This window comes from Ammodytes marinus, assembly GCF_949987685.1.
Source record: "Ammodytes marinus genome assembly, chromosome: 16".
In the NCBI taxonomy this organism is placed as follows: Eukaryota; Metazoa; Chordata; class Actinopteri; order Uranoscopiformes; family Ammodytidae; genus Ammodytes; species Ammodytes marinus.
The window spans coordinates 15,935,524-15,997,992 of record NC_137220.1 but is presented as its reverse complement, the minus strand read 5'-3'; the positions used below and the strand labels follow the sequence as shown (position 1 = coordinate 15,997,992).

Genomic DNA, 62,469 nt, shown 5'->3' with positions numbered 1-62,469 from the left:
TTTTTCTGAAAAATGGGATGATGCCTGATGGGACTTTTCAGAATTTGCAAGTGTTTATGTTAAAAAAGTCCAGTAAATATTAGATCCCAGATGGCCCAATGAACCCTTTGGGCTGTGGCCACTCTACAGCAACTTCAAATGGGCCGCCAGTCGTGAGCTTGTCTCCAAATCAAGCATTTGGCAGAATGTTAAAACAATAAAGTATGGCTATAGCAAGAATTTAGGGAGTAAGAAGAGGGCGGAAAGGAGGAAGAGGGATTTAGGAATCATTCAGGTAACAAGAGGAAAGGGAAAAAGCAAGAAGAAGTGGTTATTTTAAACGGTTACTTTAACATTCACTTCATAGGCTATAGTGGCATATTGGTACTTATTAGTAAGCATTTATTTAATTAAGTGTCTGATACTTTAGGGAAGGAGACTGTCTGTCTGCCGAATGTAGGCTGTGGGCCTGTTTACTAATGAAAAGTTAATGCATCCCTTAATGTATTACGGAAGGAGAAATGGGAAGGGAGAAACAGGGCAAACAGGACATGAGCGTCTTTGAGGCGAGGGCAAATGAACAGAGCATCAAAAGGATGGATGGATGAAAGAGAGCCGTATGACAGCAGTACACAGAGCAAGCTATTAGACGGATGGACAAAGAGAAAGTAAGTTGTAGGTTAGTCAGACAGACTTGAAAGTAGTTGTTGTTCTTCAGGACTCAAAGAAAAACAGCAAATTATCTGAACAAAAGCAACAAACGGATACATGGCCTAGAGCAGGGGTGCCCATTACGTCGACCTGCATTGTGGGTAGATCACCATGGCATTCTAAAAAAAAAAAAAAAAACAATTGACTGGCTCATTACAGGCCCCTAACCTTAGTAGGTAGTGGATGGGGGGGGGGGGGGCATACAGAGATCCGGCACCAGCAAATTTTTGATATTCTTTAAATTACATTGTTCGTGGCTACGAAGATCAGGGGCCCATATTGAGCTATACTGTATTAAAAAAAACTTCACAGAGATTGCCCCCGGACCCCCCTAAAAGGCCCTGAGTGTTACCTAAAAAATAATAATAAATGTAATTTCAAAATGTTGTTGCATTTAAGACTACCAAGATATATAGGTCTATAAATAAATAAATAATGATTAGGCCTATTTATGAATAGTTGATTTCATCCTTTCCGAAACCATGTCTTGCTTATCTTCAATGCTACACAGCAATGGACACAGTTCCATACTGGGGAAGTGATTGTCTTTGTGTTAAAAAAAAGTAGGCTATAAAAAGTATTTCACTCTAATGTTTAACTCTGGTCATTTAGGAAATAATTGAGGTTTGCATAGGCTATTTGAGTGCATCAGTTAGTTGAGGTGCAGTTTAAAAAAATACAAAAAATAAGAGAAGATGCCCCAAAACTTTAGATGACAACATGAAGCATTGTGTGGAAAAGTTTTGTAGGCATAGCCGTGCCTATATGTTGATATATAGGCTAGTGGCAATGAAACAAAACAACTCACATAATAGTGCATTTTCTCTTCTCTAAATTACCAGCATATATTTTGCTTTACTAAAATAAATCTCAACACTCACTTCGTGTTTCCAGTCGCATCTCGTGGCCTTCCTCGTGGAATACATTGTGCCTGTTGGGTTCATTACTTTCATGAAAAAGAAAGTAGTAGACCATTTGCAACTGGGACCACGTAAATTATGACTTAAAAGTAGCACTGTGACAGTGGTAGCCTAAATCAACTATGGGTCAACAAGGTATGCTGTAGAACCAAACTTCCGTCGCAGGTGGATGCTGCCTGTTGCCTTTTGCTTCAGGTAGGCTTGTTTTTGAGCAAGCGTTGATTTGTTTATTTGGTACCCTGCCGCCATCTTGTGGACGTATCCATATTAGTCTATGGACCTCGGCACGTCCGCTCTGTTTGGACCTCGCGGGTAGCCATAGGGAGGAGCAAACGTCGCCCGTAGCAACCTATTATATTAGGTCCATGGTAGCAACAGGAAAGGTTTAGGTGGATGAGGAGCAGCAGGATTTTTCCAAAGTGGGTTGAATTACTCATAACGAAGACCGCTCACATTTTCACTTTGGTAACTACTGACGGGATGGCCGCAAGCAACCCGTCAGTGTTTCTTCTCACGGTGAACGGACAGATTGAGGGAGCGAACGTGAGTTAAATAGCCTCGCCTAGCTTAGCAGCTAATTTCAGCCCAGCCACACTCAAACACCAGTTAGGTTACACCTTGCCTTGGCGTGAATGTGTCTGTTTGTGGTTCGTTATACGTATAAAGGTGATATGTTTTTTTTTTTGTATTTCAGTTTCCTGAGTACGACAACCTGTACTGCAAATATTGTTTTGTCTATGGCCACGACTGGGCTCCCACCTCGGTGAGTGACTCGTTATTTGTGTTGTGTTTCAGATTTATATGATCATGTTTTTGTCCAACTATGTTAGCTATATTATAATGTTAACTATACAGCTAGTTAGTCTAAACTCATGCATTTTTTACCCTTTTACTATCGTCATTGTCCTCTTTTCAACTCAAACCAAAAGTAATTAATGTCATTTTTAATTGGTCTTTCATTTAATTCCATGTTGCATAAAACAAATCTAACTGGGCTTAAGCTGTAGGAACCCTGATGCAACCCTTTACAAATTAAAGAAATGAAGGGTGAAAATAAGCTCTGGTTTCTGTTATAAAGTGTTTGTGTGTTTCTCTGTAGGGCTTGGAGGAAGGCATCACTCAAATAACCTGTAAAGGCAGTCAGTCCTCACACAAATTGATCTGGAACTTTCCACTGGAGACAACGTTTAAGAGCACAAACCCCTCTGGATGTGAGCCTTCATTCGTACATTAATATTAACATGATAACTGAGCTTCCAGTGAAGCATGATGGGTCCTTCGGAAAGCACCATTTGATCACTGAACCACAATTTTCATTTTCACAGGGCCTCAGCTCGTGGTGAGCGTGTACGGCCCGGATGTGTTTGGCAACGATGTGGTCCGGGGCTACGGAGCAACACACATCCCCTTCACACCTGGACAGTCAGTATTACCTTTTACTACCCCGTCTACTTCCTCGTCTTTTTAAGGGAACTCCCGTCCAATTTTTTTTTGGACTAGTGCTTGCATTTAAGTGACTAGTTAGTATACATTCACATCACTGCCTCAACCCCTTTAATGCCCTCACCAAGGAAAAAATAATCTACTGTACGGGTTTTGTATTTCATATAGGCCTCCCACCAAACAGTTGACATTAAAGGGTTACCAAGGGGATGATGCTCATTTCCTTCACAAAACCTAGGCTTGAAAATAGTAAAGTATAATCTGATTGTTTGTTTTCGCTTTTACATTATTATTCTTGTTTAATATCTATTAGAGAAGAGTCCTTCATTCCTTTTTTTTTTCTTCATTTTATCTCAGACATACACGAACGATACCTATGTTTGTTCCCGAGCCCACATGGAAACTTCAGAAATTTACAAGGTAAGATATAGTGTGTGTGTGTGTTGCTTTTTTTGTGTTGTGCCTGCAGTGCTGGGTAAAGCATTCGATTATTTTAGCACTATCAAATTCAAATATCTCTGTAGTTAACACATTTTCCTCTTGTTCAGCTGGCTGTTGGGACGGCGGCCCGAGTACACAGACCCTAAAGTAGTGGCCCAGGGTGAAGGCAGGGAAGGTTTGTTAAGGTTTTTTTAACGTTGGTAATAGTAATATGTTAATTGTATAGTGATTCTTACCTCTTCAATGTTCAATACATTCTGTTGAACCAAACAAACTACCTAAAAACAGCAAATAGTTATTTATACATATTACACACACAGCACTGTTTCTTCAAAATATATTTACACTGAAATATGTTTCCCATAATTTTGTGTTTTGCAGTGACGCGGGTTCGTTCCCAAGGCTTCGTCACCGTTTCCTTTCACATCCTGACTAAAGACATGAAGAAACTGGGTTACGACACAGGACCATCCAGCCCTTTAAACACACAGTCAGCCACATCTGGCTGGTCGACTGAGGAGCAGCCATACACAGTGTAAAGACTGGAACTCTGATTTAGAGACAACAAATTTGTTATTTTGGGGGGGGACCTCAAGGATGGTTGGACCCCGCATCAACAAAAGCAAAACACTCATGTTAAATACATACTTGTGGTAATTCACATCCACAATACTGTAATACCGCTGTCACAAAGTGGCAGGAAGTACAAGGCAAACCCCAATCAATCATCAAACACTCCCGTTTCTAGTATTTCTAGTAATAATGTTTGGAAAACAGATTATTTTAATAAGATATTATTAGATGTTATTAAATATAAGCAGTTTCCATATATATTAGTATGGACTTGAATTGTTCTGTTTTACTATATTTTTTACTTTTTTAAATAAACTTGGACTCTTGACTCTTAACTGTTCATATGTGAATGTATTGGTAAATTATTGCAGTAATTTGGATTTAAATCAAATAAACTCCCCAAAAAGTCTCGCATGAAAATGTTAAATATTTCCAAGTCATGTAATGATATTTGGTTAACAAAAAATAAATAAAATACAAGGACACTAGAGTTACAGAGCTGAAGTGATACACATTTTATTTTAAACCAATGCAGCTACAGTTGTCCTCATCCAACAGGGTGCGACCTGCTGCGTTTGTTTGTTTAGATGCCGTTAAAATACCACGGTGACTTTTCCTACAAAAAAAAAACCCATTACACAGAATAATAAAGGTATACAGAGAGAAACAGTATGTTACAATAGTACAAATGATAAATTATATTATACAGTTATAATGCCAACAGGTTGAGCACGTATCTGATACAAATAAAAAAATAAAGCAGCCTGCTCCCAGTATTATGAGAAGGGTAAATAGACAAGACATGGAAAGAATTAAAGGAAGCTTGTTTATGCATATAAAGACAGACAGTCCATAAGTTCAGTTAGTCCTCTTGATAAAAAGCATAGTGAATACATAGTAACACGCAGAGGTTGCTCGCTACACACAGGTCACATTTTCACTGCACCATAGCCACAACTGTGAAACTTGCCAGGGATCAAGAAAAAGTGTTCAACTGCTGTGTTACATGACCATTTGGGAGTGCTGAATTTGTTCAAGACAGCCACGTTTTAGTTTAGTTTTTTTTCTCTCAATGCGTTGATGAAACAACTTCATCCACAATCGCCGGAGTAAAGTTAAAACCTCTGGCTGCAGTGAAATCAAGGCAGGTGGAAAAAAAAAGACGTATCTCCTAGAATATAATAGCATTTCATTAAAGAAGACCTTTATTAGCAAATCTAACTTTGCAAAACACATAAAGCAATAAGTCTTCTATAGCTTGTTTTACTTTTACTTTTCCAACTCCAATTTTTGCATATATTTAGTTGAGATTAAAAGTGTTTGCTGGTCTGCAAGTCAGTGTCACATCAATCCATTCATTCATTCAGGAACTTCCCACCACCCGCTTAAAAATCATTATTACGACCAACACCCCTCAGCATCATCATCAAAATCATACACACAGTTGGAGCTACCCCTCCTTTAAGCCTGAGAGAAACAAAGGTCTGCTTTTAAGTGGAAATACTAAGGGTCCTGCGGTGTAGCCGTCATACCACAGCAGACCAGGAGAGGGCGCCAACACACAACTGAATAAAATAAAGCGTCCCCTCCACAGTAATAACATTGGCAGTGACATCAACAGAAGTGAAGAGAAGGGGATTACAGTGACCTAAAGAGAACAAGGGTTCGTACACCAGGCCCAACCTGTCTGCTGTACTTTATCTGCCCATTTGTCTCAACCAATAGATGCTCAGCTTGCCGTCATTAAATGTGCCAATATTCAGCCAACAATAACACTTTCTTACTTTTACTTTCACTAACTCTTGCACAATTAAATCTGAAATATATATATAAAAAAGTATAATGATGTGAAAAAAGGTGTCTGATATCATGAGCATCCATAAACAGAAGAAAAAAAAGTCAGTGAAGTGTGACCCTACTCATCAATGTGCGACATCCTCAGAAATCACAGTCGCTATGACTTTGGTAACAGTTGTGCTTCTAAGAAGAGAATTACATAGCCTACCCATAGGGTGAAAAGAAAAAGAAAAAAATAACTATGACAAAGAGAACAAAGATGATGCATCGCTTTGCTAGAACACAGCTCCGACACTCCATAGCCAAAGGCTTGGCTATGGATTTACATCTAACGAGTATATAACAAAAAGTAACAACAAAAAAATGAACAACTGTTACATGACATGTCTAGCTGTTTGTTTGTTGCAGAATTCCCTGTGCTATTATTAATAGACTGATAATGGAACAGCCCCCGTGTTAGAGTGTGTTTGAGTGTGTGTCCGCCAGGTAATGTTCTCGTTGATGGGATTAGCCCGCTGTAAATCCAACTCTCCTCACAATGCTCTGAGTGGCTTACATAGCTTTCTTGGCAAACCTGTCACCATGGTAACACTCCTTGATATATGGTAACGTACACAAACAAGCACCCACGTAAGGCTGCAGAAGCCTACAGTATTCCCGTTTTAACTTGTACTTCAGAAATTAACTTAAGCCATTTTTTAAGTCACTTTCGCTTTTACTAAGTAAAAAATGTGGGGAGGAGAGGGATCTTGCTCGTTAAAGTACACTTGGAAGCTAAACATATCTCTCATGCAGACTGTGCGCGGACACACATATACAACCCACCCCCTTCCCTTTGACCCTAGAAACCAAACTTAAAAAAAAAAAAAAAACTATCCCATGATGCCTCACTGCATCCCATGTGTTCAGATAGCAAAATACTGATGCCATCGCAGTTCATGTCTTCTTCTCTGGAACACACCCTGGGGCAGACACTCCGTGACAAATACATCAACATGTGGCTGTTACCATCTGTGCATTGACAGTACACCTGCGCGTGAGCACGTGTTTTTGCACATCTTTTCAAACCCTCCATAGGACAAGGAGTGTGTCTCCTTTGACAAGTGTTCATTGTTTATACCTCAAAGTTCATGTGGAGGGTGAAGGGGGAAAATGTCCAAGTTTGACAGGAAGTGACCGGAAGAGAGTTGTGACTTGAGTGGTACCGAGAGCAGAGGCAGTATGTGTGTGGGTGTCCTCTTTTAAGATGTCATGTGTGGCTCGCCTCCCTCCCTTTAGCTAAGGTGTAACGGTGAGCCCAACAGTCGTGGAAAAAAGAAGAAGAAGAAGAGAAACAAACACCAGAAAAAAAAATTGTGCAAAATCCCTGCTTAGTAACACACGCACGTACACACACAAGAGTATAAACACATCTGACCATCTCTCATCCGTACTCCAGTGTGTGTGTAAGTAAAACCCACCGGAATATACACAGTGTAAAAAGTACTGAGATGTGCGCTCAAACACAGACACACCAGCTGACAGGGTTTAGAAAAGATTAGCTCGAAGGGGAAGAGATAAAGATTCCTGGCGCTGGTACAGTCAAGACTCTGCTGTGTCACTCACCGCACAAGAATAATAGTTGTAATCCTAAAAGGAGGAAGTTAAGGGAGGAGGCGAGTAACCGTGGAATTCTTGTGGGAAAAACTGTAAACACCACTGCTACTGTGGAAGTGTGTAGACAGATGTGAACTCTTTGTGGTCATCAACATCCTTGTCAGATCAGTATGGAACAACACAGGACTAGGCAGCGTGTAGCATTGAGAGAGAGAGAGAGAGAGAGAGAAAGAGAAAGAGAGAGGGCCACAGTATAAGGAGTGTGTGAGGGTAGGAGGAAGGCCAGGGCTGGGACTACCACCTTACTGGGAGTTGGTTAGAAAAAGGGATCAATGGTGATAAGACATCTCCCTTGTTCATTGTGAAGCTTTGTTCAAAAGGTGGGGTCAGTGATTCTGGAGAACGCTTGATGAAAAGAAAACTCACTTTTGGCAAAAACAGTGAATATCTCATCAAAATCCACCAATAATTCAGTGTTAATACACAGCACAGGCTCTTGTTAAACGGGCATTTTGCTAGCTACGGTGGGCCCCTTTGTTTACATACACTTTGTTTACATATCGGTATACAGAGCCTAGATTGTGTAGTAACACCAGATTTTTTTCCTCACTCCACACAGTATGTTCAGGTAAGCAGGGTCGTGAGGAGATATTCACTCATTTTGACCAAAAAATATATTGTTGACAACAAGCATTCTCCAAGCTGACTCCACCTTTAAGGAGACAAGGTGGAAGAAGAGTGGAGAAAGAAAGAGTGAAGGGGCCGGTTACCATAAGGGCAAGTCGTCCCCACAAGACAAGACACCTCCCCTCACAAAAGGAAGGGGTTGGTGGTTCCAGTGGGCTGGTTCCCCGGCTGTGCTGGCATGCTCATCAGGGGCTGGGGCATGGACATAGACATGGAGGCTGGGAGCCCCGCGGTCGCCCCCAGGCTTCCCATACCCATCCCGGGCATGACGCGGCCCATGGGGGCCATGCCCGCCAGGGGGACCATGGTGATGGGCTGAGCGGGCACCGAGGCATGGACCAGAGGCTCGGGCAATCCAAAACCGGCGGGCATGGGGCTGACACGCAGCTGGTTGAGGGTGGGAGGCGCTGGCTGGCTCACCTGGAAGGGGTTGGCTGCTGGAGCGGCCGGAGCAGCAGAGACACCTTAAATAAAAGATGAAACAAACGAAGAAAGCAAAAATGTTAATGAGCTCACAGTAGTCAATGTTTGTGGTTGTGTTACTTAAAAATATTGTTTTATAAAAAAAGTTCAGTGTGTGATATCACAATATTTAGAGGCATCTAGTGGTGAATGTACTAGATTGCAACGCTGCCTTGGTGAGTAAAATACAAAAGGTGCATTTTAAGGCAATAAAAAAACGACTTTCTTTTATTTTCCAGTGATTTTACATCAATTAAACCATACTTCTATATTATATTTCATTTCTAAAAAGTCTGTTATAAAAAAAATGCCAATAAATTATACACACTGCACCTTTAATACTACTTCAGTGAAATTGTATGGAATAAATAATGTATGATGCATCTGTCTGTGACCTCACAGTTTACAGCTAGCATAGCCAGAGAATGGTCAGTGACTCAACATTAAATTGTGCATAGGGGCGTGTCTGCCCATGTGTGTTGAAGCTTGCACATCTCTTTACTTAAAGCCTCTGGAAACATGGTCATAGTAAAAATTAAAATATGATATGATTAAAATATGTTGTGTGCTAAGCTTTAAGGACTGCACCTCCTGGCAAGCATACTTCATTCTCTAAATTGGTACACATTAGCCAGTGTGTCCCATTTGCTTGCCCAAATATATCTAATAAAGTAAACATAGTCATAGGGTAAGAACATTCCTACCCTACATACCTGAAGAGGCTAAGAAGGGGTTGATGACTGGTGGTGGCTGTGGCGGTTTGGTCACTAGAGAGTCCAGATTGACCAGGGCAGCATTAGGACCCAGGAATGACTCTGGGGTCTTTCTGGTGGGGTTGTTGAAGCCAGACATGGAGGAGGGTAGGGGGTCAAAGAGGTCCAAGCTCCCACTGCTGGCCAGGCTGGCCCCGGTGAGAATGGAGGACGCCAAGCCTCCGTCACCTGGAGGGAAAACACACAGCAGTTGTATTTCACTGATGAAAAAGCAGTTTTGAAAGCCGCTTCTTTGAGGGAACAAAAACATTATAAAAACAAACTCAGACGTCATTGATACGAAGATGATGTTGCTCATCTAGTCCTGTGCTGCCCAATAACACCCTGTTATTATAGGGCTACGGTATGAGATGAGAGATACAGCTAAGACTTTTTTTTTTATAGCATACAAATATATAGTTTGCGTTCCACAAACTCACCAGGTTCTGAAACATAACAAATCTGTACTCTCTCTTTCACCAAACCCTTAACATACCTGTACGTAAGGACACGCATTCACATTAAGAGGGGAATAAAAAATGTATCCGATGCAATAAAATTATCAGAAGATGCTTTTTATGGGGGCGACATGTGAGGCAGACAGCCTGGTACCTTCTTTTTTTTTTGGGGGGGGGGAGAGCTGTCAGACAGCAGTGAAGAGGAGAGTTTCCGTGCAAGCTGCCACACACACACACACACACAAGGAAATGTCAAACACAGAAACGGTCTTGTGAAATGCAGCAGAGCCACACAAAAAAAAACTGGGAAAAAAATGGCTCATGATAAGATCACACAGGCCTGGTGTGCAATGTATTAACGTCGCTGTAAATCCTGTGTATTTAAGCCAGCTCTGGCTCTATAATAGTGACATTTTGACAACTCCTCCTGCAGAGGGCTGAAGTAAAGTGTGTTGTACTCAACATGATGTGTGTTTGTGTGTGTGTGTGTGTGTGTGTGTGTGTGTGTGTGTGTGTGTGTGTGTGTGTGTGTGTGTGTGTGTGCACACGCCTGGCTGTGTTTGTGTTCCCTCTCACCTTGTCCTTGACTGTATCAGAAATGTGTTTGTGTTAAGCTGGAGCAAAAGTTAAGACACCAATGTCAAACCTCCCACACCAAGAGATTGCCACACCAACATGAGGGGGAATAAACAGTACACTTAGACCTGGGCCAAACTATTCAATGGAACACCCTATCACGTAACAACCAGAATGGAGGGTCAGTCAAATTCTTGGGATATTTGCTGTTGGTTCAGATGCACCAGTGGAGTCAGAAATTCTGGGGAATGCTTGTCAAAATAGCTTTTTGTCAAACTCAGCCAGCCAGTTTACAGAACATATTAACACTAGATTCTTTAGCGCACAAACAGTACGAACAGGTAACGGATCGTTCACTGATTTGAAAAAAAGTGACTACAAACATTCTCCAGAATGGCTGAACCACCTTTAAAAGCATCACTGCAGTTCAAAAGAAAAGGGGTAATGCATGAATTGGATGACCCAGGTCTAATCGTGTATTTAGCAATAAACACTTAAAGCTGCATGGGTTCACACCACAGTGATATGGGACCAGACCGGAGCAAAAGGGCTACTTTTTTTGGCAGTAGAAAATCATATTTGCTCGGGTCTGGGGAACATTTACATACAAAGACAGGACAATGTCTCATGTGTCATGGTTTCAGACACTGAGGGGAAGAAAACCACACAGACTCCGTGTCAATAGAGAGACGAGGACATGGGTGAGTACCAGTGGGGACAGAGGAGGAGGAGCGCAGGCTGTCAAACTCAGAGAAGTCCTCTTTGGACGTACCGTTGGATGCACTGAACAGGTCAAAGCTACCTGAAAAGGGGATAACGTGTACAAACAAACACACACACACACACACACACACACACACAAATCACAAAGACCGAGCACACACACACACACAGACAAATGGAAAAAGACAACACAAGCATGAATGAATAAGGATATTTTGATCAACTAAAAAAAATAAGACAAATGAACACTATGAGCAAGTGACAGCATGCAGATGTGCACAAGCAGCGGTTGAGTAATGTCTTTGGTAGAAATGGAAAAGGGATTTGACTTTTAACCTGCCTAACCAATAATTGAACAGTATTTTCATGCACATGACTTTTGTTTACAATTTATGGACACGTTTGAGTTTTGCCTTTGTTAATCGTCCAACTGAACAATCTGAAAATCGAAGCAACATATCCGACTCCCATCTTGTGCGCACCAAAATGAGCAGACTATTAGGTGTGAATACGACCTTAGAATCAAAACGCATCGCTCCTAGAGAAAAAAAACTAACTAAACTTTGCTGAGCTAGAGTTGTGGTGGTGCCTATTGGTGGATTTGTTTTCTGGAAGCCCTATCAACTGATGGACTGAGGACTAAAAAATATATATATTTTTCCCCCCTGGTCACCTGCGTTGGAAGTCTTGGGTCGGACAGAGGCGGAGCTCCAGGGGTCAGAGGCGGGAATGGCGTTTGATGCCCAGGGATCGTGGCTCTTCATGGGTGGGACAGAAGGAGGAGCGCCCCATGGGTCCACTGGGGCTGCTGGCTTAGGGGCAGAGCCTGGGGAGAGGGGATGGGGACAGGGTTAAAGGTGGGGTTGGGTTTAAGCATGCAAAGCGTAAAAAGGCAAATATAGGTGGAGATGGAGGAGGAAGAGAGGAAGGGAGTTTCAATCCGACTCGTTCCAACAAGTCCTGCTCATCTATCCTCTTTCACTTCCTCTTCAAGCATTTACATATCTATGTGCACCAGCAACAGCCTTCCTTCCATCCACACTCCTTCCCTTCAAGATATCTATCCCTCTAACATCCTCCCCCCCTTTCTTCTCTGTGCAGTCATGCCGCCGGGCCAGCAGAGCAGCATTCCTATTTAACAAAGAGTCACAGTCCTACCAGCTGCAGGTGGAGAGCAGAAACACACACACGCACGCGCACACGCACGCGCACGCACACACACACACACACACACACACACACACACACACACACACACACACACACACACACACACACACACACACACACACACACACACACACACACACACACACACACACACACACACACACACACACACACACACACACACACACACACACACACAAAAAAAAGGCCACTACTTATGGAAGCCATTGAGTGTATTCTGTATTTCAAATAGTGCTGTCAAACGATTGAAATATTTAATAGCGATTAATCACATTAATGTCATAGTTAACTCGCGATTAATCGCACATTTTTATCTATTCTAGCCTAAATGTCCCTTGATTTATTTTTTGTCCCATTATTTTTTCTCATTGTAATGCTCTTTTCACACCCATTCTATACACCCTTGTAATTCAGTGTATTTCTTCTAAAATATCATAATTTCCAATTCAGTGCAAATAGACAACAATGTAGATCCCCCCCCCCCACCCCTAGAACAGCATACACAAACATAATTGGAACTTCCTTTTTTATTTAAAAACCAAACCATAAAACAACATAGGCTAGCCTATATAAAACAAATTAGTATTAAGGTGGTTGCTGCCTAAATGTTTTGGGAGTCAGACTGTTTGTGGAGTGGACACACCATACACTTGTGTGCTGGTGGTTGGTTGGTATGCCGCTGCTGCAGCCGAGGCTTAAGTCACCCTTGATAGCGAAAATTGAAGTGAAAATGAATGACTGGCGGCTGCCACTAACGTTCATGGAGGTTTTGGTGGGGGTGCAGGGTTATAAGTAGGACTTTTGCAAATGACAAGCTTTCTTTTCTGTTCTTTTTCCGCGTAGTCCCCGAGTCACAACACGGAAGACTAGTGAAGGTCGCGCAGCTGAGCTAGGAAGTGCTAGGTTCCGGTTTCTGCTTCAAAATAAAAGTCAAAATTTACTTGACGTTTAGCCGTTTTGCCAGTTAAATGATTTTAATGTGAAGTTACGCTGTAGGACATGTTCCGGTTGACTTAACAGTAACTTAATGGCGAGCCACATGTATAGTTTGTGGTGTTTCAGTTGTTCTAACATTACTAGTTGATGCAACAGCATGTGAAAAAACCACAACGATTGCTAGGCCATGACGAGCGTTAATCGCGCGATAAAAAAATTGACGCCGTTAAAATGGGTTTGCGTTAACGCCGTTAATAACGCGTTTAACTGACAGCACTAATTTCATAATGTTACTTTTGTATGTATGAATCTTGTACACCAAACCTGTGTTTTCATGGGCTTAATTCAAGACTTAACACAGCTTTATCCATTCGAAACAGTGGACAATGGACACACACATACACAGAAAAACTGTCCAGCACAACACAGTCAACGTCATCTGATGTATGACCCTTTTCCAGTGAAGTGTGTTATGCTGTGTTGCTGATGTACCATAAGACTGCCAGGGGTCTTCGGCTGGAGCGGCCGCCGCGGCCCCGGCTCCCCAGGGGTCGGCAGTGGCACCAGGCTCTGGGACATTCATCAGATCCATCAGAGATGACTGTGGCTATAAAGGAGGGGGGGGGGAGAGAGAGAGAGAGAGTTAGATTGACTCAGAAGACAGGGGGGAATAGGACAACAAAGAATGCAGACAACAGAGGAAAAAAGATAGACAGGAAACAGATGAAAAGAAAGTCCCATCTGTCGGGTTTGGCTTTTATCTTGTTGTGTCATTATGAGCCACAGCCATACACAGCCGTACGTCTCGGTTCCTTTGGGTCTGCTGAGTGCCCCTCAAACTCCGCTCAGCCGGCTATTCAGGCAGAATAATGATGAGTAAACTGGGCAGTGTGCCGCCTGTTAAGAGATTTGATTACCGCAAAACACGGTCATGCAGAAAGAAAGAGGACAGGGGGAGAGACGAGGACAATTACAGGAGCATGGCCGTTGATAATGGGAATATATGAGTCAGTCCTGTGTGTGTGTGTGTATTTTACCTCTTTCTTCTTCTTGGGAAGTTTTGCAGAGTCCGGGCCTCCTTTCTTGCTCTCCTCCAAGGCCATCTGTAGTCTGAGGTCATCCCCTCTGCGGATGCGCTCCTCCTAAACACACACAAACGCAAAGCACGGTTAGCATCAAACGGGAAGCTTCTTTTTTCTTTCTTATGCAACTCAAAAGGTTGGTCTTGCTCTTGTGGAAAATTGCAGAATGACTCCAACTATAGAAATAAGAACTTTTTCGCAGTGTATTATCCATATTTCTCCAGATAAAAAAAAATGTAATTAATCAGAGTAGCAGTTTGTTTGTGTACCGGGAACCTGAATAATAAAAGAGAAATCTATATATGTAGTAAAATTCCACCTTGCAGGTCACATAACAATAGCTGCTAAGGATACGGGAGGTGTTCAAAAACCGATGGAAATCTTGGCTGCAGAGGCTGACCATAATATTTCTCAGTTCTGCTTTTGTTTACAAGGACCAGCCCATTGAGCCCAATACAGTTATCTGTGCAAAGATCTTCGGCTAATGGATGTACGATATTTGGCGGTCGTCTGATTTATGAAAGAATCATGTTAGAAATATTTTTGGAGTTTCAACCTTGTGGATAAAACAATAATATCGCTTGGCAACATAAATAATTAACAGGGTTTTACCAAGGTTATTTACATAAGTGTACAATCAGGAAGATGACCCAGGGCAGACAGGAGTATTGTTGTGTAGCTCAATGACATGAAAGCTTCCTGTAAACTTGTCCTTTGAAATGAAATAATACGAAGCATGGTTTCATAGTGTGTGGGTGTCTGTGTGTGTGTGTACCTGCTCAGCAGCCTCTCTGCTCATGGCCAGAGCCAGTTGCAGCTGCAGCTCCTCCTCTCCACTGGTCTGAGGTCTGGCCTGCTCCAGTTCTGAACCCGCATTGGGAGACGTGGCTAGCCAAGACACATTCAAGACACATGTTAACATGGCTGCCGAATGGGACTCCATTGCATATTGTGTATATAATTATTATACAGAGAGAAAAAAAATCACTGGCAATTGACATTAATCTCCCACAAAAAATGATTACTATCATACATATACATTGTAAAGTAGGTCCACTTGAATTACATTTGTTCTGTAAAGAAAAGAGAAAAGTGTCTGTGTGTGATAAGAAGCCTGTAAGGGATGACAGCCATTCCTCTTATTGGATTAGATCAGGCCATGTGGCCACAACGAAAAACAAACCGATACTGCAACATGGCCCGCACACACACACACACACACACACACACACACACACACACACACACATGGTGGAACTACGTCAAAGTGTCACTGAATGTTTTTTGAATTTGGAAACAGTAACTTTGCTGTTTCCGTGGGAACTATGCCGGAGGAGGTGTTGACTAGACACAGTGACATCACCCATCGCAGTTCTCGCCATTTGGAGAGTCTGGCTCACTGCGGTTTAGTACATGTGTGAATTATTGTGTTGATGTACAAAAGGTGTTTGAACACGTTTTCTTGGGCTTAATTCAAGACTTCCACACAGTTTTATCCATAATTGAAACTCAGTAAAAACCTGTTCAAACTTGAATGTTTCTTATGTGTGTCTCCAATTCTAATAAACATTGTCTCTCTCCGTCTACGTGCCTATTTTTTTTTCTCAACAACAAAGACCAGTCCTGACATGCTGTGCTCATGTAGACACTCCCAAACACACACTTGCTGACTCACTCAATACGCATTACGCCACGATGATCTTGTGCATGTTACAGGGACAATGTTACATTGATAAGATTGTTGTTCTGAAATGCAAATGGTCAGATGCAGATGTGTTAAGAGGTATTGGATGTGCAGAGGCAGAACCACACTGACATAAATAGAACTTGAGGGGGAAACGCTGACTAAGTTTGTTTCACTATTTGACTCAATTCACTTAGAAACCTCACACCATTGACAAGTTCTCGATGAACATTACAGAGAACAATTGCAGCCCAGCAAATGTTTCCATGATGTGGAAAATATAACAGTAAATATAATTCAAGGAATACTTTGATATTTCCGTTAACAGTCAAAGCAGCTTGGCCTTCCTTGAAACTGTAAAAGACTGTTAAAAGTCCACTGGTATTTAATCATTTGGGGATAAGCCTAAACGACAACACCGAAGTAAGCTTATTAGGTGTTGATTAAGTAGCAGCATAACAGCCTGATGTCTGCAAAAAAAAAAAGCAGTTTTAGCTCAATCCGTAGGAAGGCACAACATTTTTTCACCGTGCTATTTAGCATCACTGAGACTGACCCCAATGACACACAATTTGATACACACTTACTCACACTTGATGGGAATGCGTCAGGAAGACAAATAAACACAACTGAAAGCCAACTAAAACACACCGCTTTCTTGCCCACCACTGTGGGAATGGACCATATATGCAGTGTTTCCCCTACCATTATACAGGCCTGGCGGGCCCGCCAGGCCAACGGGACCCCCCGCCAGGCCAACAGCAGCCTGACTTTAAAAAAATAAAAATAAAAAAATTAATTGATTCCGTAATAATCATTTGCGAGCGTCTGCGCGGCACTGTCGGTCTACCCCTCGTGTGCGCCTGTCTTTACAACCTCTCGTTTGATCATCCCATCAGCTGATCTGTGTGTCTGCGTGTGTGTATGTGTTCTGCGCGCGGCGCGATGCGCGTGTGCATTCGGTGCACACTTGTTAGACACGGAAGCCAATGAGCAGGAGCATGACTAGCAAGCAAACGTTGAACTAATGGCGAAAATAAAACCAGCGCCTGCTCTGTGGAGATATTAAGGACTCAGTAACAGGGACGTTGAACAAGAAAAAGTGCTGAGCAAAATTTAGAAAGTTAAAATCGCTACGTCGCCGTGGCAACACAACCAATCTTTATCAACAGCAGAGACAGCGCTGAAAAAACGGCATGCACTCGTTTCAGTAAGTTTACAGAAGTGCCTCACTGCTACTGCCTTTGGCATTTTTCTCAGAAAAGCATTAATTTGTTTTCAGGAGACATATTAATTTATTTATTGTTTTAACTGTTAAGTTATCTTGAAAACAGCAGGCCATAGCCTACAAGCTTTATTTATTTGTATTTTCAATGCTAGGCCTACTTTATTTTTATGTTTTAAATTGAGAAATAGGCTAGATGAAATATAATGGTCGGAATAGGGAAGTTGCCTTAAGAAGCACACATGTTGATAGGCTAATCATGATGTGTAGCCTATGTTAATTAATTAATTTTCAACAAGGCTATTTGCATGAAAAATAAATTAAAACAATGTTTCAGTAGGCTAGCTTCAAGGTGAGGTGATTCAGATTATTCCAGAAATGAGTACTAGACAGGACTTGTCTATATTAGATCTTAGTGTTTATTGTTTTTTTTCATTGAAATCCACGTGTTTTTCTTCAATAGATTACGTGGCTTGTATCTCCAAATTATTACAGAAAATAGTTATAGGCAGGACATATGACAGTTGTTTACAGAGCACAGAATTGAACAGATTTCGCCTCTCAAAGTGCACCAGATTGATGTATTTAACTTTAAAAGGATAAGGTTTCTTCTGCAGGGGGATGCCCCCAGACCCCCCTAGAAGGTCCATTCTCACCCAGCAGGATCTATCCTGATCTAAATCCTGTGAGAAACACCACATGTACAAACGTACTGATGAATGTGAAAGTATAACCCTATGCCCTCATTTTTAACGGGCTGTCAAAAGAGGCTCATCCCAAATGGGGTTCGTTTTGGTCAATGTCTTCTAGAAATTTGGTACGCACGTGGCGCGCATACTCTTTATCAGCTCTTACCACCGGGCCTAAAAAATATTCTAGGGGAAACACTGCATATATGGAATAATCCCAATTTTCTTGGCATTCCTCAGAGACACAGCCCTGCCTGCTAGCACTTTTGCCACCAATCGTTTCCCAGTTAGCCGTTTAGTCCAGTTGTGTCTCATCTATATTTTCGGTGGTGCTACTAAGTTGTAATGACTTTAAAAAATGTCAGGCTGCAGAATCCTTCAAGCACAGTTTAAGCCTGAGTTTGAAGAGCAAGTATAATGGGGGGGGGGGGGGGGGGGTGATGACCACTGTTGTCATATGTAGTAGATTAAAGTGGCGGATAATAGCACACAAGATTTATTTATTTTTATCCCAGAGTGTCAGCCACTAACTATCACCACATTTGCAGACACTCCGTCTCTTGTCTTTTTCTAGATGAAGAATGAAGTGGCTGGGGAGCGAGACAGTTCCTTAAATGTGCATCCTTGATTCTCAAACAACTTGCAAGATAATTCCTTCATATATTTTCCAGAAATGTTGTGTGGCTGGACTGAGCAGGTGGATGAGAGACAACCACAGTAAGTGATGGAACGATAATAGAAACTAAATGTGTCTGCTGCATTCACACTTTGGTGTTCAATGGAGAAAAAAGACATTGACTAGTATTGACTCAGACTCACTATTTTTTTTATAGGTTCACCTATATAGGAATATCACATTGAAGAAACATATGTTAAAGTTGCTAAGAGGAACTTTGAAATATATTTCTGAAACAGTTTTTTCCGCTGATGATCATAAATTGCATGTATCAGCAAACGAGACCATTAGTGCAAAGACTGCTATTTGTATATCGTTGTTCTTAAGGCCCATGTCATGGGTAAGCTCACCCAGGAACTACAGCTGGCCCAAACAAAAGCTTTTGTCCAAAGAGGTTAAAACTTGCAAGAATGAACAAAAACTGAGAGTTCCTCCGGGCACCTTTAAGTAAAGAAAGCTTCTCTTTAAAAAAAAGAAGTAGAAAAAAAATACACAAAAAAATGGGCCGGTATATTATTTGAAAGACATTTTAACCACACTGGAGGGATATGCTAGGTTAACATCAACAGTCAAGCTTGCATGGCCCATTCAGTCGCACCCCCTCTCGACAACAATATACTCTGGGGGGAAAAAAGTCTGACTGGAATCCCAAAAATCTCGCCTGGCAAAACGCCCAACCGGGCCCAGCCCTCGCTCCCATTGGCTTTCCCATCCCATTTCCTCAACTGATGACTCAGCAGCTGGAGCTTCCGCCCTCTGAGCTCAACACGCTAGAACATAAACGTAACATGCAGGAATGTAGGCAAGAAACCAAACGCACACTCCAAAAACAAAATGCAAGATCCACGCAGGGCTGACACCACATTGCAGGGCCACCCATACCCCCCCTAGTCGCGCACACACACACACACACACACACCTTGCCGTGCCGTGCACAAAGGGACTAGGGGGGGGGATCAGGGGATGAAAGGGTAAAAGAAGAGGCCAAAGTGAATTTCAACTTCTCCGGTCCTTTTCTGCGTCAAACCCATTTCCTGACTGGGGTTTCCCATCAAGTATCCCTACAGTCCCCATGAATACACATTATACTGTGTGCATACTTCATTAACAAAAAAGATCATTTCTTTTCTAGTCCTTTTAATCAAATGGTATCCAAGTCTGGTTTTCAATTCACGTCTATCTCTCCAACATGTAAATCTCAGTGCGCTCTTTATCTATCCCTGTGTCTCTTAGTGCACTTCTATCTCTCTCCCTCAGTGTGTGAGTGTGTCACTGAAAAGAGACAGATTCCTCTGTCATGTGGATGATGGAGGCTTGGGGGGGGGTGAACTCTGCTTCCTTTTAGTGTACGTGTGTGTGTGTGTGCGCGTGTGTGTGTGTTCAGGAATGCAGCCCTACTGTGACTGTGAGAGACAGAACAGAGGGGAGGAGGGGCAGGTTTCAGGATGTAGGCCAAAGTTAGTCAAACTGGGACACAATACAGACACCGAAAAAAAATGAAATATGTGGATGTGTTACTTTGCAGACGGAATATGCCTACGTGAGTGTGTGTGTGTTTTGTTTACATGGTAACTATAAAGCTAATACTCACAGCCGTGGTAGGAGGCAGGCGAGCCCTCTGACCTGCCGTACTCTTCACTGTAGGAAGTGGAGAGGTTGGGCTGTGACGAGCCTCGGCCAAAACCCATCTGAGTGCTGGGTGGGGCCACCTGGGCCATGCGCTCTTTGGTCTTCAAAGCCTGAGACCTAGTAGAACAAAAATAATAATAATAATAAACATTTGATCAATCGTCTTGTCTCAAGACTAGAGTCTTATAATCCTTTAGTGTGACGTACAAGGGGCCGCATGTTTGCTCAAAGGTGGAGTCAGCAATTCAGGAGAATGCGTGTTATCAAAATTACTTTTGGGCAAGAATCAGTATCGCCTCACGTTCGGCTACCTGTGTATTGTGTGTTGTGTTGAAAAATCTGGTGTTAATACACAGCCTAGGTCTCTAAACTGGTATGTACACATAGGGGGCCCGGCCCACTCAAGCACACATCTTGCCCGTTTACAAAGCCTAGGCTGTGTGTATTAACATCAGGTATCGGATTGTGAAGAGATACTGATTTTGACTAGGGGTGTGCACGTGTACACGTGTACACGTGTAACCGTTTAGTAAATCATAACCGTTTAGGAAAAATCAATAAACGAAAACCGTTTTTTTTTTTTTTTTTTTTCAAATTTCAAAGTTTTTAAATATGTTCTGGAGACACGCGTTTATTGATTTTACATCACTAATAAACTAATTGGGGAGGATAAAAGCTAGTCTGCCGAGAATCTGTCTCTCTCTCGGCGAGTGTGTGTGAGTGAGTGAGTGTGTGTATCGGCGCACACACACACGGGGAGTCGCCGTGCTGGGGCTCGACTCACAGCCACGGAAGAGAGATGAAAGATAACCTAAATATTAAAGTTACTCGGTTGACGTGAACTACGCTCGTAAGTAGCCCGAACTTTATAACACCTGTTCAACATGCATTTAACGTGGACATGTAGAAAGCGATAGGCTATATTAATCAGGAAATGAATGAAGCGCGATTATGACGGCGAACGTGTGTGTGTGTGTGTGTGTGTGTGTACCATGGACCTATTATAAGAGGTGTGTAAACGAGCGTAGTTCCTGTCAATTGTGTGTTTACAGGCGAACGAACGCGTATGTGTGTGTGTGTGTGTGTGCGCGCGCGCCTACAAGACGGCGGGGGCACGAGGACAATGACGTCACGGTTAACCGTGTACACGAAAAAAAATTCGTCGTGTACACGGTTAGGCATTTTTGTAAACGTTCACACCCCTAATTTTGACAATAATCGTTATCCGGAGTCACTGACTCCACCTTTAAGACGGCTGAGCTATGGAAGACATTGACTCTATTCTGTAGATATTTTTCAAGTGCCTCAACCTAGTGTGCAGGGGGTAGACTGTGTATGACAAAAACAGCAGAAGACAATGTTGGGTGGCAAACTTCCTAGGGAGCCATTTTTGTTTTGAAACCAACAGGTGTGCACTGGAAACACAATGAGTCCTAAAGTACAGGGGTATAACTGCAGTGATATTCTAAAAGGGAAAAACCCCACGGTAAACAACCCTGTCTCTGATGCTGGGATTGGTCTTTGAATGCGTTAACAGTGAATGTTGATGACCATCTGGCTCAGTCCTTCTCAAGACTACCGTTTTGGAATTGTTCGTAAAAAGCCGCTTGAGGAAAATAGTGTTTTTAGCTGCACTTATGTAAAATGAGTCTGGGTTGAACTTGCTACTTGGCAGGACACAGCGTCAGTTAAATTCTGATAAGTGACCATACAATTTAGACAGTTTATAAACACAAACTGGTCAGATTAGTAAAAAATAAAAAATAATGATAATTATATAAAAAATTAAGCTTTATTTTGACGTTTTGTTTAAAATGTACTTATTTTTGTTCATTCAGAGTTTCTTGTTAAAAATGTATAGAGACAGTGAAACCCTCATCATTGTTTTTAATGAGGTGGTTTGGTCAACCGTGTTAGCTTTCAGCAGGCAAATAAAGTCTGATGCTAGTATTTACTACTAACAGTGTTATGACAACTATTGGATTCGTATCACTGACTTTATTCGGGCTCTTGTAGAGGACAAGGACAAGAGAAAGTCACAGTTGGGGAAGATATTCTATCAATGTAACAGCCTTCCTGCTAAAGAGCCCGGGTATGTAAAAGTACAAGCCTGTTTACGGAACCTAGGCTGTTTATTAAGAATATTCACAGTTTTTTTCTTCAAGTATTCTCTGAAATCAATAACTCCACCGTTAACCAGGTATGATTCGGTAATAGAACCAGCCTTATAAAGTATACTAGTATATTGCCTCTGTCCTCAAATGTGATTGGCTAACGCTCTTTTCTTACCGCTCTCCCTTCAGGCGCTCCTCGTCCTTGAGCAGCACCACCAGCTGCTTGCTCTTCTCGCGCACGTTGATACCCTGGTCCTTGCCGTCTCTGTCTATGTACTGGAAGTCCTTGAGGGTCTGGATGGCGAAGATGTTCTCCTTGCACTGCAGCGCCACGCGCTCCGAGCCCGTCTTGATCAGGTAGTCGAGCAGCGTCAGCGCCTTGTACACGTGGCGCCAGTTCTTGCCGTGGTCGTTGAGCCTCTTCCAGATCATGCTCATGATCTCGCTGAAGGCCACCACGTTGTAGGTGAGGTCGGCGATCTCGGACATGAGGGAGGAGGACGGGCCCCACGGGTCGTTAGATGTGGCCTCTCTGACCTTCTTCTCCGCGTCAGAATAGTTGTTCACCATGTTCTTCATGGAGCGCATGGTGGAGCTCGGCATAGTGGTGTCGGTACAGACCAGGGAACGGGGGGGGGGGGAGGGGAGAAACAAAATGGACGCTTCTGTCCAAATTTGCTACTGCGCCTGTGTCCTTTTCTCAAGGCAAGGCGGTGGCGTGTGTGTAAATGTGTAAAATCCGCTCAGTTACAGGTGTGTGTGTTTGTGTGTGTGTGTGTGTCTATGAGGCTTCTCCAGGCAAGTGCAGTGTTCCTGAGTCCTCCAGAACAGCGTCCCTTGCTAAAACCATCTCCACACACACAGTGCTGGCTGCACACGCGACCACGCCATCACCTAGGGTTACACAAGGCAGATAAACAAGAAAGTAAGTGGATGGAGGAAACAAACAAGGCAAAGTTGACGCAACAAGAAAAACAGGGATATGAATATGCCGAGATTAGTATTCGGTTTAGCACTCACACAACTTTATGTTTTAGAAAAATACAGTGTTCAAGTCAACCTACCTTTCAGTGGAGACACATAGAAAAACATGTGGTAAAGTCATGAGTTTTTCTTTCTTTAAAAGGTGTCATTGTAATCAAGATTTCAACACCTAAACAATAAGAGTGCAAAGATGGTTGGGTATTTATAGGAGCAGCTGTAGTAGGGCCTTCCTTTTTGAAACCAGATAAAAAAAAACAATGTGTTTCATACTTTCACAATTAGATAAGCAATTTCCATGCGGCCTCCTTCCTATAATACCAGGCCAGGGTGTTTGTGACCAAGAGTCATGTTTCTACTTTTATTTTAAATCTCGATCGAGTTTACAGTAACCTGACTGAATTACATGGAAATAAATAACTTGGGCGGCCAGTCAAGCTGGTGAGGTGCTAAGGTGGCTCTCATTAATAGGCCTTTCACACCAAAATGAACCAAGAGTCAGTTCCAGGCTGGTGTTGGGGTCAGTTCAAAACTGGTTACAGCCTTATCCCAGTTATGAACCGGTTGGTTTCACATCGACCGGAGACAGCCATGGAGCCGGCAAGAGAGCAACGTCATGACGTCACTGTAAACGTGTGTGTACGTCACCCGACGCCGCTGCTCTTGTGGCTAACGCTAAAGCTACCGCTAGCTTTAAGCACAACAACAGCGGCGAATACGTCTTATTTTTACACTTGTTGGCTCTCGATTTGCTTTCTTAAGCAAACAGGACCCATACAGCGTATTCTCGCCGGTCAATTTGATCGCTACGTTCGGTAATTATGTTATGTTTACGTCTCGTAGTAGCGGTGTTTTTAAATATGGCGGGCATGAGGTTTGAGTTGCTCTGGTTGGTCAGGATAATCCCTCCCCCAACCGTTCGCGCAAGCAGTTCTTATCAAACCCTGCTCAATCCTGGGGTATGAGTTCCCCCGGTTTTTACGGCACGGAGCAGGCTCTCTGGCGGTGTGAAACCAAAACACTGGCTCTAACTCCGAACAAGCCCAGAACTAGCGCCGATTTTGCGGCGGTGTGAAAGGCCTACATGTGGGTGCCCCGACGCTCGCAGGGCAAGGCGGGGGCCAGTTTGGAGTGCCATGTGATGAAAAATATAACAGAAAAATAATAATCAGCTATTCACGGACAAGTTTAAGAAGACCAAGAGATTTGTTCCCTATGTGTGAACTGTTCAAAGGACGAGAACCTAGCATCAACAAGCTATAAGACGCGTCACATACGGCAGATATATAGCATGCTAAATATCTGGACCATATCTGCAAGTCTAAATCATTTAGTATGAAAAGGGTTGTGACTGGCAATGAGAGCAGTGATGCGCTGCTGCAGCCAATCAGAGCGCAGAACACAAGATGAGGAGATATCGGGCCAGGGGGACACAATGATAGGCCTACATTATAATAATACAATGCCATACAAAAGAAAATTGTTCAAGTACTTGTAACAAAAACAAAGCACAAATGTTTTCAATAGAGGTATTCATTAACCTTCAACTTTCACTGTAGATTGAACTGACAATCCTTACTGCCTGCATTTACAAATCCTTTCCTTTTTATTCTTTTTTTTTTGTGCTGCAAATCAGCACAAAACAAATTGTTTCTTGTGAATATCTGATGGTTAAAATCAAAAAACAATGTCATTCTAGTCTGGCGCATGCTATCGTGCGTTTACTTGACAAAACGTAGTTTGGACCAACTTGTCGGGATGCGTCTGGTGAAAGATCGTATAATGTGTGCAAAGAGATGCAAGACGCCCGATTATAAAAGGCAGAGAAATGTGTAGTGTGAACTAGCAACGTTGAAAGTTGTGTAGAGTGTGTGGTTACTAATGCTTTTCACCAGTGGGAAAAATCACATCAATAATAACTAGCTTGAAATAATAAAGTTGTTGCACCAAATCTGAAGATAAAATATATATAAATGCCACCAATTCTCTAGCAGCAAGATTCGATATTTTCAACCAAACCTCTAAAATGCAATAGCTGATTTTAGCTGAATCAAAGTTTTGCTTATTTAAATTTCCAATACATTTAAGCACCATTGTCGACTCATTAAGACCTCAGTAAATAAGCCTTTTATCTAATGCTTTCTCTCCCACCTGCACGGTATTAACATTCAGTGTAATGCTGCCTGTGACATGCCAGAGCAATGAGTCAGTAAAAAATGTGTTTCCACCCTTTGGTGGGTGGCAGGGGAGATAAACCATTTCCAGTCTGATGATGACTAGAGGAGTGACTGATGACTCCTCCGGTCCCATTTTCAGCCCAGCTTCTAATCACTTCCTGACTTGACACACACACACACACACACACACACACACACACACACACACACACACACACACACACACACACACACACACACACACACACACACACACACACACACACACACACACACACACACACACACACACACACACACACACACACACACACACACACACACACACACACACACACAGAAAATGTGCAGACTCACAGCTGTTTGACATGCACATCCATGCTCCATATGACACCTCTCTTGAAAATAAAAACTAACTTTGTGTATCAAAGTTATAAAACACACATTTGCCATTACTTAGTCTTAAAAAAAAGTTTGTTGCCATACAATGTTTGAGATGTGACACAATCCTCCTTCACACACACACACACACACACCAAACTTACCAGATCTCATTAAAATCATTGTTCTTTTAATGTACCATCTAAGTAGAGCCATGATGATGACGCATCCTATTCAGTTATCGGATCCTTGCACCACGACAATACACGCACCGAAAAGCCCTACAACCAAGTTTCATGAACAAGAAGAGCGTAAGAAGTGATTAGCATGTCGATAGAGACTCTTGTTTTAAATGCAAAGGTAAATTATTAAAACATTTCCAAAGCAGCAAGCGGCTGTGTACATGGGTATGAGTTTGTTTCAGGGACCTTCCTGCCTAGCAGCAAGGCCATGGAGAGACAGCTGGGGGGTTAAGGGGGGTTAGGAAACAAGTTGGCACATCCCGTAAATTCACTTAACGCTGGTGAAACGCCAATCCTGTGGAGCATGGCCCTCCCCAAGACTCTCCCTCGCTACCCTCCTCCTCGCCCTGCATCCGCATGAATACGGCTCAGACCTAATGACACATCTGCTGCTATAATCACCTATTCACCCGCTGCAGACAGGAGGAAGAGAGGAGAGTCTGTCTTTACCAACACACACACACACTCGCACCCCGGAACAACCCCCCAACACAAGACACGGCTGGCCCGCCTTCCTTTAGTCCTTCTGTGCTTAGATCACTGGAGGCCCAAGGACGAGAAGAGACGACACACTGGACCTGTGTGACTGTGAGTGATGCATATTCATGTGTCAAATGCAAGTTCATGAGTCTGTCTGTATGCACCAGTCATTCTTGGCATAGTGCCATTATGCCTCGTCATGTGATAGAGTAGGCGGAGGACACCATGAAAATCATTTAGCACAGGTTCTACTTTCAGCTTCCAGATGAACTAACATCTATCACCTGCTGCTGCCACTCTATCAGTCTCCTCCTCGCTGTGGCGCTCCTTCCCTATCCGACTGATAGAAGCCATGTTTCATCTAAATGTGAAGAGAACCTTTTGAAATTCCACAACAACAACAAAAAGCGCAAATTAGTCTTGTGAAGTGTTTGGTGCGGATCGACTGGTTTTGGCGGGAGATGGCGGTATAGGAAAAGTAGCGTAACAGTAACAAAATACATTTTGTTACATTTATTGTCTTTCTCTAATGTTGCCGCTTCCATCATCCTTTTCTGATGCAATACTTCCAAAATGAGCATAAAAGCAGGGTGATGGAAACCCAGCTAATACAAGAAGGGTTGGGGAATTTATGAGAAATATACAGCAGTTCCTTTTCTTGTTAACACATATAACTAATCAGCCAATCACATGTCAGCAACTCTATGCATTTAAGCATTTAGACCTGGACGGGACAATTTATTGAAGTTCAAACTGAGCATCAGAATGGGGAAGAAAGGGGTTTTAAGTGACTTTGAACATGGCAATGTTTAGGGTGACAGGAGGGCTGGTATGACTGCTGATCTACTGGGATTTTCACTCTAAACCATCTCTAGGGCTTACAGAGAATGGTCCGAAAAAGAAAAAAATATGCAGTGAGCAGCATTTGTGTGGACGTAAAATGCCTTGTTGAAGTCAGAGGAGGATGGGCATACAGGTTTGAGATGATAGAAAGGCAAAAGTAACTCAAATAACCACTCGTTACAACCGGGGTATGCAGATTACCATCTCTGAATGCAAAACACGACCAACCTTAAAGCAGATGGGCTACAGCAACAGAAGACCCCACCGGCTGCTACTCATGTCAGCTAAAAACAGGAAAATGAGGCTACAATTCTCACAGGATCACCAATATTGGACAATAGAAGATTGAAAAATCATGCCTGGTCTGATGAGTCTCGATTTCAGTTGCGACAATCAGATAGCAGGTTCAGAGTTTGGTGTAAACAACATGAAAGAATGGATCCATCCTGCCGTGCACCATCAACTTGCTATGTTCACTTCAAAGTCACCTAAACCCCCTTTTTTCTCCATTCTGATGCTCGGTTTGACTTCAGTACATTGTCTTGACCACGTCTAAATGCATTAAATTGCTGCTATGTGATTGGCTGATTAGCTTTTAGTTTTTATAAGCCTCAGAACAGGTGTACCTAATAAAGTGGCCGGTGAGTGAGTGAGTGTATGTATATATTTTTTTTTTATTATTATTTTTTTTATATCGGAGCTGTCAGTCCGATATCCGATACGCAGATTTCGGCCATATCGGACCCGATACCCCTAGAACTTAATTCAAATCAGCAGTTTGAATTGTAATCCAAACCATTCATTGTGGTGTGTCGCTGAAGTTGCCTTGGATTCCATTAAAACTATAGATTATCTCTATATCATATACACCAATCAACTTTATTTTGTGTTTGTTACACTTGACAATTGTTGGTCTTTTTGTGCTGGCACCAAGCTGTACAACTCCTGTAGAAATTCATCATGACTATTAATGCTTGGAGATAAGCAGACTTGCAAACCATTTAGAAAATAATTACACACAAGTATTCTAACTAATGCTGGGCTTACACTACACGACTTTTCACGCGATTTGACAGTCGCAGACAATCTTCCGATGTCGGACTGAAATCACAGAAGTCGTGCTGGAGTTGTGGCGCGCGCACGTTATCTCAGTCGTTTGGTGTATGGTGGTCTTCCGACCCGATTTCAGCCAGTCTTCTTCTCGTCTTGACATTCCAACATTATCAAACATGTTTGATATTATCGTTAGTCTTAAGGGGTTGGCTCCAGCTAAATGACGTAAACACTGTCACACTCTAGCATGCATCAAGCACGACGCAGGAGGAGCGGCACTAGTCGCGACCTGTGTCCACCTGTGCAGGCATTTATTTCGGACACTTTTTCCTTGAAGCCTCGGGGGGAGAACCAGGCTGACAGCCGCGCAACCTTAACACTTTACCGTCAAATACAGGGTTAGGAGTTAAAGTTATTGGGGGACGAGATCAGCAAATAAAGATGGTCTAATAACTCAAGGAAGTCCCCCGCTCGGAATATTGAATTAGCCTTTTTTTAATTAAATAATCACTATCGCGTTTGCGGAAATAATATTAATCTCAAAAGGAATCTAGTTGTAGTCTTGCAATATGAGACCCCCTGTCTTTTCAAAATCTCACTCTGTGACTGAAAACTAATGACTAGTTGTCTTAATAATAATAATAATAATAATTGATAGGTTTTATTAGCGCTTTATTGCCTAGGCACTCAAAGACGCTTTACAGGGTTCCTGGTTCAATTCGTTCATACACAGTCATACCGGTGGTGGTAAACTACGAGAGTAACCACAGCTGCCCTGGAGCAGACTGACGGAAGCGTGGCTGCCATTCAGCGCCAACGGCCCCTCCGACCACCACCTCAAACATACAGCAATCATACACATTCACACAAGGCAAGGTGGGTGAAGTGTCTTGCCCAAGGACACAACAACCATGACACAGGTGGCCGGGCGGGGATCGAACCGCCAACCCTTGGATCATTGGCCAACCCGCTTAACCACCTGAGCCACAGTTGCCCCACAGGTGTGAGTTGATTGTCTTCAGATGTAAGAGGGTTTCAGTCTTTTCAAAGTCCTCTAGTGTAAACCCAGCATAAGAATAGAATGAATGCAGACGGACAGCATGTCAATATTGTGTTGTTGTTCTAGTGTCGATCAACAGGTGGAACTCCCTTTGCTTAACAGTAAATTAATTCCTACGTCAGAGCCATCTACAACTCGGTAACAGCAGGATTGTTATTGGGGCTGGGCTCTGCCTTTTTGATGGATTGTATCAACAAGAACACTTTTACTTTCCAATCCTGTTTGTCTGCTACTACCAGTACACCAGCTACAGAATAAAAGGCCCCGGCATTGATCATAGTAGTAGTTAAAAGACTGGATTCACACAGACAGCATGGTAAATGATTGTACCGTAAACTATGGAGATAATTGGAGAAATGCCAGACTAATCCGTGGGAGAGAAACAAATGTGGAGTTTGGGAGAGATCAGGCTGGTCTCCCCAGGCTACACATAGACTTCAGGGCACACAAACAGAAGTTTCATTGGATGGTATGTCAAAAACTATGCAAATAATCCAATCAGAGTCTGTATCATCACCAAAACAAAAGGATTGGGAAAAGACTAATGTGACTGGGACAATGTCTGCAACAGAAGCATATATCCAGTAGCTTGTATCTGGCTGAGCAGAGGCCTCACAGCAGTTGTTGCTGCGCTGCCGGGATAAGTTACAAAGGCAGAGAAGAGACAACCTTATTAAAATAGTTTCCCTGGTCCAACCTTTTGGCAGTGTGTGTGAGACAATGCCAAGGGAATTTGCTACTACAGTGCGTACTGCATTTCCCATCAAGTAGTAACGTACACTCTCTGTCTGTCTGTCTGTCTGTCTGTCTGTCTGTGTCTTGGCAAAACCTAGGTAAACTGTGATTAGCATTAAGGGTTGCGATACAGCATACTCACTGACTGTGAACAGGTCTACCTTGTCAGGCCCACACAGAAAAAGCAAAGCTGATCTGGAGATAGAAGACTTGCACAACCGGCCTGTGTGTAATCGTGTGTGTGTTAATAAAGACAGAGACGAGAAAAAAAAGATGGAGGGGGCTGCATCAGTGTGACATCAAGTTATTCATCTGGTTCCTCTCACCAGCCATTTACCCCTTGATAGATACATCCACGTGTAATCACAAGAAACATAAACCAGTCATTAGTCCTCACCCTACCACTCAGCTGCTTGAGGATTAAGGCGAGACACTGCAGGCAATTCAATCTGAAGTTTTTTTGACTATTTTGCTTCAATAACATGTTCTCTCTCATACTGGTATAAATACAGGGTTATCCAGCACCTACATGTTTGTTTTTGAGACAAATGGATGAATAATAAGTCATATAGTGCCAGATATGCACATGTAAACAACCATTCCCACAACAAAAATGAAATTCAAAAAAAGTATTGTTTTAATGTAAATGATCTACTGGCAAAATGTAAGGGTGATTTAAGGTTAAAGTGTGCCCTATCCAGCTGCAGTGTCTCACCCATACAGTCTATGGGTCCCCACCACGAACCAACTAACACAATCCTATCAAGTTTGACCCATTTTGCAAACCAGTCCAGTAACACGTGTTCATAATAGGCTCTTAAGTGACTGGGGATGTAAACGTGAAGGTATGATGAGCATCATAAGAAGCAGTGAGTGGGGATAAAGACAGGAAGGAAATGCACCTCGCTCTGTCACCCCGCCTTTTGTCCACCCATGGCCGGCCTGCGAGGGACAAAGCCGAGTCAGGGAGGGGAGGAGGACGTTGATGATGCATCTGTCACCCACTGTGACTGACTGATCATCCTCACAAAAGACAAAGCCCTGCCCCTATATCTCTCTCTCGGGGCCACGTTTATATTGGCTCAGCAAGGCTCTGAAAAAATAGCTTACATCAAACCGATATTTTACACTATGCCAGATAAAAATAAAAATAAACCTGCCACAGTTTAGCGTCTTGCAGCAGTGATGTTACGCCTGTCTACCTCCCAGCTGGTTAACAAGACGGCTGGACACAGGCCAGTAAACAGACAGCGCCCACCCCGTGAAGAATCCACCACAAAATCCCAAATTGGTACATGGGCGTCAAGTTTACATCAATAACTTGCAAATAGGCAGTGCTCTCTGTCACACAAGGCTCGCCAGTAGAGGACATAACAATAATAATGCTTATCAAAACAGACTAAAAAAATCACGGCGTTTCCTTTAACAGACGTGATTGATAGCGCGCAAGCTAATGTAGCTTTAGCTAACATTACTTTCTTGGCTAGGCAAACTCACCCCGTCACATTTCCAGACAAGCGTTTTGATGTGCGAAACAATGTTGTGTTGTATTAGGTTAAGTTTGTGCGGAAAAACTATCCAACTCGCCACTCATTGTTAGCGCTAACATAAGCGAGCTCCGTGCAAACTTACGACAAGTAGTTGTCGTCAGTTAGCATCATAAACTAGCCTAGCTAGCAACATTGACTCGCCTACGCTGAGTTGTGGCAGTTAACTCGGGAACTCATGGAAAGGGTCTTAAATTCAATTGGAGAATATTTTGCTACACCTCCGGTGGTGCTCCCGTTTTACCAATGGCTTTAATATTAGCGCTCGGAGATTCCCAGCACTGACTAGCATTAAGATCTAAATAGGCATTCAAAACTTGGCGTTGAAAAAAAGTTGGACCAAAGCTTGTGTTGACTGTAGCAAGCTGCATACCACCTCTCTCAAGTCTAGAAATTAATCTGTTGACCACCGAGAGTCTATGTGCTTTACGAATCTCACTGGTACTGGGATTCACAATCACATCCCTAAAATATTTCTCCTCTAAGACGGCCAGCTAGCGCGCTAAGCTAGCTAGCAACCCCTCCAAGCTAGTAGCCGAGACGGGTGCTCAGTGGAGACATCGCCAGAGCAAACTGGATTACAGGACACCCTGGAAAAACAAAACAAGTCAACGTCTTCAAAATCCAATGCTTACCTACCGTGTATTTTACAGCTACGTCAGGCTTTAGTGTAAGTCCAGGGGGGTAAACCCATACAACGAGTTCCGACAATTCCAAAGGGAACAAAAAGTCGAGATAGGATACTTATTTCTGCGTTAGGGGTGCTTGTTGCGCCTCTGCCAAAGCTATGTGTTGCTAATGCTAAGCCAGCTAAAGGCAAGCTACACGTATCTCCTCCTCCAGAACATGGCGGGCAGAGCGGGAGGAGGGAGGGGGGGAAGCTGTGAAGGGTGTGACCAAGACGGCTTGAATCTCCAGGGGCACGAGAGAAAGACAGACTGGCCTTCTTCACTCCCTGCTTTAAACTTTGGTCATTCATCCTGCACTCAATTCAGAAATGTAACGTTGCAGCAGCAGGGCCTGTGACAGAGTGCTCCCAACCTCAGTAGGCTGCACTTCCATTGTGTTTACATCCATTTATATGTATAGCCTACACATCTATATGTATAGCCAGGTCTGCCACCTGTTCATACCATGATGTAATAGGCTATCAGTGACATTTTTTCATATGTGTATGAGCTACACATATGTTTATACCACCTGTACAAACCATTATGTTGTGGCGTGTAGAGACGGGAGTCGGAGGCGGAGTGTCAAAAGACGGAGCTAACTGCTTTAATGACATTAATACACTTGTCGAGTAACAACAACGGAGCAGACAGTAAACTCTTGATAGTCTCAAAACGCCAACAAGACAAAACAGGAAATTCCCCCAGTCATAACAGTTCCCCCGGAACCCCGGAACTTCAGTTCCATAGGTGAATTATGTAAGATCACTACACAAGCCCCCCCAGAATTCACCCATAGTCAAAGTCCCCGTGCCGGAAAGGCACGATGGCCCGGCCGCGACTAGAACGAGTGGCAGGGGCCGAAGAGGGGAGGGGCGTGGTGGGTGCGGCAGGACCAAGCCCAGGACTGGGCGGCAACGGCACCGACAAGGCGGCAGGGAGCCCAGCGGGGCGTGGCAACGGGGGGCGTCCACGGCGCGGAGCCTGGGCCAACTCCAACGGTCTGGAAATGTCCACGTGGGCAGGCTTGATCCTGTCGACAGAGACAGTCTCGGGCCTACCACCGACGTCCACGACCAGGCTCTTATCCCCGTGTTGCAAGACCCTAAACGGCCCGTCATAGGGGGGGCGCAACGGTCCACGGTGGGCGTCGTGGCGGATGAACACAAACTCCGCCGTGTGCAGATTGGGTGGCACCAGGGAAACGGGGGTGCAGTGATGCGAAGTGGGGACGGGTGCAAACTGCTTGGCGACCTCCAGCAGAGAGGACCGCTGCCTGGCCGCCGACCAGGGTGTTGTGGCGTTCGGAATGAAATCCCCTGGAACTCGCAGCACCTGACCGTAGACTAACTCGGCAGACGAGGACTGCAGGTCCTCCTTAGGCGCCGTCCGGAGCCCCAGCATCACCCAGGGAAGTTTGTCCAACCAGTTGCCGTCCGTCAAACTGGCACGCAAGGCCGCCTTCATGGAGCGATGGAACCGCTCGCACAAACCATTAGCCTGAGGATGGTATGCGGTGGTGCGATGCAGTTTAACCCCCAGATCCTTGGCAACCACATTCCAGATCTCCGAGGTAAACTGTGCACCCCGGTCGGAGGAGAGGTCCGAAGGTGTCCCAAAGCGCGCGACCCACGTGCCGATAAACGCACGGGCCACATCGGAAGACGATGTCGAGGTGAGTGGCACAGCTTCAGGCCAACGCGTCGTCCTGTCCACCATCGTGAGGAGGTGGGTGAAACCATGCGAAGGGGGAAGTGGCCCCACCAGGTCGATGTTGACATGGTCGAACCTCCTACCAGGGACGACGAATGGCTCCAACGGGGCCTTGGTGTGGCGGTGCACTTTTGCACGCTGACAGGACACACACGAGTCGACCCAGGCCCGTACGTCCTTCTTCAGTCCTTTCCAGACAAACTTCTGAGAGACCAGCCTCACGGACGCCCTCCTACCGGGATGGGACAGGCCGTGTATTGCCTCGAAAACAGCCCGCTGCCAGCCGGCAGGGACCAGTGGCCTGGGCTGGCCGGTGGAGAGGTCACACCATAACCTGACCCCTGAGTCGCCGATCGCCACTTTTTCCAGGCGCAGCCCGGTGTCCGAGTCTTTGAGGGACTGAAAACCGTGGTCCGTGGCCTGTTCCGCACTCATACGCGAGTAGTCGAGATCCAGCTGCACCGCGCCGACGATCACTCTGGAGAGGCAATCCGCGACCACGTTGGATTTGCCAGCGATGTGCCTGATGTCCGTGGTATACTCAGAGATGAATGACAGCTGGCGCTGTTGGCGGGCGGACCACGGCTCGGCTACCTTGGACATGGAGAACGTGAGGGGTTTGTGGTCCACAAAAACCGTAAACTGACGGCCCTCCAGGGCGAAGCGGAAATGACGGATTGCCAGCCAGACGCCGAGCAGCTCCCTGTCGAAAGTACTGTATTTGCGCTCCCGGGGTACCAGCTGGCGGCTGAAAAAGGCGAGCGGTTGCCAGGCGCCACCGTCCCACTGCTCTAACACCGCGCCAACCGCGTAGTCGGACGCGTCGGTTGTGAGGGCCACCTGAGCTCCGGGCAACGGGTGGACCAACAACGCGGCCCGGCTCAATGCAGACTTAGTGTCCTCGAACGCTCTGTCCCTCTCTGCAGTCCAGTCGACGTCTTGGCCGGGCGCCTTGTCCTTGAGGGCCTCATACAGCGGGCGCATAGTGTGGGCCGCCCGGTGTATGAATCGGTGATAGAAGGTGACCATCCCCAGGAACTCCCGGAGCCCCCGGGCCGAACGTGGGCGGGGAAAGTTGGAAACAGCCTCCACCTTCGACGGAAGGGGGACGGCACCATCCCTGTTGATGAGGTGCCCGAGGAACTGGATGGACGGCACCCCAAAAACACACTTCGCCGGGTTAATGATCAAGCCGTGGCGGTCGAGCCTTGTGAAGAGGGCCCGGAGGTGTGTGAGGTGCTCCTCCTCCGAGGAACTGGCGACCAGGACATCGTCCAAGTAGACGAAGATGAAAGGCATGTCCCTCAGCGCCGAGTCCATCAGCCGCTGGAAGGACTGGGCCGCGTTTTTCAGGCCGAATGGCATCCTGAGGAACTCAAACAACCCAAACGGAGTGACCACAGCTGTCTTCGGGACATCCGCAGGGTGCACCGGAACCTGGTGGTAGCCCCGCACAAGGTCGACTTTGGAAAACAGGAGCTTCCCCGCCAGATGCACGGAGAAGTCCTGAATATGGGGCACTGGATAGCGGTCGGGCGTGGTGGCGTCATTCAGGCGGCGGTAGTCTCCACATGGGCGCCAGCCGCCATCCTGCTTCGGAACCATGTGGAGTGGCGAGGACCACGGACTGTCGGAACGGCGAATGATGCCCAGGCGCTCCATGTTGGCGAATTCAGCCTTAGCAACCGCCAGTCTCTCCGGAGCGAGCCGTCGGGCCCTGGCATGGACAGGGGGCCCTTTCGTCTCAATATGGTGCTCCACACCGTGTTTCGTCGACGTGGACGAGAAGGTTGGTTGCAGCAGGCTAGAGAACTCTCTGAGCAGCCGCTGGTACTTGTCACCCTCAGAGAGCGAGCTAGAAAGGCCGTCGTATGTCCCCTCATCGCAGACACATGCGAACGAGGAGAAGGTCAATGCGTCCACCAGGCGCTCGTTCTTGACATCAACCAGCAGCCCGTGTGCGCACAGAAAATCTGCGCCGAGGAGGGGGAAGGAGACGTCGGCTGTAACAAAATCCCATGTGAACCGTTGACCTCCAAAACATAAATCCACAGACTTCGTGCCATACGTTCGGATCGGGGTGTCGTTGGCAGATGTCGAGGGAGGGCCGTGCAACCCGCCGGCGGCGTCGTCCACCGTAGCCGGCACCACGCTCCTCTGTGCACCGGTGTCGCAAAGGAATTTACGCCTGGAGAGGGTGTCCACGATGAACAGCAGCCGGCCCTTTGTGCCTGCGCTCACGGCCACTACTGAGCGCAGGCCTTGGCGTTTCCCGCCGCGTTGAAAGTGCACGGAGAGCGGCACTTTTTTGCCTTGGCCCCGAAACGTGCATGGAAATAGCACAAGCCCGCAGCGGTAAGGCTGTCGGTGGACGCGTGTCCTCCGCCAAGGGGAGCGCTGCTGCCCGCACGAGTGTAACTGCGTGTCGGGGCCAGCACATCCGGGGCGAAACGCTGGGTGGCCAGAAAGAACCTGTCTGCCTCCTCTGCCAGAGCCCGTGGCTCCGTGATGGATGTATTCGCGAGCGCTGTCTGGACGTGTGGTGGCATGTGTCGCAGGAAGAGTTCGATGAAAAGGAAATTTGGTACCTCCGTGCCCAGCAGGTTTAACATCATTTCCATATGTTCGGAGGGTTTGCTGTCCCCCAGGCCTTGAATGGCAAGAAGACGCCGGGCTCTTTCCGATCTTGACAGTTCAAAGATTTTGAGGAGGTAAGCCTTGAGCCCTGCATATTTATTTTGGGCAGGAGGAGATGTAATAAAGCTTACTGCCCTGGCTGCAGTGGAGCTCTCCAGTGCTGAGACGACGTGGTAATAGCGTGTGGCATCATCCGTAATCCCACGGAGGGTGAACTGAGCCTCTGCCTGTGCGAACCACGTTGCCGCGGACGTCTCCCAGAACTTCGGCAGTTTGAGAACGATGGAAAGCGCCATGCTGTTGCGATCGATATTCAAATCAGTCTCGGAATCTTCAGCGGGACTGACGTCAGGGTCACCAATGTGGCGTGTAGAGACGGGAGTCGGAGGCGGAGTGTCAAAAGACGGAGCTAACTGCTTTAATGACATTAATACACTTGTCGAGTAACAACAACGGAGCAGACAGTAAACTCTTGATAGTCTCAAAACGCCAACAAGACAAAACAGGAAATTCCCCCAGTCATAACAGTTCCCCCGGAACCCCGGAACTTCAGTTCCATAGGTGAATTATGTAAGATCACTACAATGTTTATTATATCGGTTTATATTGCCTATCTGCTCATATATTCCCATCTCTAACTTATTTTCAGGTTGATACAATTGTGTTTAGTTATATATTGTTCATATAATATGTTATAGGCTACCACCAAAACTTACAGTATTCTATTCTACATTCTATCTTATAGGCTATACTGTATAGGCCTATTATAGCCTACTTGATTTTACATGTGAAATGGTTTGCACTATTGTCTTTCTATGTCTTAGATTATGTGTTCTCCTTAATACATTCTTTTTTTATAGGCCTATCTTGCATTGTTGGAGTCAGCTGGAAATTGAAGAATTGTATTCCCAACAACTGCGCCTTTATTTGTTGTGCAAATAATAAAGAAACTTGAGGCTCACCATCATGAGAATTAATATAACACATGCCACGTTTACACAGGAATGAGAGGGCCTTATTGTTGGAAGTGTATACAACTATAATCACACACTTTACTGGTTAACCATGTCTGCTTTGCGATTTAACTTCTAAAGATAATGCCATTTTAAAACATGACCGAACCCAACTTTCGTGTAAATCAGGTTTCTCTCAAGGAAATACCTGCGCAATCTCCTCCTTTTTTGGGGAACATTTTGTATGTGCCACAGAGAATAAAATACCTAGGCTTATTACACAGGCCAGTGCATGTCATGATTTGTCAATGCCATGGATAGCCTAGTGTGGGTGTGCAAGCATGCGTGCTACAGGTGTGTCAGTAGCCAAGTCACAAACATTGCAGGACCGCATTCCATCAATCAGACTTTCCCACTGTCTCAGTGCAACCCTCCCACCAGCAGGTTTTCAAATCAAAGGGAGGGACATGGGAGGACATCACACGATGCAGACGCACATGCATGACACGCTGTCATTTATTCAAATCAGGTCCTATGAATAGATATGAAAGGTGCCCTGAAAAGTGTACAGCTAGTTAGGAATAGACAGCCACATGTGTAGTGCTTAAAAATAGGGGTAGGGATTGGAATGTTCTGTTGATGAACAGACAGAAAAAGTTGCCAACACCTGAATTACACTTTGTTGATGGCCAATGGTGTGCATGTCAGCTGTTTTTTTTGTTTTGATTTTTTTTGTTGCTTACTATTAGTTTGCTATAAATTATTTTTTTTTTTTCTTTAAACGTCTCTGCCAAAGAAAGCCAGAGCCAAGCTGATTTAAAAGCATTTGCGTGGCCCCAGCACGAAAGCGTGAGAAAGAAAAGATAGCTTGGAGGTCCATGGTGTGAACAGGCTGTTCAAACAATACCTGTCTGTTGTCAGCCGCACTGGGCTTGTTGCTTGAAACAGAGTAGAGCAGACATTTGCGGATCATGATGCAAGGGAGTCCAATTGAGTTATGTCACACTCTGTGTCTCATTAAGCACAAAGCTAATGGGATTTTGACAATCTGTCACTTACTTCCCTCTAGTGAAAGCTCTACTGGGTCTGAGTATATGAACTAATCCAAGACCTCTACTGAAAAAAATAGAATCTTCTAGTAGTTTTTTGAATTCCATTTTCAATAATGGGTCCTTTTTTTCAAAAGTGTAGCGGAGCGGGTAAGCCTCCACATTAAAAGCAAGCAACTCCTGAAAACAGGAACAGTCAATATTTAGCTGTGATATGATCATATTGAAAAGAGGGTTATGTTGCAGTGTTGGTTTTGTTCAACAACGCCACTAGTGTCAGGAGGAGGGCATTGTGTCTTTGAGCTATTACATCTATAAATATGTATTTCTCTAGAATACAGCAGAAACAAGTGTGATACATACTAGGCCATACTTATTCTTCCTCCGCAGCATGTGATCCAAGATAACACAGAATTTAAAGTCAGCTCCATGACTTGAAATTGTTTTGCACGTGAAACAAATAGTAACATTCCTTAATGTTCACCTTGAGATATGAGACCATTTACCAATGTCCCATAACACCTTGTATCATAGTAAGTGCTTTCATATCACGTCTTCCTGAATGTTATCATGTTTGCTTCTGGGAATTAGCCACCACATCCAATCTTGTGTAAACCTGGACTGTGGTGTTCCACTGAGGGCAAACCATTTGGAAAGTGTCAGTGAACGCGTTAAAGGTGGATTCAGCCATTTAGGAGAACGCTTGTTGTCAAAAGCGACAAACTCCAGTGTTAAAAGAGCCAAGGTTGTGTATTGACACTGGATTTTTTTTCAGCGCGCACACACACTACAGGCTCACCATCATGAGAATTAATATAACACATGCCACGTTTACACAGGAATGAGAGGGCCTTATCGTTGGAAGTGTAAACAACTATAATCACACACTTTACTGGTTAACCATGTCTGCTTTGCGATTTAACTTCTAAAGATAATGCCATTTTAAAACATGACCGAACCCAACTTTCGTGTAAATCAGGTTTCTCTCAAGGAAATACTTGCGCAATCTCCTCCTTTTTTGGGGAACATTTTGTATGTGCCACAGAGAATAAAATACCTAGGCTTATTACACAGGCAAGTGAATGAGGAGAGATTCACTGATTTAAAATTAAAAATAAAATGTTTTACAACAAGCGTCCACCAGAATTGCTGACTCCACCTTTAAAGGTCTGCCTTCAATCCTCCTCTACCTGCAGGTCCATCTTCAGCCAACAGAGGTCAGGAGTGTATAAGTTTGTGCTGAGAAGGTTTCAATGAGGTCCTTTGAACAGAGCCCCCCTGCAGCCACGTGTGTCCTTTAATATGTGACAAGCACCGTGACCCCTTGATTTAAAAAGTTGTTAAATGTAATTAGCATTAAACACAACGGACTGCCTGCTTTCATGTAATTACTCCCATTCCCAACACTCACCCAATTAGAGACTCACTGGACCCTCAGCCTTCCCTGCTGCAGCCTGAGGTCTAATGCACTGACTGACCCGGTCTATTCCTGGTCTTAGTAATTATTGGAAGTCGCTTTGGATAAAGGCATCAGCGAAACTAAATCTAATGTTATGTAATTATGTGTAAATTTGCATCTTATTAAATAAAACTAAATTCTAGATGTCGGCTAAAGTTAAAATCTTTATTTCATTTTTACAACAAATAGAGTCTAACGTTTTTTTTAGAACAAACAGTAGCATTAATCAGACCTTTAACAACATAGGAACACATCCTTCTATGATAACCTTCGGAATAATGCTAAGAATGATTTAGGAAAGTCTAGTTTTTAATCACCACCTCACAAAAGTCCGGGTTCATTTTTGAGTCTGCTAACACCTACTCCCCGAAACCCAAACCCAGCCCCCCAACTAAGATTGCGGCCCCCATTGCTGACCTGTTTAACCTGTCCCCCTCACACTGCTGAATTCACACGTGCATGGAAAACAACAGTGCATGTGTCAAACTATCTATGGTCCAAATGACAATACTTCTACTTCTGTGTTAGATTATGATGACCGAGTACATAGATCTGCATGGAAAGGTCTCACTACAACAACAATGCCACTATAATGCCCTCTCAATACTCACCACTGTGTCCTATATGCCTCTGTCAACTGGCCTTCCTTACACACCTGTCGTAACTGGTTCATGCTCATCTACCCTCCTTGGTCAGTCACCCCTACATGTCTCAAATGGTGCAAATTACAACTGCTGCTTTCAAAATCCACTCTGCCCAAAACCAATACTGCACATTTTCAAACTTAATGTAGGGCTTCTGCAGCCCCAGTGACTGGAACAATATACAGAAGACACTGAAACTGCACACTCTCATCCCTCAGTCAGCTTTCAAGGACTACATCATGGACATTCTCACTGACCATGTGCAAACAATCAGCTCACTAACTCTTCAAAAAAACCTGTCTGCTGGCTGATAATTGACTGTTTCATGCATGTTGCCCTCTTTCTTGAGTGCCATTTTGCTTTTGCACGTGCATGCCACACATCTCTGCTCTTGTTTTATTTGTTGTGCCTGCTGTTGTGAGTGTGTGTCTTTTTTAACTTTGTATTGATGCTGTGACTGTTTGCAAGTGGATGGTTGTCGGAAATGTTGCACGCTGCTTTCTTTTAACTGTGCTGAAAATGTGTGTGTTGTGCCCCTGTTTGTCTTTGACTGTGCTAGAAGTGTTTGGTTGTGTTTAAGTGTTTGGATGATCTGGTTGTTTGCCATTTATCCTTTGAACATTTAATTTGACCTTCATTTTTAATGAGCTGCCTGGTTAAATAAAGGTAAAATATAATACATTAGTTGGTTGAAGTGTTGAGATTCATGGTTCGGAGTATCGAAAAAAACTGATGTTGAGTTAATGGCCGTTAAATATGTTTGTATATGAAAAAAATATACAGACGCAAACGGACAAGATATAACAAAATGAACACCTGAATGTTCATATCGGACCATTTGTTCATACTAGAATTAAAGAAGACATGTTATGGAAGCAAAATAGCCAAAAATTGACTAGTGCTTGAAAAAGCATATGTTTTTGCCTACAGTGTCTCGCCTTAAGACATTTTCGTATTGCGTTTATTATTGACGGTATCACATGGTCTTTCCAACCTACGCATTGTACCTGGGGAATATAAAAGAAAAAACGCTTTGTTTGAATTATTTGCAAAACATGGTTTTGATGTGGTGTGACCCAAGCTTACCCTCCTTCTTGACCTCTTCCACCTTCAATGAATTAAAACTGGGGTGGAGGATTTGGGGAGAAAATGGCAGTTGGGATAGAGATTCGAATCCAAATACCTCAACCGCTCCACTTGTTCTCTTTGTTCCCTCCCTGACATGCTCTACACCAACAAAGTCGTGCCAAAGTGAATGGACAGTCCCAACAGCCAATAAGAACAGAGAGAACACATTAGCCCTCCAACAACTATACATCTGGCTTATATAGCTCATATTGTTCTGCAAGCGATTATATAACTAAACGTTGTCCGTCATACACCAAAAAAACGTCAGGCGCCTACAATATGGTAATCACAGTTATAAAGGCAGCAGCACATGTGAGTCATATTCATTGCAATACATTTCAGGCGGTATGTGTGACGAGTTTAGAGGTTCATGCAATAGGGAAGCATTAATAACTGCTTTGGCACAAGTTTTAGAAACCTACAATGTGATGTAACGTGGAAAAGGGGGGAAAACACTGGCAGGATTCAGTCTTTGGCCTGCAGTGGAGGAGAAACACGTGCTTCCAGATGTAGCAGAAATCAGCAGAAAGGCAGAAGAAGACAGAAAGCGTGAAACAGGATAATGTATACTATCTAGCCACTCCTTGCAGCTCAATAGCCTAATCTTTTCATATATGCAAATGGTATTATGCCTTCATACGGACTTGTGTAAATTCTACCGGGAGACGCCTGCTTTAGTTTTCAGCTCATCACCACATGTTGTTAACATCCTCTCTAGGGTAAGCCATATACCCCACCAAACTAACTGATGTGATTTGAACACACAGTTATTAATAAAACACAGTGTTAATTTCCCCAGATTAAAACAGGCATATTAATGCAGAAAGCCACAGCCAGCTTTTTGTGTATAATTCATTGCAGATACATTTTTTTATGTGTTGAATTCATTATTAATCATAACACACACAATGAGGTTAAATTCACAAATTGGATTTTAAATGTTTACCACAGCTACGACATTTTCCAATAGTTTTGCTCCCACAACGGTTTCAATAATACCACTGAAAACACGTCTGCATGTGAAACAGCTCGAGCAGAAAGAGGTCAGTTATGTTTAGAAAAATAAATAAAAAAACAGACAAAAAATATAATTAACAAGACAGGATGGGCAATTCATTAATTTTTTTAAACATGCTAAATAAGTTTTCAAGGGTTCATGCGCACAAACAGAAGGCCTTTACACAGTAAAACAGAAGGGTGGTGGGTCTGGGGGGAGGAAGACAGAAAGAGAAAGATAACAATGGGAGATAAAAATAAAAAAGAAGTTCCATAGGGACAGTGTGACAGAAGGGCTGAAAGGAATCAGTGGACAGAGATGGCAGACTCTTATTCATTTTTGAAACAACAATAAAGTATGATGGAGGAAGGCAGTTGAGTTTGTGTGCCCACCTGCTTTTCCGCCGTTACCCACTTACTTCCGCCGACACACACACACAAACCTGTCTGCCCCCCCCTTCAAGCCCCTCTGCATCAGTCCCATGGCATCAGTGGCCCCTGACAGGATGCGATGTAAGCGTCACTCAGGCAGAAAAGCATACGCTTGCATACGAGATGAGCCTATGTGTTGAGTGTAACACATATGAACTTGGAGTGGGTGTTGTCACTTGTTACTATAGGCAGTGAGACACAGTTGTTCATGTGAAGACTTTTAGCAGTAAAAAACTCCCCTGCTGCACAAAATAGAAAATAATATGTCACTTCATGAAAACCAATGCCTGCTGATCATCTGGGACTGGCAATGGCCACAGGAAGTGATGTAACCGTAAGGAAGGAAAGACAAAGAACACAACCACCTACAAGAAAATCTATATCGACAAAAAAATACAAAAAGAAAGAAGGGGAACTAAAGTATAGTGCCTGCCTGCCCACACCGTTTGTTTGGCAATAGAGGCTTGGGGGGAAAATGGCACACGAGAACAAAACAGCAATGACCAATTAGATCAAATCTACACATAGGAAAATAAAATGAAGGCTGACGCTTTCAAGTTTGAATTAAACCTATATTTGCATTTTATTTATTTTTTGACAGTCAGATATTGTATTCATAAAATGTATTACTATATGGGTTGGGCTGGCTCCAAATGGAGATGCCGTTGTGCAAGGTCTTCACTGCTGTGTGCAAACCCGCGGGGAAATCAACACACTCGATAAAAGGGGAAAAATGTAAAGGACACAACAGCAGCGCTTCGGCCCCTGGAACTGAAAAGCAGTTCCACTTCCTCTCCTCCTCTTCCTCTTCTATTCTTCCGTCAGCAACACACGTCCATGCAGCCCGCCTCTCGTCCCCTTTTGCAGGCCCACTCTACTGAGTCAAGAGACCAGCTGACTGGGGATTTCCTGGACAGGTCATGCTACTGAAACCATGCCTTTCCTGCTGTTCTGCTTTGTGTAGTTGTCTTTAGTTCTTTAGTTTGTTGTTCTAATGTATGGCTATATGATGTTATATTATAAAACTATAAGCCAAACAATATTCTATAATTTGTGAAACTTGAGGAACTTTTTATTTTCTATTTTTTGTAAGGCTATAGTTTTTCGGTTTTGTTAAATCAAGTTTTGCGACATTTTTTGTTTTGACATTTAAAGGTGCTACGAGGAACTTTTAAATATTTCTGAAACAGTCAAATTTTTCCTCTGATGATCATGAATTACGTGCAACAGCAAACGAGTGCAAAGAATGCTGTTTTCATACAGTTTTTTTCTTAAAGCCTTGGGTCATGGGTATGCTCACCCAGGAGCAACATGCTGGCTTAGTAAAAAACCCTATCGCCTTTGTCCAAAGGGGGTGAAAGAATGAACACAAACTGAAAGTTACCCGGAGCACCTTTAAATCAAATCAAGTCTATGTCTGGCTATAGCCCTGGTTGAAATCAGTTCAAATGAAAGGGATATTAAAAGATCATTCCCCTGAATTAACCCCAAACAAGTAACTTAGGGATTTGGAACAGCTACGGTCAGGAAAGCAGCAACATTTCTCATGGCATGTTTAAAAGGCCCGAAACAATTGCTAATTCCGTGCAAGTTTATGGCGTGAAAATGCAGTTCAGAAAAAGTTTTGCCTCCGTAAATAAGTAATAAAGAAATCTTGTAATGTTGTATCAAACATCAAAAAAGAGAATAACTGCAGCCTTCTAAAGCGTTAAGTGAGTGACGATGTCATTTTTTCAACAACAAAAAAGTAGCAATAACATTTGGAGTCCTACTGTACTGTGCTGTATTGCAGTTGGACTATAAATAGATCAACATGTTTTTCTTCCCATTTGGTTCCACATTTGTCTTTCAAAAAAGCAGTGGCTCGGTTGAACTCGGGCTCAGTGGAGGAATGCTTTCACGGAACCGTTGTTCTCCTCGCTGTCTCTCAAAGCTGCAGACTTTTGAAATTTCATTGTGATTTCCTGGGCTCTATACCCGCGCAAACCTCTTTTAACTTTCCCCACTTTTTCCAAATTTTACTCCAGGGCAATTTATGTAGACCAGCGGACTGAAGTCAGTGAATGAAACTGCATGCTGTCAGCCCTCATATCCACAATTGGGAATATGATTTGCAATCTCAGAAGCTTGCTACATCCTCCCCCATCCTTTATTCTTTGGTTCTGTTTTTGAAAACTTTGATAGCGAAGGCACAAAGTGGCCCTCTTTGCCATCTTGGCGTGTGTGGAAAAATGAATGTTTGTGATTGGTGGGCCGCCTCTTTCTTTCACTGTTCTCCTGTATGCCTCGAATGCCATCAAAGCTACAACAATATTCTAATGTAAAGAGGACATGGCAGTTTAACAAAGGGGTGGGGAAATCCAGCCTATAATCCTTGGAATTGAAACCCGAAATTTGAATCTGTTATCTTGCTGTGTGCAATGCAATACGAACCCAATAAATCATTTAAATGTTTTTTTAATTTAAAATTTGTGGATTAATCATCCACCTCCTGTGTCTAACCTTGTCTTGACCTTTTTTCAGACTTGATTTTAATGGATGGGGATTAACATGGAACAGCAGGAACCGTGAGCTCACTTTGCTCGGCCTTTGAAGGTGTGAAACTTAAGCCGGTCTGTCTCACAATGACGGAAGTGCAACGACAAACCACACGGACACGCTCACGCATAAAGGCAAGTGATTGAAGAAACACACACACACACACACACACACACACACACACACACACACACACAGAATCCACACCGACCGTGTGAGATAAATATATACACAGGAAGTGCCTCCCACTCCCTCTCTCTCTCCCTCTCTTGCTCTCTCTATCTCTGAACGTTACTCGTGGTATAGTGTGTTGCTGAGCAGCAGCCAGTCGTGTCACCGAGCTCTCTCTCTCTCTCTCTCTCTCTCATCCTCTGCTCTGACTCTCTCTTGAGCGCTCTCTCCGGCTCAACAAACAGAAGAGACCTCTCAACTATCTCCTCTCTCACTCCTCTTCTGCTATATCTACTCTCTTGCCGTCTGTTATTTCATCCTTTTATCTGTTTGTCTTTTATTTATTTCATTTTCACTTACTTTCAATTTCATTCCTCTATTTCTACCCCTCCAACCCCTATGCTATAGGGGCATTAGTGGGGTCCAGACAGAGAGTGTGTGTGTGTGAGTGTGTGAGTGTGTGTGTGTGTGTGTGTGTTTGTGTGTGTTGGTGGGGGTCTCGACATGGAGGCAGTGGCACTGTATACGTTTCGTGCCACAGAGAGCGATGAACTCAGTTTCAGCAAAGGAGAACTACTCAAGGTAAGACTCCCATCTATCTATCTATCTATCTATCTATCTATCTATCTATCTATCTATCTATCTATCTATCTATCTATCTATCTATCTATCTATCTATCTATCTATCTATCTATCTATCTATCTATCTATCTATCTATCTATCTATCTATCTATCTATCTATCTATCTATCTATCTATCTATCTATCTATCTATCTATCTATCTATCTATCTATCTATCTATCTATCTATCTATCTATCGACATACAGCACATGACTCAGAACAGAGCAGTGGTCGAACAGATACCACCGCTCTCCTTCCCTCTCTCTTTCTCTCTCTCTCTCTCTCACTGTGATAATTACAACAATTCTAACTTTAGTGTTGACAACGCTTGATATTTTGTATCCAGGTTCCTCTGTTGCTAACTAAAGAAAAAGCAGCGTGAAACACCAGCTTTATATAATGGAATGAATGTAACGAACGTTGAAGTATGTTTGATAAAGAGAGTTATGTTATTGGCTATTGGCTAAACATCAGAAGTATCTTCTTTGAACTACCACAGCTTTAAAGGTGGAGTCAGCGATTCTGGAGAATGCTTGTTTTCAAAAATCACTTTTTGTCAAAACCAGTGAATATCTCCTCACGGTCCGCCGCCTTTCCGTACTGTGTGTGCTGAAAATAAATCTGGTGTTAATACACGGCATATGCTATGTAAACAGGTTTGTTAACAAAGGGTATATAAACAAAGTGGGCCCACTGTTGCTAGCAACATGTCCATTTACAGAGCCTAGGCTGTGCATCAACACCGGATGTTCCTTTCAGCGCGCACACACAGTACAGACAGGTAGCGGATCGTGAGGAGATATTCACTGATTTTGACAAAAAGTGTCTTTTACAACAAGTGTTATGCTAACCGGCCGCTGACTGAAGTTTCACATTTAGCCAAACTATCCCTGTCATCCTGAACCAAAAAATGTGTCTTAAGCGAAAATGGGTTCTTTCATTTTTCTAACAGGCCAAACGCAGCTCTGAGATGAGATGCACAGCTAGAAGGCAAAGTAGAAAATAATGTCCCTCTAAGACATCAGCATTAAACCTCAGAGTTTACTTTATGGCACTAAAAGTACGTCAATCATACAGATATTAAACTAGAGTGTGATGCTGTTGTTGTTCCAGGGGCGTGTTTCTACAGACCATACATTACTAGATGGAGCCTGCATCTCTCCATTGAGTTGAGTTGAGGCATATGGAGCAATGACCTTGTCACAACCCCAAGACATGTATTTGTTTATGCCTAACAGGATAATACTGCCCGAGGGTCAGGAATTGTGTGTGCAGTAGGGCTGACAAAAAAAATGAATCGCAAGCTGACTCTGTTCCAATATTAGACGACATGACATGAATAACGCAGCTTCTCAACTCTTTGCTCTCTGCAAAAATCCATTTATTTTGGATCCGAGGGTCTGTGTGTGCGATCGCAAAATGTAACGAGTTGTTGAATTTGGACAGCCCCCCCCCCCACTGTGATATATAATACTGTGCCTACGTTTACAGCTGAAGTCAGAAGTATCAAAGTGATCTCATGCTTTATTGCCACACTGACACATTTTTGCTGTCACAATAAATGGGAGCAACACTTTAAACACTGTTCCGCTAATGTGCTGCTGCCTTTTTATTTTACTGTCTTCCCGCTGGGATAAAACTGCTTGTGTCGTCTTCTCAGCCAAACATCTCTGGTTCAGGCTCAGGTCAAACGGTACTTTTTAAATAATTCTTCACATTTGTTAACACTGGCAGGCAGCACCAGATGGCCTGAGATTTAAAAATGTCATAGCAATTCACAAAGCGTCATGCTAAATGTGCCATCGTTTTGAAATATATCTAAATGAACTGCCAGATACTTTCCTATCACATACCATACTGACACATGTTTAAAAGGCGGAGTCAGCGATTCTGATTGTTGTCAAAATCACCTTTTCGTCAAAAACAGTGAATATCTCCTCACGTCCTGTCTATACAGTGTGTGCGCTGAAAATAAATCCACTGTCAATACACAGCACAGGCACTGTAAACGGGCATGTTGCAAGCCACGATGAGCCCTCTTTGTTAACATATACCCTCTATTTACATACCAGTTTACGGAGCCTAGGCTGTGCTTTAACTCTAGATTGAGTTTTCAGCAAACACACAGTACAGGACAGGTAAATGACCTTAAGGAGATTTTTTACAGATTTTGACCAAGACTGATTGTTGCCAACAAGCGTTTTCCAGAATTACTGACTACACCTTTAACTGTGTCAAAACACAACTTTTTTTATAGCTAAAATGCTTTATACAGCTCCCAGAACTGCTACTCTTCATGCCTTGTTTTTCTTAAAAGTAGATTTTTGGTGTGTCATATTATCAGTGGTACATTGTTTTGTTTGTGTCCTGTTTTGCAGAGACCATGTGGAAATGCATCAATCAGGCTGGGCCAAGTGATGACTCATAATGTAATGATACACAATAGCTTCATGAAAAAAAGAAAAAAAAAGGCTGCACTGACATTCTGTTTAAAACCGGAAGATGAATGCCAAGTCCAAAACACTTACAACACTTTGGTCCAAAAACACTTAAGGGACACAAAAGCAGAGCGGCAGCCATTTTGGGGAATTCAAATTGGATTGTGTGTCCTCTGTCACACTGGCAGCAAAAAAAAGGTAGTAGGCTTTATGGTTAAAGCTATAGAGTAGCAGGCAATATCACAATTAGCAGTCTGCTCTTTCCCATCATGTAAATGGATTCTACTTATATAGCCCTTTTCCCTGATTTATTTTCACTGACTCAAAGCACGTTGCACTGTTTTGCCTCATCCATCCATTCACACACACATGCATACACCCATGGCAGAAAGGGTATCCTACCACAAGAGTTGCTGTAACACATCTTTCAATATATATCTTAGGAAAATCCCATTCTGGAAAAGGGATTTAAAATGGTACACTTCATGGTGTGACAAAAAACGCTCAGGCAGTTTCTCTTCAGGTGCAGAGAACCACCGGATCCATTTCAGTATCATTAAAAACACTTTTGCTGTATAAAGATATTTAGAGTCTCGTCCAGATGTTCAAGTCTGAATTTTATTATATTTTTCCTAGATGCATTTTGGGCTTATAGTATGCTTGTTATTTTAAGGGTTCCTTATGTAGTGGTGAAGTAAGTGAAATGGTCCTTTTAGCTAACTTAAGTGACAGTTAGCAGTCCCCTCCCTCGTACCTACATCACCACTTTAACGCACAGCGGACTTCGAGCAGCGAGTTATCTAGAATCACCTGCACCATTAAACGTGATAAAAAACCATAAAAGCAGACATTGGAGATTATTTTTACCTGGACCGCAGCCGGGGAAACATTCAGCTCATCAAACGGTTGTGGGATACCAGAACACTTTCAAATACATTTACTGCAGAGCAGAGTGAGACAGAGACCTGGGTTATGAACCGTACACACTGTAAGTGATAGTGATAAGTGATGCTTTATGAATATAGAGCCATGGTGCATGTATATTACCAAATATATATCACTTACTTTTGCTTTAAATCTATTGACAGGGTCTGGAAGGGGCTGAGTCAGTCATGGCTTAATCAGTGGTGGTAGCCGTGAATAAAGATCCAAAATATACATACAGTATCCTCAATACACAGGAATAGGAAGGACAGCAGAGCAGTTATTGATGGTTTCGAAAGAGCTGAGAGTAACTTGGGCTGTGTCATTTCCCAAGAAGCAAAGTAAGGATGGTATAAATTTTTTTTACACCATTCAGGACCAAAAGACTAAGAACCAGTTCCACTATGGTGTGCCCTAAGGTAATAGAGAAGGAGAAGAGAAGCTGTTTCCATGTATCTGAAGGATAGCCCATGGCAAAATGGAATAATGATATAAAAATAATGGAAAAAGGAAAAAGGGACAAAGAAAGTGTGTATGAGAGGCAGGAAAAGGAAAATGAGAGGGAGGCGCTACTCCAGAAGATGAATTTTGGATTAGATAAGTCAAGGTCTGTGGGTCACGGAGACAGAGTGATGAATTAATTAAGGATGTGGCAGAGCAGTCTTGAGTCAGCGATGGCCAGACCAGAGAAAGTTCCAACATGTTTGTACCAAACTGCCTAAAATATAGCAAAGGGGTTGTGTCGAATGACGTTTTTTGGGCCATCACTTTTAAACCACCAGCAGATTGACAGCTCCGCCAACAATGATGGATGCAGAGAGACGAAAATATAATTTTTTACAAAATTCATCCAACGTGCGACCATTGAAACGGGTGGTGCATGAAATGAAGTTTGCTAAATGCAGGGAGAGGGAGCATGACAGATTGTTGGCATATTTCATCATCACAGTTAAATATTATCCATACTGGCAGCGGGATACATTTTATTGGTACGCGTTCAAACGTCACATGGCATTTTGAATGGCAATGGTTTTAGTTAACTGATCAAATTGATAGCAGCACTGTGATAATATATAGATACAGTATATATATATATATACAAAAAAAGTGACAAAGAAAAACAAGGGATTTGTAAAACAGGTCACTGCAAAGCGAGCAGAGAAAACGAAAAACAACAGCTTAAAATACCGAGAGGATGAGGAGTGTCACAGCTAGATTGGAGTACCAAGTAAGACATGACAGCAGAAGAGAAAAGGTGGGGACAACAACAACGAAAAGAAGAAGTAGAACTGTTAAAGCAGTTAAATTTTATCACGCGAGCTGAAGGGTGTCTCTCAAAATTAAAGGCATGTCCTTCAATGCCCTAATAACACCATTTTTCTAAGCTTGTCTAAAGAACTTTTCAAAAAGTAGTTCAAAAGTACTTCTTATGCAGTTCCGGTCAGATCTTAAGTGGGCTATTGGAGGAAGTATTTAGGTCCTCTACCCTTACTTCAGATGAGGAACTTTTAACTGTTTATAAAACAGTTTCACTTTTCTCTTGATAATCATAAATGTCAGCATGTCAGAACTAAATTAAAGTTTAAAATTTGCTTCACCATAAATACATTACCTTATTGCAAATGCAAATGCGGTCGCTGCCAGCACATGTTTGGGTGTTGGTGTCGTAAAAACACCACTGCTTTTGTCCTAAGGTGCCGCTTGAATTAACAAAAAGTTAAAGTTGATCGTAGCCACTTATAAGTAAAAGCATACTCCTGCATGGAATTTTTTTTATTTCAGTAAATGGATGCAAGTATAATCAGGAACGTGTAATACTGATATAATGTAATATAGTTCCCTAAGACATCATCGTTAATTATATATATACAGGTATATATAATATATATAATTGACAATATATAAATAAATTGTCCCATGTGGCTGTTCTACTAGAATATTAGTTACAGCAACTATCAGTTATTTTAATAAACAAAAATATCATAATTTGTTAAGTTACAATCAACTAAAACTGTCAGATAAATATAAAATAAAGTAGTAAAAACTATATTCTTACTTCTACTCCAGTAGCCACCATGTTTCCATATGATGTACAGTGCAGTTGAAGTAGAAAGTGACAAGAAAAGAGAAGACTCAAGTAAACTGCAAGTAATCTGTTCTTCTCACATACATGCATAATACTTGCCTAAACCTACTGCAGCTGTGTGGAGCCTGTGTGAGTTTAGGGGCCTGGGTTCACACAAAGATGGATGGAAGCCACTGTACCGGATAATGGAAGAAGGAGGCCTTGCGAGGAGGACTGATATACAGGGAGAGAGGGAGAGAGAGAGAAATGATTGTGGCCTGTCACCCGATAGTAATAGCCTGCGTCAGCATCATTATTGCCAATATTTCATCTGTGCGTGTGTGTGTGTGTGTGTGTGTGTGTGTGTGTGCGTGTGTGTTTATGCTCGATCCTAGATCACCAACATGGAGGATGATCCAAACTGGTACACAGCTGAGCTCCACAACAGAAAAGGCTTTGTGCCCAAAAACTACATCAACCTGCGGCCACACGCGTGAGTACACACACACACACACACACACACATACATCTTCAAACTCATCTGTACAAGCAAGATGAATGCATTTCACACAACGTCCAACCTTGGTCTAATCTTCGCAGCTCATCAGTGAGTGTGTGTGCAGCTTGGGGGCGTTTTCTGCTCCGCTTTGGACATCTGCACTCCAGCATAAGGCGGAGTACCCATAGGGACACACTCGCTCAACGCCTTACGTAATCGTACAAATGATACATAGAGCCTTGTGTGTGTGTGTGTGTGTGTGTGTGTGTGTGTGTGTGTGTGTGTGTGTGTGTGTGTGTGTGTGTGTGTTTGTGTGTGTGTGTGTGTGTGTGTGTATACAGTGAAGCTGCTGGTACACCCCGTATCTTCATCAGATGGTCATGCACCAGCTGTTTTGTACTTTATTTTCACTGTGACAAAACTAAACTAAACCGACAACACAGCCATTTGAGTGGCCCTGGCTGGTTCATTAAACCTGATGTGCCATACAGTAGCGGCCTAGTTAAGTTCTTGCACACTTGAGGGAGATGTGTTATCTTTTTTTTCTCTTCCACATTTCTTCTTCAAAAGCCGTTCAAAATACAACACCAGACTTCTGACTCAATGGGGTACTTCTGCATAGTTAGCCTGTAACCTTATGGTGATGGCGATCAGTGCAGTCACTATGAGGATTTTAGGGGAGACATTGCTGTAGCGTTGTAGGCTACTGTTGCGGACAGGGCCAGCAGAAAAACGTTTTATCACAACATCTAAAAATCCTTACCTAAAAAATTAATATCTGGGGCGCCCTTAGCTCAGTTGGTAGGAAGTCCCCCCCATGGGCCTCGGCCAGCAGCGGACCCGGGTTCGATTCCAGCCCGCAGTCGTTCTCTGCATGTCACTCCCCTCTCTGCCCCATTTCAACTCTGTCTCTACACTATCAATAAAAGCATAAAAATGCTAAAAAAATATATTTTTGCATTTTTCTCAATCGTAGTTCTGCCATGTATTACCATGACAACTCTTGACTGTGCAATGCAGAGTATCTGGATGCAAATCAGCAGTTCAAAAATCCCAAATTTGCCATACAATTAAACATACTGTATATACATTTACAAACTTGGTGAAAATCAATTTTCCTGCTGGCCCCCTCTGAAAAACAGTACAATGTTGACTTCTGCTACAGCGACACCTCTTACAAACTCTTTAAAATGACTGCACTGACCGCCACCTCCATAAGGTATCAGGCTAGCTATGCAAAAATACCTCATACATCCCCACTTCAAAATTATAGAACCATCCCTTTAATGTGGCCTCTATATCGGTCACGTGTTCTCTCCTGATTTGTCTTTTATAAAATCACAGGTTGATTGGGATTTGTTTTTGCTTCACAGCTGACAACTGAAATCAAGCATATTGGCACTTTCTGTTTTTTAAGCGTGCATATATTTAGCAGCGTGTTTAAAAATATCTTCACAAATGTGCTAATTTTACTCGTTTATTTCGCTCCCACCCCCTGGACCGGTGTTTCATATCTCCGTCAGCATTGATCTTCACCGTTTTCTTTTTACATTCTCGTCACTTCCATTGCAAAAAAAATACAAACCATCCAAAGCTATTAAGATGTCCAAACTAATTAAGTGTCTTATGTTCCGGTGTGCACAAATAGTTTCATAGGGCTGACACACGCACCATAACCCAGGACAACTCAAATAATTTCACAAACATGAACCAAACATCAAGGATCTCTTTCTTTTTCTGCCTGCAGCTGGTTCGCCGGTCGCATATCTCGCGGTGTGGCAGAGAGTCGACTGCGACACCGGGAGTGTGGAGCTTTTCTGGTCCGAGAGAGCGAGAGCGCCCCTGGAGAGTTCTCCATGTCCGTCAGGTAGGAGATAAAGGCACTGTATAGGCTACTTAATATGTCTGTGAGTTGGAATTCTATTAGGTGTATTTCTTATACGCCACTTTGAGTCATGTTTTCTTATGAATCATTTATCCATGTATACTATCCTCCGTGTCTCCACAGGGACTTAAAATGCAATCTAATTCATTTAACACATCTATGTAAACAGTAGCCTATGCTAGGGCGTAAATGCAATCTGCAGGGCCCTTGAGCTGAGGCTTTAGCATTAAGTTACTTCTGAAATCATATTATCTAGAGCCTTTTATATTACAACAAGCAATATGAACTGTGATGAATAACATTTAGGACATTGTTAAGTAGTATTACTATCCTTATTATTGACTCTACACATGAGCAATTGAAAAAAAAGACATCTAATGTCTCTACCTTATTTCTTGGCTGCCAAAAGCAGCTGACCAAAGAGCTCATCACCAAATTAAATTGCCAAATATGCACACCGCATGTTTGTATTTGTTTATTTGTGAGGACGTCACAAAGCTGGGTTCACAAGAACACCCACCCACATGCACCCACACACACACACACACGCATGCACGCACGCACGCACGCACGCACACACACACACACACACACACACACACACACACAATGCCAAATCTGCGAGACCAACTGTGTTGGAGACACATGGCTGCCTAAAAAAAAATGTTTACAGTAAAACACAAGTGGCTTACATGTACATCTAGTTGATGCAGCTTCAGTGCTTTTTACAACAAGTTGTTACTACAACAGTTATCAAGAAACAGCAAATATTGTATACAAACATTTTACATTGACTAAACACTGATGGAAAACAGTGGAAATATTTCTTGATCCAAATTATTACCAGGGACAATTGACTGGATATTGGTATAAGGATATGTCCCTGACTGTGTGCAAAGACGTACACGTGCCTGCACATCCAACTATCTTGTTACCGTGTTTGCTCCTTAATACAATTTGGATACATCAGTGTTTATGTTGTCCGCAGAAGATCAAAGAAGCACAAGAGTTTGAATATAAGGTGTGGGGCGGAGGGAGAGAAAAAGATATGCAACCCCTCCGGCCTGATGTGAGCTAATCCCGTCTGGCACACTGTGGCATCTGGACCTTTCTGATGGGATCGGTTTATCTGGTGTGTGTGTGTGTGTGGTGTGTGTTTGTGTGTGTGTGTGTGTGTGTGTGTGTGTGTGTGTGTGTGTGTGTGTGTGTGTGTGTGTGTGTGTGTGTGTGTGTGTGTGTGTGTGTGTGTGTGTGTTTGCGTGTGTGTGTGTGTTGGTGGAATAAGACGTTGAGGAAAGCAGCTGTGGCTCTGTGTTGTGCTCCTGGGGCACTGTTGGCTATTCTCTTAAGTTTTTTTTTCTTCTTTGATTGTTTTTGTGGTTGGTTGTGACAGTGTCTGGGCATGATATCTCCCTCCCAATCGGGATTAAGGACAGGATTTTGGAAGCATGAATACAGGAGAAGGTAATTATGGAAAATAAGTTGTCAGCAGTAATGAAATCGAAAGGGAAAATTAGAAGGAAGGAAAAGAAGGTAGGGTGTGTGAGTGAAACAGGTTTGCCAAATGGGGACAAAGCGGATTTTAATGCTACTTTTTTTTTTTTGGCGGGCTGTCGATGCTTTGGTTGCTGGATGGTGTAGCAGCTTGAAAATTGGGTCAGGTGTTTCGTGTGTGTGTGTGTGTGTGTGTGTGTGTGTGTGTGTGTCTGTGTGTGTGTGTCTGTGTGTGTGTGTCTGTGTGTGTGTGTGTGCGGTCCTTGTATGCCGCGAGCTCCTCCCTGTCAGAGAAGACGTCCTACTGACAATAGCTAACTGTGGAGAATTCAGTCCCTCCGTGGCTTTGACGTCAGCCTGTGGAAACCTGATCAGCTTTGAATGGCCGTGACTGGAGCCAAAAAGGAGACTTTGTTCTTTTTTCGATTTACTGGAAAACTGCTAGTGAAGGTGAAACTGTAAAATCTGTGATAAAGTATGCGTCAAGCCCTTTAGATTTGATTATTTTGTAATATTTCTTAATCAGGAACATTTTGAACCTTTACTTCAATCACAATTGAAAACATTATTTATTGGTTACAACGAATACATACAAAAATTGGGAAAGTGGATTCTGTTTATTTATTTATTTGGAGGCCTAAATATATCCATTGAAAAAAAAATTCCAGAACCAACCCAAAATATCCACCTTTGAAAAATGCAAATGTATTGTAGTTTTTCTAGCGAAAGGTCATGACCTCAGCAATAGTCACTCTGACTAGGGACCTTTAAGGTGATCCAATCTTTGTTGGAAAGCTTCTTTCGTGTCAATTCACTCATACGGAACAGTGTTTTTATAAGAATACATTTTGAAAGGATGTTATGAAAGAATACGCGGCTTGGGACTAGTTTAAAGACGATGTCACAGAAACCCACCCCAATGGGTTATTTAGTAGTTCACTTTTGGAAAGTGGAGCAAAGTGAGGCCAAATGCAGTCCTCTAGAAGAAAAAGGAATCCATTGTGCTTAGCTGGGCTTTTGACAGCTTCTCTTTGACTTAGCAGCAGATTCACCCAAAGGATGCGTCTTCCACAAAAGCTATGGATCAATTTATTTTATTTTATTCAAAGAATTTTCTGAAGAAAAAAGTGCTGAGGTACATGAACCTGAAGTTACAAGGCAGCATGTTGTATTCCTGGTCCCATTTTAAATTAAAAAAAAAAAAATTGTGGGTGGGGTTCTTTTTAGACTGAGAAGGGACATAACTTTCACTGTTTTTCAAATGTAAAATCTCACTTCTTTCTTCAAACTCTACCGCAGTCGTTATTAAAGTCAGTGCTGCCACCTACACACAAAGCTCACAGCTGACTGTGTAACAATCATTGCACATTCTCTCTGTGACTCATCAGAAGACACTATAGAAATCAACAAATGAAGCTAAAGACAGACGATGCACACCCAAGGAAAGTGGATGCGAGTTACAATAATCACAATCAACACAATATCCAAAGGTGCACCTTTAATCATTCTAGCTATACAAGCGTGTGTTCAATTTGTTAGGCAAGGGCTCGTGTTCATTTTCTAAACTCCTTTGAGAGCTCCAGGTTGTTTCACCACCGCTCGGTCCTCTCTGTGCTTTCACACCTTTTTTTGCAACAGTACGGTTGTCAGCCCACTCACACAATCAAACACACACACACACACACACACACACACACACACACACACACACACACACACACAAATACCTGCACAATTGTTTTCTTCTGTGGTATACATATTTTTTCTTATCAAGTGAAGGCATTCTAGAACAAAATATACGCATTTCCTCTAAAAGTATGGTTTGTGTGAACCAACTATGGGCAGAGATTTGTGTCAGTAGAACTTGAATTCGAATTGATAGAACTTGAATTCGAATTGATCGACTTGAATAGGAATTGATCAACCTGCATTTGAGTTATTGATACTTGAATTCGAATTTATGCACTTGAATATGAATTATCCATTTGAATTTGAATTAATTGTACTTGAATCTGAATTTTATTTACTTGAATCTGAAACAGTTAATATTCCAAATGACTTTCAAATAAAAATTCAAAATTCAAGTTTTCAAATTCAAGTAGAAAAAATTCAAGTAGAAAAAATTCAAGTAGAAAAAATTCAGATTCAAGTAGAGATGTGCACATCCGGTTTCTTTGAGGAAGAGCAATCGAGTGCAGATCTCTGATCCTAGGCTACAGCGTCTGGCCGGTGACCGTTATTTAACGTTCAGGAAATATAAAGTCATACATTAATTTGTTTAATCATCGTCTGTATTTTTGACCTCTTGTTTTATAATCGAAGTATCTTTTAGAACACTAATCACGTTTGAGTAATGAAACTGAAAGTAGTTATAATATCGCCAATATGCTATATCAATGAAAACAGACGGTCAAACAGCGTCCAAATGAGCTAAAATCCTAAATCCAATAAACAGTAACATGGCAAACTTATTTTTAGGCAAGCTCTAATTGATTATTTATTCATTTTTTCAAACGTTTACATGTTTAGAGGCGGAGGATTCCTCCCTCTGTCCGGCTTATCAGACAGCACTCAGCTGTCTGTCAGTTGAACTGGACAAGCAAACGTAAAATCATCAGGAAATGATAAAAACATCCCGATGGAGATTTCTATGCAGTGATTTTTTGATTCTCTCTCTCTCTCTCTCTCTCTCTCTCCTGTGGTAGGGCGCTTAGCAGACGGAGCGAACATATAGTGACTATGTTGAAGTTATCTACTGCTTTGTGCCATTACCCTGGATTTTTAATGATAACCTAATGCTCATTAGTGCGCGCCTCTCAGCACTCTGACTCTACCGAAGTGCGCATGGGAAGGCGGGGCACAAACGTAATCTTGTCCTGGGCACGGGGAAGAAATGCGACGGGCATAGGCCTATACTGTAGCCTATACAGTATAGCCTATAAACTGTATATATATATTATAGTGTATATTTATGATCTGTCAAGTTGATGTGAGGGAGCAGGAGATGGGAAAGAGGACATAGGCTATGAGACTGTTTACAGAGCAATCGCGGGAGCACAGGGCAAAGTGTAGGGGGGCGGAGAGGGGGTGCAGGCGGTGGTGATCTCTTATCTATTGTAGCCTAAGTGTTTATTAATGACTATATATATAGGCCTACTCTGAGTTTGTTTTCACTTTACGCTGCAGCTCCGACTGATGAAAGAGTGTCACTGCCACAACGTGACCTTGTAAAATCAAAAAATCACTGCATAGAAATCTCCATCGGGATGTTTTTATCATTTCCTGATGATTTTACGTTTGCTTGTCCAGTTCAACTGACAGCTGAGTGCTGTCTGATAAGCCGGACAGAGAGCGTCGGAGGAATCCTCCGCCTCTAAACATGTAAACGTGTGAAAAAATGAATAAATAATCAATTAGAGCTTGCCTAAAAATAAGTTTGCCATGTTACTGTTTATTGGATTTAGGATTTTAGCTCATTTGGACGCTGTTTGACCGTCTGTTTTCATTGATATAGCATATTGGCGATATTATAACTACTTTCAGTTTCATTTCTCAAACGTGATTAGTGTTCTAAAAGATACTTCGATTATAAAACAAGAGGTCAAAAATACAGACGATGATTAAACAAATTAATGTATGACTTTATATTTCCTGAACGTTAAATAACGGTCACCGGCCAGACGCTGTAGCCTAGGATCAGAGATCTGCACTCGATTGCTCTTCCTCAAAGAAACCGGATGTGCACATTTTTACTTGAATCTGAATTTTTTCTACTTGAATTTTTTCTACTTGAATTTTTTCTACTTGAATTTTTTTCTACTTGAATTTGAAAACTTGAATTTTGAATTTTTATTTGAAAGTCATTTGGAATATTAACTGTTTCAGATTCAAGTAAATAAAATTCAGATTCAAGTACAATTAATTCAAATTCAAATGGATAATTCATATTCAAGTGTATACATTCGAATTCAAGTATCAATAATTCAAATGCAGGTTGATCAATTCCTATTCAAGTCGATCAATTCGAATTCAAGTTCTATCAATTCGAATTCAAGTTCTACTGACACAAATCTCTGCCCATAACCAACAGCTTTGTGTGTGTATGAGTTTGTTTGTGTATGAGTTTGTGTGTGTGTGTGATAGCTGAGGCTAAGTGTGTTTACTCTTGTTCTTCGGGGAGTTCAATTGAGGTTATTTTCCCTTATTATTATTTAAAGTTAAGTTGCTCTTGCCCTTTTTGAAACGTAGATTGTTTTCTTAGCCTTGTGTCCACTTTAAGTCAACTTATTCAGCCACAGCAAAAAAAATCCTCCTGCCAGTCTCCAATTGTGTCGAGGGAAAACTGAGCTCTGTTGCTTGTACAGAACACCAAATGGCACTTTAAAAGGGTGTACTGTAATGTTGCTTGGTGACATATTGCAAACCCTGCTGGCAGAACTGGCTTACACATGATGACCTATGCCGAACAGACTGAGCCGTTTGTCTGTTGCTGTGGCAACTACTATTGTTCCCCACTGCCCCGTTGGCCTGCATTCACACTGCTCCTAAAGATCCGGAACCTAGGCACGTTTGCTTCTTGCCATAATAGTCACTTACCATGTCTATATATGGGCATGGGTTTGGGATTTTGGAGCATATGTATTTGATTTTTTATATAATATCTTCATCTGACCATTTTCCCCATCAGACCAAGGAAAATCTTTCTGCAACCTTTTTTTTTACTACCATGCTTGAGTACGGAACAGAGTACTCACACTGGTCACACCAACTAGACTGCAGGGGGCAAACGTACTTGGGCACGGTACAGATGGCCTAGTGTGAATGCACCCTAAGGGACTCTCGGTAAACCCCATATCAAAGTAAAGCCTTGAAGATAAGCAGCTATATGTATCATACAGACATCATAGTGGAAGCCATCTTCTACTGGGTTTTGGAAGCAAAAGAAAAGCTTGATTGTCTTCTATTTTTTTTTTCTTTTTTCAATTGTCCGGGTCTGCTTTCAGAGCTTACACCACGGCTCAGTCGGGCAATTTAACAGCACACATCAGTGACTCCAAGTCAATTGAGAGAGACCTGAGGGAGACACAGACATACATAAAGAGAGAAATATAGAGGAGAGGGTAAAGTATGAAGAGAGACAGAGTGAAAGTACCAGCAGCGACTATAGATAATAAAAAAATCATTTAAAAAAAGGGCGGAGAAGGGAACGCTTATGGCAGGTGGGGGGGGGGGGGGGGTGCATGATTTAACTTTGTTCCTCCGTATACACCCTCAAGAGGGGGTTGGCTTGCTTTTTTTCATTGTATCTTAGTCTTTATCTATACAATTTTACTAATATTCTCTCTTAGTGAAGTGGTGTATGGGTAGTGGGTACATACACTTTTTTTAAAGAACCGTGTACAAACAAAAAAAAAATGCCTGAACTATCCGCAGGGTTTGCATAATTACAAATGCTGAAGGCTCCACGTTTTTGAATGTCAACATTGCTAACTACTATAGCTTAGCGATCAATGAGGGGCTCTGATCACACACACACACACACACACACACACACACACACACACACACACACACACACACACACACACACACACACACACACAGTTGTAGAGTGGAATTAACAGCTGGAGGTGTCAGTGAGGCTATTCCAGACATCTGCAGCGGTTTAGAAAGCGAGCCTCAGATTAGAGAAGAGGGGTTTGGCAGGATGAGAGGCAGGAAGGGAGAGAACAGGGAAGTGAGACAAGAGATGGATGGAGACAGTAGAGAGAAAGAGAACGCTGGACGACCTTTGCTTGCCCTGAATTGCGCTGGCGCGGGGTGCAGGTTTTAAAAATACAAAAGTTCTGTGCTCATCTACATCCAGTACATCTCTTTTTCTCGGTGTGTGTTCTACCTCAGTACATCTATTTCATTTTTTATCTCGTTCAGTTTCATTCTATCTTAATCTCTTTCTCTCCCTGGTTTCCTTTTTCTTACAGGAAAAAGAAAGTAATCTCTCCATCGCTCTGGGGCTTAATTACACTGATGAGAGGAGAGGGCACTTGGAGAGTGTGCACTGTGTGTGTGTGTGTGTGTGTGTGTGTGTGTGTGTGTGTGTGTGTGTGTGTGTGTGTGTGTGTGTGTGTGTGTGTGTGTGTGTGTGTGTGTGTGTGTGTGTGAGTGTGTGTGTGTGTGTGTGTGTGTGTTTGTCTTTATGATGTTGTTGAGACAGATGCTTTCAGTGTTCCGCACTCCAATGTCTCTGGGTAATAATTAATAGAAATGTCATGACATCACCTAACACTGATATAGCTAATCTTACATCTGC

General features: G+C 43.0%; 3 protein-coding genes across 5 annotated transcripts in view; 2 read left to right on the top strand and 1 right to left on the bottom strand.

The window, feature by feature from the left end:
* Positions 1–1,991: 1,991 nt before the first annotated feature.
* b9d1 (B9 protein domain 1) lies at positions 1,992–4,474 on the top strand. The gene is made up of 7 exons (XM_080044376.1): positions 1,992–2,153; positions 2,305–2,373; positions 2,710–2,821; positions 2,936–3,032; positions 3,411–3,473; positions 3,602–3,669; positions 3,876–4,474. Exons 1-7 carry the CDS (start codon positions 2,004–2,006, stop codon positions 4,031–4,033), a joined length of 717 nt encoding a protein of 238 aa, XP_079900502.1. The 5' UTR covers positions 1,992–2,003; the 3' UTR covers positions 4,034–4,474.
* Positions 4,475–4,558: 84 nt separating this feature from the next.
* On the bottom strand, positions 4,559–32,633 carry epn2 (epsin 2). 3 transcript variants are annotated; one of them, XM_080044149.1, is made up of 10 exons: positions 32,479–32,633; positions 22,520–23,238; positions 20,193–20,347; positions 15,103–15,215; positions 14,283–14,387; positions 13,738–13,852; positions 11,792–11,944; positions 11,105–11,197; positions 9,323–9,550; positions 4,559–8,611 (listed from the first exon to the last, which is right to left on the bottom strand). In XM_080044149.1, the coding sequence occupies exons 2-10, from the start codon at positions 22,945–22,947 to the stop codon at positions 8,271–8,273; spliced, it is 1,731 nt and encodes a 576-aa protein (XP_079900275.1). In that variant the 5' UTR covers positions 22,948–23,238; positions 32,479–32,633; the 3' UTR covers positions 4,559–8,270. The 3 variants fall into 3 exon arrangements, with proteins under 3 accessions (XP_079900275.1, XP_079900274.1, XP_079900276.1); XM_080044148.1 differs by having other exon boundaries at positions 32,483–32,633; XM_080044150.1 differs by having other exon boundaries at positions 11,168–11,197; positions 32,483–32,633.
* Positions 32,634–46,726: 14,093 nt separating this feature from the next.
* The window catches only part of grapa (GRB2 related adaptor protein a), a 32,454-nt gene continuing 16,711 nt past the window's right edge, over positions 46,727–62,469 (top strand). The window contains exons 1-3 of the mRNA XM_080043546.1: positions 46,727–46,813; positions 52,677–52,774; positions 54,528–54,647. Coding sequence (XP_079899672.1) covers positions 46,736–46,813; positions 52,677–52,774; positions 54,528–54,647 — 296 coding nt within the window. The 5' untranslated portion in view covers positions 46,727–46,735. The remainder of the gene's footprint in view (positions 46,814–52,676; positions 52,775–54,527; positions 54,648–62,469) is intronic.

Bases quoted from the DNA above. Each gene is read 5' to 3' on its own strand.
- b9d1 (XM_080044376.1), top strand. From the start codon at position 2,004: ATGAGGAGCAGCAGGATTTTTCCAAAGTGGGTTGAATTACTCATAACG. The intron at 3,033-3,410 runs GTCAGTATTACC...ATTTTATCTCAG, and splicing joins ATCCCCTTCACACCTGGACA to ACATACACGAACGATACCTA. The intron at 3,670-3,875 runs GTTTGTTAAGGT...TGTGTTTTGCAG, and splicing joins CCAGGGTGAAGGCAGGGAAG to TGACGCGGGTTCGTTCCCAA.
- epn2 (XM_080044149.1), bottom strand. From the start codon at position 22,947: ATGCCGAGCTCCACCATGCGCTCCATGAAGAACATGGTGAACAACTAT. The intron at 14,388-15,102 runs GTACACACACAC...GTGTGTGTTTAG, and splicing joins GCAGAGAGGCTGCTGAGCAG to GAGGAGCGCATCCGCAGAGG. The intron at 8,612-9,322 runs GTATGTAGGGTA...CTTTTATTTAAG, and splicing joins CCCCTTCTTAGCCTCTTCAG to GTGTCTCTGCTGCTCCGGCC.